Source organism: Citrus clementina, unplaced genomic scaffold, assembly GCF_000493195.1.
Source record: "Citrus clementina cultivar Clemenules unplaced genomic scaffold, Citrus_clementina_v1.0 scaffold_9, whole genome shotgun sequence".
NCBI lineage: Eukaryota > Viridiplantae > Streptophyta > Magnoliopsida > Sapindales > Rutaceae > Citrus > Citrus x clementina.
The window spans coordinates 13,333,820-13,405,908 of NW_006261964.1; the positions used below are offsets into that span (position 1 = coordinate 13,333,820).

At 33.8% G+C, this 72,089-nt stretch overlaps 5 protein-coding genes and 1 non-coding gene across 6 annotated transcripts; 3 read left to right on the forward strand and 3 right to left on the reverse strand.

The window, feature by feature from the left end:
• Positions 1 to 7,461: 7,461 nt before the first annotated feature.
• LOC18032821 (protein LURP-one-related 6) lies at positions 7,462 to 18,413 on the reverse strand. The gene is made up of 4 exons (XM_006420739.2): positions 18,410 to 18,413; positions 18,014 to 18,244; positions 17,790 to 17,862; positions 7,462 to 7,516 (listed from the first exon to the last, which is right to left on the reverse strand). The coding sequence occupies exons 1-4, from the start codon at positions 18,411 to 18,413 to the stop codon at positions 7,462 to 7,464; spliced, it is 363 nt and encodes a 120-aa protein (XP_006420802.2).
• A 5,293-nt stretch (positions 18,414 to 23,706) lies between these two features.
• Positions 23,707 to 25,960, reverse strand: LOC112099264 (protein FAR1-RELATED SEQUENCE 5-like). Its single transcript, XM_024186524.1, has 4 exons — positions 25,448 to 25,960; positions 24,724 to 25,222; positions 23,838 to 24,597; positions 23,707 to 23,752 (listed from the first exon to the last, which is right to left on the reverse strand). Exons 1-4 carry the CDS (start codon positions 25,958 to 25,960, stop codon positions 23,707 to 23,709), a joined length of 1,818 nt encoding a protein of 605 aa, XP_024042292.1.
• A 5,433-nt stretch (positions 25,961 to 31,393) lies between these two features.
• Positions 31,394 to 34,854, forward strand: LOC18032742 (probable beta-1,4-xylosyltransferase IRX10). The gene is made up of 4 exons (XM_006420740.2): positions 31,394 to 31,808; positions 32,472 to 32,860; positions 33,342 to 33,583; positions 34,109 to 34,854. The coding sequence occupies exons 1-4, from the start codon at positions 31,718 to 31,720 to the stop codon at positions 34,620 to 34,622; spliced, it is 1,236 nt and encodes a 411-aa protein (XP_006420803.1). The 5' UTR covers positions 31,394 to 31,717; the 3' UTR covers positions 34,623 to 34,854.
• Positions 34,855 to 41,471: 6,617 nt separating this feature from the next.
• On the forward strand, positions 41,472 to 45,315 carry LOC18033078 (transaldolase). Its single transcript, XM_006420742.2, has 7 exons — positions 41,472 to 41,873; positions 42,565 to 42,736; positions 42,891 to 42,940; positions 43,456 to 43,756; positions 44,185 to 44,373; positions 44,468 to 44,650; positions 44,851 to 45,315. The coding sequence occupies exons 1-7, from the start codon at positions 41,692 to 41,694 to the stop codon at positions 45,094 to 45,096; spliced, it is 1,323 nt and encodes a 440-aa protein (XP_006420805.1). The 5' UTR covers positions 41,472 to 41,691; the 3' UTR covers positions 45,097 to 45,315.
• A 20,920-nt stretch (positions 45,316 to 66,235) lies between these two features.
• On the reverse strand, positions 66,236 to 66,342 carry LOC112095551. Its single transcript, XR_002903930.1, has one exon. It is a non-coding gene; the product is annotated as a small nucleolar RNA R71 (small nucleolar RNA).
• Positions 66,343 to 67,498: 1,156 nt separating this feature from the next.
• Positions 67,499 to 68,338, forward strand: LOC112099265. Its single transcript, XM_024186530.1, has one exon. The coding sequence runs from the start codon at positions 67,499 to 67,501 to the stop codon at positions 68,336 to 68,338; it is 840 nt and encodes a 279-aa protein (XP_024042298.1).
• Positions 68,339 to 72,089: the final 3,751 nt, after the last annotated feature.

The following is a 72,089-nucleotide window of genomic DNA, read 5'->3' on the forward strand; positions in this document are numbered from 1 at the left end:
AAAAATCAAAAGGAATAAATGAAGTCCACGTTGGCGAATCAAGATCAAAATCAAGGAAGTCAAAGCAATAGTTGAAGGATTTTCTCACCAAATAGCATCATTAACGACTACCAAATCAACAGAGCCACATGCCTCTAATCAATTTGACCATTATTCATATTTAGATCAAGCCAATGCCATCAATGTGATGAGAAACCAGTTGAATTACAACATTTACTCTAACACTTACAATCCTGGATGGAGAGAGCATCTCAACTTTTCATGATCTTACAAATTCCAACAAAATGGAACAAATCCAACTCCACCAGCACTAGTTAAACTAATTCATCAAGCTCCTCAAATTTCTCAGCCATCATTTAGATAGTAAAATCAGAATCAAAGCTATTCACAAACCAAACTATAGGAGGAGGCACTTTAGAATTTCAAATCTTTGACTCACTCAATAGTAGAACAACAAAATTACACCATTGACAAGCTATGGAATTAGACGAGAGCTAGCATAAATTCACAGGCCTAATCGATTTCAAACCTTGAAAAGATGGTGGGTCAATTTTCTTTTTTAGTTTAACCTTGGCAATGATCGTTGAGAAAAGCAAATTCCCAAGCCAACTAGTATCCAATCCTAAGGGAGTACATGAAGTTAGTAATAGTTCGCACCAGTAACATAAAGAGGTCAAAGTCATCATGACCTTATGAAAATGTAAAGAAGTCAACAACAAAGTGGAGATACTGGTGAAAAAATAACTTAAGTTAAACCTTTAAACTCTAAGGACTCATTACCAAAGGGGAAAAAAAGCAGCCCTAATGCCCATTCCTTTGAAGGTCAGCTAAAGCAAAGAAGAGAAATTCTCTAAGTGAGATTATGGAGATCTTTAAACAGCCATGTGTTAACATCCATTTGCTTGATGCCATAAAACAAATGTCCCTTTATGTCAAGTTTCTTAAAGATCTTTGCACTAAAAAGAAAAGTATTCATGTTTAAAAGAAGCTCTTTTTAACAGAAAATATTAGTTCGATAAAATGCAATGATTCAGGCTCCCTTACCATCTCACATAGTATAGAAAATCACATAATCAAGAATGCTTTATTGGACTTAAGAGCTAGTGTAAATCTTTTGCTTTACTTAATATTTATGAAACTTGGATTAAGAGAATTACACTGAACTCCAATTGTGTTGCAGCTCGTAGATTGATCTATTTATTTTCCTATTGACTATTGTGATTGACATTCAACCAGTGCAGGACTAGAAGAAGTATATTCTCATTATTCTAGGTCAACTTTTCTTGGCAACTGCTGATGCACACATTCAATGCAGGATTAAAATTATGCAATTGTCTTATGGCAATATGATTAAGGAGTTGAATATCTTTAACATTGCCAAACAACCCCAAAATAAAGACAATGGAATTGTTGATGTTTATTTAATCGAAAAATTAGTTGATTGTATTTTTTCATTTAACTTAAATGATGATTCGTTAAAAACATGTTTAACTCACTTTGGTTTAGATTTTAATGTTGATAGATTGATTGACAAGGTTAATGTCTTACTTGATTCATCACCATCCATGCATAACAATAAATGAAAATCAAGAATAGAGCAATTGGCACCATTAAGGAAGAAACTCAACCCATCATCATAATTATCGCTGAGACTCGAGCTGAAACCGTAGTTGACACTTTAAAATATGCACTCTTAGGAGAAAAAAACACTTTGCTAGTAATCATGATGATAAGCCAAAGAGTAATTTGTTGGGTATTTTAAAAGAGCGCAAAGAGACATTAAGATGGACCATAGCTAAGATAAAAGTATAAACCTAGTAAATTACATGGATTATATTTGTCTTGACGAAAATGCTAAACCTACTTAGGAAATACAACATCGGTTAAACTCTAATATGAAAAAACGTTGTTAGAGCTAAAATTATTAAACTATTAGATGCAATATCATTTACCCCATTTTTAATAGTTCATAGGCCAGTCTTGTGTAAGTTGTCCTCAAAACGTTAGGAGTCACAATAGTTACCAATTTTGACAATGAATTAATACCTACTACAATGACTATAGGGTCGTGCGTATGCATTGTTAATAGGAAATTGAAATCCGTCACACAATAAAATCATTTTCCCTTACCATTTATTGATCAAATGCTTAATAGATTAGTGAGTTATGAATTTTACTGCTTTCTAAATGGTTATTCGGGATATAACCAAATTCTCATAGCACCAAAAGCCCAAAACTACTTTCACTTACTTTTTGGCACTTTTGCATATAGGAGAATGTCATTTGGATTATACAATACACCTGCCATATTTCAACGAGGAATATTAAACATTTTTTCTAATATGGTTAAGTGTTCTCTTGAAGTCGTTATGAACGACTTTTCTTTTTTTGGTGATTCATTTGAATAGTATTAGCATCATCTAACGTCAGTTCTATAGAGATGTATAGAGAAAAATTTTGTCTTAAATTGGGAGAAGTGTCATTTTATGGTAAAAAAATGTATTGTTTTGTATCACATCATTTTGATTAAAGGTATTAAGGTCGACAAAGATCTCATTTTTAATCTTTCTCCACCGATAGTCAGAAAAGTAAGATCTTTCCTTGGACATGTAGGTTTTTATAATCGTTTCATTGAAGATTTTAGCAAAATCTTTAGACCTTTATGCAATCTACTTGCTAAAGATGTATCTTTTGTCTTTGATGATTCGTGTCTTGAGGCATTTGAAAAATTAAAGCAAATGTTGACCTCATCACCCCTCATTCAGCCCCCAAACTAAAACCTACATTTTGAGCTCATGTTTGATGCATATAATTATGCAATAGGAACAATATTAAGATAAAGAGTTGATTGAATTTCCATGTCATTTGCTACGCTAGTATGACATTGAATGATACAATTGCTCAACCACTGAAAAAAAAATACTAATAGTAGTGTTTACATTAGAAAATTTTTGATCTTATATCATAAAATGTAAAATTATTATGTTCATAAATCATGTTGCTCTTAAATATCTCTTATAAAGAAAGATACAAAAGTCAGACTAAATCATTGGGTGTTACTTTTGTAGGAATTCGACCTTAGGTTTAAAGATAAGAAAGAAATAAAAATGTGGTGGCAAATATCTTTCACCTTAATTTTGACACAATTATAGAATCATTACCATCGAATAAATCATTTCTAAATGAACAACTAATGAGTGTGGAAGTACTATCATGATACATTGATATAGTTAACTATCTTGTTACAGGTCCATTTCTAGAGCATTGGACTAAGTAGGACAAAGCTAAATGTTTTTTTTTTTGTGCAGAAATAATAATTTCTTTTGGATGATATTTACTTCTTTAAGAATTGTGCGGATTAAATTATCAGACGATATGTCCTAGAGAGTGACTTTCAAAAAATCCTTTCATACTGCCGGAACAAGTTTGTGGAGCCCATTTTAGTGCTAAGAAAATTGCTGCTAAAGTTTTACAATGTAGTTTTTTATTGGGCAACTTTATTTTGAGACACTTACACTTTTTGTTCTTCATTTAACAGGTGCTAGATTATGGGAAGCATTATATGAAGGGACATGATGTCATTAAATCATATCTTGGTAATTAAGATATTTTATGTATGGGGCATTGATTTCATCAGACCCTTTCTTCATTCTTTTGACCATCAATACATATTGGTATATATTAAAATGGGTAGAAGTAATTTCGTACAAAACCAATAATCAGAAGGTAGTAATGGGATTTTTGAAAAGTAATATTGTTTCGCGCTTTGGATTCTCATGGGCGATAATCAGTAATGGTGGGAAAGTTTGTCACCTACTTATGGAACTCGAGTATCGCGCATTTCGAGTCATCAAGAAATTCAACTTTGACATGCAACAAGCTGGTTCGAAAAGAAGATTACAGCTGGCAAACTTGAGGAAATGCATTATGATACATGTGAAAATGCAAAGAATTCCAAGCAAATTATGAGAAAATCTTTTGTATTAGTTTAGAAAGTGTTTTTATTCAATTCTTGCATGCATCTATTCCCAAATAAATTATGCTCTTGATAATCTAATCCATTTATTGTTTATACTGTTTTTCCACATAGAGCCACTAAAATTAAGGATCCAAAGAATGATGTCACTGTTAAAGTTAATGGTCAAAGAAATTAATTTATTTGTTTATCAATCAATTTATTTGGCCAAGCCCGAGCCCGACCTGACCTATTGCGATCCTTACTCCAAAGAAATCAATCAATTTTTACTTACAGAAAGTGTATCCTTAATCGTTGACTAGCGCTTGCACTTGTAACATTTGTAGTATCTATGTTATAACTGGATTATATTGTTAAAATCTAATAACAATCAACATATAAATCAAATTGTCAATTTAATCAATAACAGCAGAGATAGTAATTAGTTATCCACAAAATTTAGTTCAATATTAATCAAATAAAATTTAGTCCAAGACAACAAATTAACTATAATAAACTAACTACCTATTGAAATAATTTTAACAATCCATAGAAATCTCCAAACAAAGCACTGCCGACAATAAAAAATTTAAAACTAGGGAGGCTAATTCTTTAGATGAAGTACTAGATTAAGCATGCAAATTTCACATGTAGCAAAACAACATATACACATTTGCTGTGAATACTTGCAAGTCTATTTGTGATTCAACTATAATTCTATATGAACAAGTACGCAACAACAAATCTAAATTGGTACCATATGTAAACACACCTCAAGCTAGTAAACAAAACTCAACTTCATAGCACATAAGCTTAGAATAATTATTTATGTCAGATTCTTGAAATAAAACAAGTATGATTGTAATGGTGTCTAATAATTATTTATGAAGCGGCTAACCGCCACAATATGGCTAACTGCTTGGTCTAAGTATCTAGCCACTTGGAAAGTAGAAACTCTGCTAAAACTTTGCTAAAACCAAGTGGCTACTCACTTCGAAGGTAAAGACATGCCATAAATATGGTGGTTGGCTACTCCAAGTTAGGTGGCTAGCCAGTTTGGCTCATTCTTCATCTTCTTCATTCGTTTCTTCATCTTCTCTCTCTAAAACCTGAAACCAATAACCCTTTCTTATTGCAATACAACATTTTCTTATGTTTTTCTTGCTAATTTCATGCTTCCAAACCATTAATAATCTTTTGAGCATCTATTTCCCATTATCTAAATACCTATTCTTCATTCAAAATTAATAAATCCCTAATTGTTTCATATAGCATAAAAATTTTAATAGAATGCATAAATAATACATTCTAAATGAAAGAGTACAAACAAAGGTTTCAGTGGTCACCATAAAAAGCACAAAAGTCAAGATTACATCCTTACATTGTCCTTAACTTGAAAAAGAAAGAGAACGAGAGGAAAATGTCTTGAACTTGAATGGCTCAAGATGACAACATCAGGGATGGATTCAACTGGTTGTTTGCTATGAGCAAAATGGTGGCTTCAATTTTATGTGATTGTAAACAAATCCAATACAAAAATTAGAGATTTGATAGACTAAGGCTGGGCAATTTCGGATTCGAATTGAATTTGAATAAATCCGATCGAATTTTGAATAATTCAAATGAGGAAAAAATCTGTCCAATTCCAATTCAGACTTTAAATCCGATCTGAAATAATTCGGATCAGATTCAGATCAAATGAATATTTCGGATTCGAATCGGTACAAATTGAATTCGGATTTGGGACCCTTTTGATAATTTTCGCAAAAAATTCATGGAATCTATAATTAATGAAAACACAAAACACAAGTGTAAAACCATCAAAAAAGGGTGTTGCTGAGTAATATAAACCGCACAATTAAGGAAAATCATCGAAGTATTGTCAACTGCTCGTCTTAAAATTGTAATCGATGGTGTGCATGAGTCGTCTAGAACTTTGATGGCGTGCGACATGCAATTGGCCAGTTGGACGTCAATGACGATACAAATGCGACTGGGACCAACAGCTTGTGTCTTTGCGGCATCGTGGGTCTTGAAGAGTTTTAATGTCATGGCAACTACGTCGATGAAGATGCTGCTGAGTCCATTTGGTTTATTAGTCGACAGTGTGGGCTGCGACGTAGGTCTGGTCATCGGCAACGTGTGTTTGGTTTATGATTTCTATGGTTTGTGCATTTGGTTTGTGTTTGTGTATTTGGATTGTGGCTGTTAGCTGTTACTGGCTTAAGAAGATAGAATTAGGGATTTTGTGTAGTTGTTCTTTTTGTATTTTTTTTAATTTAAGGGAAACTGTTGTAGTTGTGAATTCGATCAGATTATTCGGATTGATCCAGATATGATCCGATCCGAATCTAATTTGATCGGATGATATAAGTTCTATCCGATCAGATTTGAAGCCAAATCAGAATCCGATTCAAATTTGTAAGAATTGAATCGGATTGGATCCATCTAAATTTGTTCCAATGCCCAACCCTTTGAGAGACAGATGTAATTTAAGAATTTGAGAGAGAGATATAATTTAGCAAGTGAGAGAAAATTATGATTTGAGGAAGATAAGGCAACCAACTTTACAAGTTACGCATACTTTTTTTTGTTTTTTTTTAAATTCAGTATCAATTATTCGATCCATTTTAAAACACGGCATGGTGCAGGGTTGCCTGGCATTGTAGCAATGGCCTTGCTAGTAATGTTGGGTCTGACAATTTCCCCCTTCTTTTGGGACTTTTTGTTATGATTAAGGATCAACCAATTCATTTATCGAGTCACTAGACCCAACAATTATATAGATATCCGCTTTAAGGCTAAAGCTGCAATGCCAGGCATTGAGGCCCGGCATCGTGCCGACTTGTAAACGCAGCCGTTGGATTCAAGTAAAATGAATCCAACGGCTGAGATTGAAAAGAAATAAAAAAGAGAAAAAAAACGGTTAACTTGTTAAACCGGTTCCCAAAGCTTGCAAAACAAAATTTTGCTTTTTGAGGGTTTCACCCAGGCCATTCCCAATCTGTCACACCCCTCTTTGAAATCACAAATTTCTCTCTTCTATTTGTTTAGTCATCACGCAAGATCAAAGGCACCATCTCGTTCAAAGCAAATAACAAGTGGAATCCATGAAACGGTCTCTGTCATCCTGAGGTGTTGAAGATGAACACAGTTTCCTCTCTTGCCTTTTCATTTTGTAAGTTAACAACAAGGTGAGGAGGTAATTTTGACCTTTGTGGTTTTTGTGATGTACTGTAAATTTTGTGTGAAATAATTAGATATTTGAAACAATTAGAAGTTTGGTAATTTAGAGTGAAAAAAGATATTTAGATGATGAAAAATTGATGTTGAAGAGATAATTAATGGCTTGGAAGCATGAAATTGGCAAGAAAACCCTCAATCCTGATATGATTGATGTACTGTAATTCAAGCATGAAATTGGAGAAAGATATTTAGAAGGGGATGCAATTTTCCCATGATTTTACGTAGTTTCAATGGCATTAGTTGGTAAAAATTCTAATTGATCAGCGCCTAGTAGATTCGCCATAAATGTAGTCGAGGGTGGCAATGATATTAACATGAATATGTTAATAATATTGATTTTGATAATAACAAACTTTAAATGGTTTTTTATTAAAATGTTGGAGCTATTTCTTAATAAATGAGAGCCTTATAAACATTCCAATTATATTCATAAAAGGTGAATCACTATTAAATTTCAAATTGGAAAATGATTCTCAGCAAAATCTGGCTTAAACTGTTATTTTGGAAATAAACGGTGAACCGTTTATTTAAACGATTAACCGACTAAACACAGAGAGCAACATATTCCTTAAGCTCTAACCGATTAAGAAAAATGGAAAACATAAAAAGCTGGGAGGCTACTGGAATTTCACGGCGAACCGTTTATTTAAACGGTTAACCGATAAAATCCAGAATAAAAGATTGTACCTGGAAACAAACGGCAAAAGCTTAACTGAAACAGATATAGCTAACTCGTTTTGCAGGTTACTGGAAACAAATAGCGAACCGTTAATTACAAACGGCTAACCGATAATTTCCAGAGAAGTCATTTCATGCAAATCCTTAACCGTTTAATATAAACAGATAACTGATGTTCATCTTGCAGGTCTCTAGGAATTAACATCAAAAGGATAACCATAAACGGCAAACCGTTTATTTAAAATTTGGCCCAACGGTAACTTTTGACCGGCCTAAACGGTTAACCGTTAATGGTTAATGGTGAACCGTTTTCGGGCAGACAGTTTGTAATGGCTAGTTTTTCATCTCTAATTATTAATAAGCTCATTCAAATTCAAACAAGATTGATCACAACACGACCATTGAGCTTATATTTGAGAATACAATCTTCATAGAGCTTTAAAACACATTCTTTCTTCATCTATTCACACATTGGGCATTGATTTGTAATCTTAAATATTGTGTGAGAGAAAAATAATTTTTAATCTTTTACTTTGAGTGATTGTAAATGTTGGGATGCTCTTGGGTTAAGAGATTGGGGATAATCTCTTGTTATAAAGGTTCATTAACACCTTGGAAGTCAAGTGTAAGCATTTGAAGCCTTGGAGGCATGCTTAGTGAAATCCTCAAGCCCGGAAAGCTTGGAGATGTGGACATAAGCGAGGTTGGCCGAACCACGTAAAAATCTTCGTGTTTGAATTTCTCTTCCCTCATCTTTTTATATTGTAATTGATTTAAGTGTTATTCTATTAAATTCATTTTAGATTTGGTTGATAATTTGTTTAGAATCAAATAATTTTTTGGAATCCCAATTCACCCCCTCTCTTGGGTTGCACACTTGTATTTCATTTGGTATCAGAGCTTGATTCTCTTGTTAGGACTTAACCGTCTAGAGTAAAAGATCCATGGTAACCTAAAATGACTCAACCTTTAGGAAAAGACAGTCCACAATTAGACCACCGTTTTTTTACGAAAATGACTACCCATATTGGAAAACTAGGATGAGAATTTATTTACAAGCGCTAGATTATGAAATTTGGGAAGTTGTATGTGATGGTCCGTTTTTGCCCCTAAATAAAAATGAAGTCGGGGAAGATATTCCAAAACCTTCAAGGGAATGGAATGAATTGGAAAAGAGAAAAGTTTCTCTAAATTCCAAAGCTATGAATGCTTTATTTTGTGCACTTGAAAAGAAAGAATTTCATCGAGTCTCTAATTGTGAAAGTGCCAATAAAATTTAGCACAAACTTGAAGTAGTCTATGACGGCACAAATCAAGTAAAAGAGTAAAAAATTAGTAGGTACACTCGACAATATGAGTTATTCCAAATGGAACAAAATGAGAGTGTGTACTCTATGTATACGAGGTTTACGAACATAGTAAACACCCTAGGAGCCTTAGGAAAGGTCTTCTCAAATAGTGAGAAAGTTAAGAAAATCATTAGGTCACTTCAAAAAGAATGGAGACCTAAAAGAACCGCTATTGAAGAGACCAATGATTTAAATGTTTTACCTCTTAATTTAATTGGTTCTCTCATTTCATATGAAGAAGATTTAGCCGCAGAAAAAGGGCATGAGAAGAAGAAGAAAAGCATTGCTCTCAAAGCTTCAAAATATGAGAGTGATAGGGAGAGTGAACTGGATGATGAAAAGCTGGTCATGCTAGCAAGGAGGTTCAGAAAATTCTTCAAGAAAATCGGAGAGCGAAGAAATTTCAGAAATTTCAGAAATTTCAGAAATTTCAGAAATTTCAAGAACCAAATGAAGAAGAAAGAGGTAATCACATGCTATGAATGCAAGAAGCCTGGCCATATAAGATCGGAGTGCCCCCTTATCAACAAACTCAAGAAGAAAGCCATGGTTGCAACTTGGGATGAGAGTGAGGAAGATTCAAGTGATGAAGAAGGGTCGCAAGAAGTATCAAACCTAGCGCTTATGGTAATAGGAGGGGATGACGATCTCAATGAGATAAGTGATCCCACCTATGATGAATTGTATTATGCTTTTAAAGAATTGCATAATGAGTTGATGAAGATCGATAAAAAGAATGTATGTCTTAAAAAGGAAATGACAAAGTTTAAAAATGAAAATGAATCTCTAAATGCAAGAATTGCATGCCTAGAAGTAGAGAACAAAACATTGCATGATGAAATTACATTATCAAATGAGAAACCTAGCATCTCACATGAGCATTTAGAATCACACATAGATGATTTGAAAAATGAAAACCAAATGCTTGAGAAAAAGAGTAATGAGTTGAATAAGATTGTTGTGAAATTTACAAATGAGCAAAAGATGTTGGACAATATGCTTAACTCACAAAAATGTGTTTTTGATAAAGGAGGACTTGGGTATAAGCCTAACTTAAAGCAAAAGTATTATAAGAATTATTTTGTTAAAGCTACCTCCACAAGTGATCATAAGGTTGTATGTCATTTTTGTAATCAAGATGGTCATATGAAAAATAGATGTCCAGTAAAAAGAAATGCATATTATGGTATGAAATGCATTTGGGTTCCAAAAGGAATCACTATTAACTCTTAAGGACCCAAAAAGCTTTGGGTACCTAAAACTTGAGTTTTTCTTTGTAGGGCTTGAAGAAGAAGAAAAATAAATGGTGCTTGGACAATGGTTGTTCAAGGCACATGACCGGTAACTATGCATGGTTCTCAAGCTTAACCAAAATTGAAAATGGTGGAGACGTATCTTTTGGAGACAACTCAAAAGGAAAAATTCTTGGAATTGGAAATGTTGGTAAAGTTTCCTCAACTCTAATTGAGAATGTATGTTTGGTTGAGAACTTGAAACACAACTTAATTAGTATTAGTCAATTATGTGACAAAAGTTATAAAGTTATCTTTGATAAATTTAGTTGTGTTATTGAGAATTCATGTGATGGCAAGATCTTATTTGTTGGGAATAGATGTGGTAATGTTTATATCATTGACATAGAATGTGCATCTACTCTTGATAAATATTTTTCGGCATTGCATGATGATAGTTGGTTATGGCATAGAAGGTTAGGACATGCAAGTATGGATTTGATTTCGAAAATTTCAAAAAATGATTTAGTTAAAGGTCTTCCAAAAATTGGTTTTCAAAAAGATAATATTTGTGAAGCTTGTCAATTTAGAAAACAAATCAAAACATCTTTCAAAAATAAAAATCATATTTCTACTTCAAAACCACTTCAACTTCTTCACATAGATTTATTTGGGCCTTCTAGATATGCTAGTCTAAATGACAAATATTATGCATTTGTAATAGTGGATGATTATTCTAGATATACATGGGTATTATTCTTAGCCAATAAGGATGATGCTCTTGATGCCTTTATAGTGCTTTGTAAGAAAATACAAAATGAAAAAGGGTATGGTATTGCATGCATTAGGAGTGATCATGGAGGAGAGTTTGACAATCATGCATTTGAGATTTTTTGTAATGATTTTAGCATTGAACATCAATTTTCATCACCTAAAACTCCACAACAAAATGGAGTTGTTGAGAGAAAGAATAGATCAATTCAAAAAATGACTAGGACTATGTTAAATGAAAATTCATTGCCTAAGTATTTTTGGGCCGAGGCCGTCAACACTGCTTGTTACGTTTTAAATCGTGTGTTGATTAGACCTAACCTTAACAAAACTCCACATGAGCTTTGGAAACATAGAAAACCCAATATTGGTTATTTCAAAGTTTTTGGATGCAAATGTTTTATTTTGAACACAAAAGACAATCTTGGCAAATTTGATCCAAAATCTAATGTTGGTATTTTTCTTGGATATTCAAACTCAAGCAAAGCTTATAGAGTTTATAACAAAAATACACTAGTTGTAGAAGAATCTATGCATGTTACATTTGATGAGTCTAACCCTTCCTCTGCGGAGAAATGAATAAATTATGATGATGCAGATGGAGAGTTACAAGAAGAACCATCAAAGGATAATCAAGAGAATGCACTACAAAAAAACAAGAGGATGAACAAGAAGAGCAAATAAATATGGAGCAACATGAAGGTACTTCTCAAGCACTCCCCAAGGAGTGGACGTATGTTTCTTCTCACTCTAAAGATGTAATCTTAGGAGATCCATCATGAGGTGTTACAACTAGATCATCACTTAGGAATACATGTGAGCATAATGCATTCATTTCTTAAATTGAACCCAAATCCTTTGCGGATGCGGAAAATGATGAATCTTGGATTATGGCAATGCAAGAGGAGTTAAATCAATTTGAAAGAAACAATGTGTGGGAATTAGTTCCTAACCGGAACATCAATCCATCATAGGTAATAAATGGATATTTAGAAATAAGATGGATGAATCCAGTGTGGTTGTAAGAAATAAAGCTAGATTAGTGGCTCAAGGTTGCAACCAAGAAGAAATAAAGCTAGATTAGTGGCTCAAGGTTGCAACCAAGAAGAAGGAATTGATTTTGGTGAAACTTTTGCACACGTTGCTAGACTAGAATCAATTAGAATGTTGTTGGCATTTGCATGTCATTAAGATTTTATTTTATTTCATTTCAAATGGACGTGAAAAGTGCTTTCTTAAATGGGTATATTATGGAAGAAGTGTATGTAAAACAACCCCCTGGTTTTGAAAATGAAAAATTTTCAAATCATGTTTATAAGTTGTTTAAAGCCTTGTAAGGATTAAAACAAGCACCTAGAGCATGGTATGATAGGCTTAAGAATTTCTTGTTAGAAAATGATTTTTCCATGGGTAAAGTGGATACTACTCTCTTTGTCAAACATAAGGACAAAGACACACTTGTTGTTCAAATTTATGTTGATGATATTATTTTTGGGTCTACTAATGAATTGTTGCGTAAAGAATTTTCATCTTACATGAGTAATGAATTTGAAATGAGTATGATGAGAGAGTTGAAGTACTTCCTTGAGTTGCAAATAAAACAAAATGAAGAAGGAATTATCATAAATCAAGCTAAGTATGTAAAAAATCTACTCAAAAGATTCGGCATTAATGACTCAAAAACCAAAAACACTCGAAAGTGCACAACAACCAAACTTGACAAAGATGAAAAAGGTAAGGAAGTGGATATCAAAATGTATCGAGGTATGATCAGATCTTTACTTTATTTAACTGCAAGTAGACCCGATATCATGTTTAGTGTATGTTTGTGAGCAAGATTTCAATCATGTCTCAAGGAATCCAATTTGCTTGCTGTTAAAATAATTTTTCATTATTTGAGTGGAACCATAGATATCGGCATTTGGTATCCTAGGGGAACTCATATAGATTTAACATGCTATTCGGATGCGGACTTTGCTGGTTATAAAGTTGATAGGAAAAGCACTAGTGGAACTTGCTATATTCTAGGTCACTCACTTGTTTCATGGTTTACCAAGAAACAAAATTCTATTACACTTTCAACTATCAAGGCTGAATATATAGCTGCAAGAAGTTGTTGTGCGCAAGCTCTTTGGATAAAACAAACACTTAGAGACTATGGTATTAACCTAGAACAAATTCCTATTAAGTGTGATAATACTAGTGCTATAAATCTTTCAAAGAATCCCATTCAACACTCTAGAACCAAGCATATAGAAATAAGACATCATTTCTTGAGAGATCATGTTCAAAAGGGAGATATTGCATTAGAGTTTATTTCTACTGAAAAATAACTCGCTGATGTTTTTACCAAACCCCTTGGTGAAGAACAATTTTCAAAAATTCGGCATGAACTTGGGATGATGAAATTTTCGCATTAACGTCTCTATTCATGCTATTGAGTGTATTGAATTGATTGACTTACTGGTGATTTAATATTTATGAAATGCTTAAGCTTGATATTCAAATGATGTATTTTCTTTGTTAATTCTTGATTGATTATATGAATTAATTGCTTGAATACATGTTCATGAATCATGTATTAAAATGGCTCATAAAATATTTTTAGATCAATTAAATGATCTTGGAATGTATTACTTGCTGGCCAAAAATTAAATCGAATGTGCGAAATTATAGATAAAATAAACGGATAACCGTTTCCAATAAACAGTGAATTGTTTTATTCCAGAAACGATATTATATATTTTTCTTTTTACCTTTCACCGTTTGATGCAATCGGTAAACCGTTTAAAAACAGAGAGTCCTCTAACAGTTACTCCTTAGCCGTTAAGAGCTTAAATTTTCACCGTTTCTCATTCTTTAGCCTCTGGAAGTTACCCCTTAACCATTTAAATAAACGGTTAACCGTTTTCGTGATTATAAAATTGTTCAAAGGTTTTTCTTCTCCTTCTCCAGTTGCCCTTTCACCGTTTCGGCCATTGTTGCGCAGCCGAAACTTCCTCTGCCCTCAAACCTTCATTTTTCTTGTTTTTTCTTGCCAAATCAAACCTATAACATCATTTCTTATCACCTTTAGAACACTTTCACCGATTCAAATCTTCAAATCAAGCCCAAAATTGAAAAATCCTAAATCTAAACCCTAACTGCAGTCGTTCGGGTTTCTTCTTTTTTAACCTGATTCTTGCCCTTCTTCAACCAAATTGAGTCTCAAAATCACATAATTTACTCATTTCTAAGCAAATAATCGGTTCATCTTCTTCTCATCACATCTCTCCCTCAATTTTCAAACTCCTTTATTCTTCACCATGGCTGCACCCCCTCGGAGAAATCTCAGGCGAAAATCTGTGCCTCCAAGGAATCCTATACCACCATGAGAAGTCTCTGAATTCACAAGAATTCATTTCCCCATGCCTTCCTTGGCGAAGCGGTTCGAGGATCACTTTAATGGTCGCAAGGTACTTGACTCTTCCTATGTTGAAATAGATGATTTCAGTACCTTAGTTGTATGTGGTAGAAGCATTAAGGATATGCTTCAGTCTTGGGAGTTTGCCATTGACTTTGATGACCGAGTTTATCCCAATTTAGTGCGAGTCTTTTATTCGAACATGGAAATCTCCGCAACTCGCCTAGATAGGATAGTTACTCAAGTCGGCGGTGTGCCTATAGAATTTGATAATGAGGACCTAAATGGCTTTCTAGGTATCTCTAGTGAAGGTCATGAAATTTATACCTCTAGGAAAGCCCTTTCGTTTGACGGTTTTAGTCATGTTGATAGAGTCCGTAATATTTGTCGCCATCGAGACTTGTCTAATGAGATCTGTAATCAACCTTTTCGGTCTCAACTTTTACCTCTCCAAGTTCGCATTCTTCACACTATTTTACAGCACATAGTGACTCCTAGGAAGGGTCACTCGGATGAGGTTACGAGGTTGGACATTGGCCTATTGGACAGCCTCATTACAGGTCGTCCCATTAACCTCGGCTATGTTATTGTGCGGCACATGTTGAGTACTCCTACGGTTAACCACAGCTTGCTTCCATATGGCAGTATCATTACTAAGATACTGTGACACTTTGAGGTGCCTTTTCTCAATACCGGTTATATGGAGACTAGACGGATTGGTCCAGAGGCCATGACTAGTATCGATTTTTCTAGGAAGAATTGAGAGTGGATAAAGACTAAAACCTCCAAAAACTGGGATACCTTGATTGCTCCAGAGGACGATCGGATGCTCAACAATGTCTATCCTCCTGATAAGCTTCTAGATTTTAGATTAGGAGCTCATCCTCATCCTCCGCGTCGCCGTTTTGTCCCCCAGCCTCCAGCTGACTCTGACTGTGAGGAGCGTGCAATGGATGCTGACATTCCCTCCTCTTCCGAGCCGCCTCTGGCTCCCGAGCAGCCTCATGTTCCTGAGCCATCTGTTGTTCCTGAGCAGCCCTCTACCTCTGAGCCACCTCCAGCTCCAGTTCAACCCCCTGCTTCAGACGTTGTGCAGCAGTTGATTGTTAATGTTCACCGGATTTCGGAGCACCAGCAACTGATTCTCGATCGATTGGACACTTTTTCCTGTGACCACCAGCAGCTACGTTCTGACTTTCAAACCTTCGAGCAGCAGCGCATTGATCAGTAACTTGAGCTTATAGCTGGACAGAGCGCTCTTCTTCGCTATTTTGGTTATGATCCGGGGAGCACATCTTCTCCACCTCCATAGTTTCTGAGTTCTATTTTTGCACATACATTTCATATTTTGTTTGTTTGTGTGTTGCTATTTATATTTTTATATACATTGCTACCTCTATATGATCTTGATGGATTTTGATGAGATGTTTTTGTGATGTTCTTGATGTTGGATGACTTGATATTGGTTGATGAAATTGTTGGTTTATTGGTTAATGGAGTTGTTGGTTTGTTGGTTGATGGAGTTGTTGGTTTGTTGGATGATGGAGTTGTTGTTAATATATTTTGGAAGTATTTTAATCTCATTTTGTATTAGTGGTTTTGTTCCATTTTAAGGGGAAACTCTGCCAAATTTTTCGCTCGCCAAAACTGGGTCACTTCTTTATTCTTTGGATTTACGAATTTCTTTTCTCTCTTTTCTTTTTGATGATGAAGGGGGAGATAATTATGGGAGATTTGAAATGAATTTTGTTTTGAAATAAATTTTGTTTTTAAAATGATTCCTTTGAGCAAAAATCATTTTATTGGACATTTTTTTTAAGCTGGTCATATATTAAGGGGGAGTAAAATATTAATCGAAGTTTGTCATCATCAAAAAGGGGGAGATTGTTAACATGAATATGTTAATAATATTGATTTTGATAATAACAAACTTTAAATGGTTTTTGATTAAAATGTTGGAGCTATTTCTTAATAAATGAGAGCCTTATAAACATTCCAATTATATTCATAAAAGATGGATCACTATTAAATTTCAAATTGGAAAATGATTCTCAGCAAAATCTGGCTTAAACTGTTATTCTGGAAATAAACGGTGAACCGTTTATTTAATCGGTTAACTGACTAAAAATAGAGAGCAACATATTGCCTAAGCTCTAACCGATTAAGAAAAACGAAAAACACAAAAAGCTGGGAAGGCTACTGGAATTTAATGACGAACCATTTATTTAAACAGTTAACCGATAAAATCCAGAATAAAAGATTGTACCAGGAAACAAACGGCAAAAACTTAACTGAAATGGATATAGCTAACTCGTTTTGCAGGTTATTGGAAACAAACGCGAATCGTTAATTACAAACGGCTAACCGATAATTTCTAGAGAAGTCATTTCATGCAAATCCTTAACTGTTTAATATAAACAGATAACTGATGTTCATCTTGCAGGTCTCTGGGAATTAACGGCAAAGGGTAACCATAAACGGCAAACCATTTATTTGAAATTTGGCCCAACGTTAACTTTTGACTGGCCTAAACGGTTAATCTTTAATGGTTAACGGCGAGCCGTTTTCGGGCAGACAGTTTGTAACAGCTAGTTTTTCAGCTCCAACTATTAATAAGCTCATTCAAATTCAAACAAGATTGATCACAACACGACCATTGAGCTTATATTCGACAATACAATCTTTATAGAGCTTTAAAACACATTCTTGCTTTATCTATTCACACATTGGGCATTTATTTGTAATCTTAAATATTGTGTGAGAGAAAAATAATTTTTAATCTTTTACTTTGAGTGATTGTAAGTGTTGGGATACACTTGGGTTAAGAGATTGAGGATAATCTCTTATTGTAAAGGTTCATTGACACCTTGGAAGTCAAGTGTAAGCATTTGAAGCCTTGGAGGCGTGCTTAGTGAAATCCTCAAGCTCGGAAAGCTTGGAGGCATGGACGTAGGCGAGGTTGGCCGAACCACGTAAAAATCTTCTTGTTTGAATTTCTCTTCCCTTATCTTTTTATATTGTAATTGATGTAAGTGTTATTCTATTAAATTCATTTTAGATTTGGTTGATAATTTGTTTAGAATCAAATAATTTTTTAGAATCCCAATTCACCCCCCCTCTTGGGTTGCACACTTGTATTTCAAATGACTCTACCAATAAAGGCCTGATCTATCCCTGGTTTCACCACTATGTGATACAGATTCTTGCTTTCCATCAAGTCTTCTATTTCTTTTTTTCACTCCAATCTGTCATATTTAAACGAAATCATCACTAAGTGATCAAAAGCAAAACGAACACTGCAGCTTTAGCATACTTTTGCTTTCTTTTTAAACGAATAAAAATAAAGCAATGTCTACACATTTTAGTTCATGGAGTTGACTGTATACCTGAGCTACAATGTTGCCACTGGGATCAACAATGATGCAGTCTTTATCTGGGAAGTAACCTTTGACCTCAAAGTTGCTGCTTCTGGCTGTAGTTTCAGTGGAGATCCTTATGGAATTGTTCCTCACTAAACATGAACTGTTGGGTGGTTCTTTTAAAGTAAATACTAACTTCTTAGATCCTTCATAGTCAAAAGCGTAACCTTTCCATTTTTTTAATTTTTTTTCTATTTTGTGGTTGATTTTTTTAGGTTTGGTTTTTAAGTGTTATTTTTCTATGGGTACCCTAAATTTTTCTTGTTTGGTTTTAGGTGTTGTTTGCTTGTTTTGAGCTCTACACTCTTTGCTAGGAATACTAAAGATGGGTGCTCAATAATTTGCTAAGAACTTACCCATTGTTCTAGGTCCGGCCTTGATACTACATTTATGTGTGGCCTATTTCAGGATTTAAACTATAGCATACAGTTATAAATGGAGTCAATAGAATGCAGAAGGGGAGGACCTGGTCAGAGAGCGTGGATACACTTTTGTAAGTATAAAATTATTGCTTTGAATAAAGTTCTCATTATAACTATCAATTTTGTTGACGTAATTAGCTGAACTAAAATGTTGTGTACAGTAAGCGTGAAGCAGAAAAGGTCAGGCAAGAAGGGATAATTGTTGAAAAATGGAAGAAATTAACGAATGAGGAGAAGTGTCAATTTGGTACGATGCATGAGGACCCAAGTTCAAATGTTGGTGAAAGGAGTATTGAAAAAACAGATGAAGAACAAAAAATTGGGGATAAGCATAGCCAATGTAATTTACCTCGTTGTCGTGTCAGTGCATTCACTAAGGTTATTTCCATACTGTCGCCTGACCAATAAGCTGCAATTAGATAAATTGGCTTCGGAAGCATGCTAGAATTATGATGTGGTCGCCTGCGACAAGACTTCTATGAAACACTTGTCCAACAATGTGATACAAAGAGGCATTGTATAGTTTTGTACAGGAGAGAGTTTTGTTTAAACCCTACAACCATCAGCATCGTAATGGGGATCAAAGATGGAGGGGAACCAGTATACATCCGAGAAGAAGCGGGTGATACAATTGAACTACGTGCCAAGTATAGAACGGGTGGAAGAGGAATTGAAATAGCCACAGTTACTGAAAGACTGATAGTTAGTAAGAGTAGTGATGATGACTTTAAGATCATGTTTTCTTTGTTTGTTCTAGGAACTGTATTGTGTCCCACAAGTGCCAGCTACATCAATCCGATGTATCTGCATGCCCTAAAAGATGTGCAGCTAATTAGGAAAAAGAATTGGGCTACATGGTGCTTCAACTTTCTGTGGGAGGGCATAGCGAAGTATAAAGATCATCAAGTGAAGTCAATTAGTGGTTGTGTTGTGTTTTTAAAGGTATATTTAAGAAATCTTAGATGCCATAATTAATTTGCCAAATACGAAAAATAAAATGACGTAATAATTATTTTTTAAATGAACAGTTGTTCTACTTTAGTGTTGTTTTGTATAATCGGTGTTCCATGGACAGAACAGTTTGCCCTGTTAGTTTTTGGACCAAGGAAGAGATTCAGCGCTTATTGAATTGGCAGAAAAAGTTTGGGGACATGACAAGTACTGAGGTTTGTTTTATTTTTTGTCTTGTTCAGACATGTATTTAATTTTGTTTATGGTTAATTGAATATATTTTGATTGTCATTGTTGAGTGTTAGAAAATGTATATTTATAAAGGAGAAAATCATCATTTTACATTTCAAATCTTACTAACAACTCTTACTTTTATGTATTTGAGGTTCTTGTAATTTAATTATGTGTGTTTTATTTTAATTAAGTATTTTGTGTATTTTAGGGGCATCATAGTCATTTCACAATAAACGAGAGATCAAACAGCAAAACGGACATCACTTTTGAACTCAGAACGGTCGAAAACCTTAGGAGGAGCATAAAAGGAAAAATGGCACCGTACTGTCTACGTTACTGTTCACGACACTGTTCACATAGACGGATAGATGACGTGGCATTGACCAATGATGTGGCATTGACTGATGAGGTGTCATGATCCTGTTGGTCTAAAATTCTTATGAACTGTTATGGTGACGTGGCAGCATATTAGTGGACCAAAACTTGCGCGTACGGTACATGCATTACACAGGATTATTTTCAACCAAACCGCGTTACTGTTCAAAGCCGGGTCAAACCGTGTTACTGTTCACCCGCGTGGTCAAACCGCGTACTGTTGACTGATGACGTGGCGCAATCCTGAGCGTCCAAACTATTTTTAATCCGATTGCCATAATTTACTCAATGTATCTATAAAAAGGGGGCCTCCCCCCCTAATTTGATAGCTTTGAATCCATTTTTGGACTCTATTTTCTGTAATTCCTTCTCCATCTTGTATTTTCTATGTATTTTAATAAATTCCCATTTTGCCCCTAGTTCAATTATGAGTAGCTAATTTTCTTTCAAGCTTGGGTTGAAGGTGAAGTCTCAACATGTGTCATGAGCTTTATTTGGTAAATTTATTTTCTCTTCCCCTCTAATTTTTGTGGATGTTTTGACTTCTCGTCGACAAATAATAATAATCTTGTTTAGTACCGCCTTGGTTTCACCGGCTCCCTAATACAAGGTTATTATTATTTGGCACGATAAACCCTTAACACCATATTGATTAGAGCGTGGTTTATGAGGTGTGGATTCCCCCCTCATGATTTAATTGGCATTAATAAGGATTATTTAGCCCATGATGCATGTTGATACGGATCCAGATACCCAAGTACGTCATCTCAATAGATTTTTCTTCAATTTATTCTCGTCATTTCAATTCCAATCTTAGAATTTATTCTCACCATTTCAATTCCAATTTTAGGATAATCCAAATCATTTTCACCACAAATCCAACCACCCATTTACAAAATTAATTCTACATACAATTAAAATCCACCTCCTCGTGAGATCGACACTCGTCACCATTAGTCTATTCTACAATAGATTCGTGGCTTGCGAGTTCAATAAAATTTGCACAACAGTCATTATGTATGATTGTTGTGCATATTTATTTTATAATTGTTGTGCATATTTATTTTAGGTTCCAATGCGTGAATCAAATTTTCTGCAGCTCGAAAGAAATTTCCCTCATTTTGAACAATCCGAAGATGCTGGGCCGAGCACTGTTAATATGAAGGAAGCTTTTAGGGTGCTAACACAGTGTGTCCAGAGAATTGAACACAAAATGGATTCGTTCAATGTGAGAATGGAAATGGTTGAGAAGTCTTTGGAGGAATTGAGATCCAACCTCCGGTTGGTGCACCATTAAAACAACCATCTGATCCATGCCCGCCATCTCCGAGCTTGAAAATAGTAGAACCAACATGTCCAGTCAAGAAATCCGAGCCAACCACTGATGGAAAAAACAAAATGGTAATGGATAGCGACGAGGAATCTGTGGATCGCAGATTAAACCTGAGCCTCGATAAAATAATGGACTGAATGGGGACAAGAGAAGGAATCGGTGAATTTCGCAAAGATCCTACACACTTTATCCCTATTCCACCACCTAATCTCCGAGATGAGGTACAATTTTATAATGTCGTTTTCTGAAAATTATTTCGATGATAACTCACTTATGAAGTAACTTACATATACATTTATTTTTTAAAAAGGATATAGACGAACCAGTTCAACTTAAGCAAGAACCTCAAACATCTACTAGTGTCAGTGTCCTGCCAATGCGACCAAGTAGGAATCGTAGGCCAGGCCGATATCAACTTTCACCATACGATCAAGTGTCGAAGGGAGCAAATCCCAAGTATAAAGCTGGTCCGTTTCAAGTCATTGATCCAGTTACGCCGGAAGAATTAAATCTTATTCAATATGCTTTTAACAAAGAGGCTGACGGAAGGTAAAATTCAAAAGACTGAAATTAGTTTTCTGTATATAGTTGTTATGCTATACGACAAAAAAATTACCGTGTTTTGTCTTTAGTGAAATCATTGTTTCTAACTATGGCGAAATTCTTAATCAGCATTCTTTATTGACTCTTTTGCCGGGGGCTTATCTATGTGGAAAGGTATTAGGTTTCAATATTTGGTGATGTCACAATATATGTTTGTCCTTTATTATATGTTATTATATATCTCAATCAACATGATCACTTTTAGGTGATTTCTATGAAAGCGCATCACCTCATCCTCATTCAGCAGGTGGTGGAGAAAGATGTGTCAATGAACTGGTATTTACCAACAAGATATTCTGTGAGTCTCGCCGGTACTTGTTGCATTGTGTTTTGATTTCTTTATTGACAACTTCCTTATGCAACATTGTCTTTATTATGTGTAGCAAGCAGTTCTAATGGTTGGAAATGAGGTGGATTGTTTTGCAAGGGCAGTTAGATGTGAAAAGAATTTTATGCAACAGGTGCATAGGTGTCAAAAGGTTAATTTCTTAACCTTTTACTTATTTCAGTTTATATTAGTGTGCTTGGTGTATGACATTGACAATTGAAATGTCAGATTTATATGCCAATAAATGATGAATCATCTCATTGGTACCTACTGATCGTGAATTTCAAAAATACAAGTGCAGAAATATGAGATCCTCTTCCAGATCCCCGCAGTAATAGAAGACAGCACGATCAAGCCATGCGCATTGTATCTTAATCATGTTCTTTTTTTTCATGACTTATTTAACATTATCAGTTATGTATATTGTGTTATATTCACGTCCATAATATTGTCTGATTTTTGACATTGCCAACAGCTACATTCCTTGGATTGGATTCTGCAGCCCCAATTGCCAAGCAATATGCAACACGTGAAGTTCCAAGACTTTCCAATCAACCGGGGCATTGGAGTTCCAAAGCAAAGGAATTGATATAACTGTGGGGTTTATGTGATAAACTATATGGACAGCCCAGAATTTATTCTGAAGAACTCGTCAACTTTGGTACGACTATGCCAAACTTGTTTAATGGTTGAACTCAAAATTTTGTTAACTTCATAATTATATGAAAGCTACTAATTATATGAAAATAATATTAGTTTCCTTTCAAATTGACCAGTACACATATGAGGATAAACAAGGTAGGCTAGCCATTCAACTAATTAATTCTGCATTAAATCAAAATCGAGATAAATTGCTGGAACTAAGCAACGTACAGTTTGCGATTCATGCTGTAATGGTAAACCCTGTATCCTCTCAAGTGCAAAAGTCATTTCACCAACAAAGCGGCAACATTCGTAAGAAGATGAAAGTTAACACGAGAATGCGCGTTTAGATATCGAACCATACTAAGGAATGATTATGCAAGTGATTGCATACTATTTTTTGTTGTAAGTTGTTTAAAACGTGTTGGGAGGTCATAGCGTGACTTTTTTTGTCTTCTTACTTACGATGGTTGTAAAATCAATTTTGATGGAGAATTATCATTAAATTTATGACATGGTTATGTATTCTCGGCCGAGACATTATTTAACTATAATGAACATATGCATGTTAACAGTGTTCACGTCTCATCATTTGATATTAAACTGGTTGTCATATTGGTACATGATAGTGAAATTCAAATGGTAATACTTATTGACTCATTTTAATGTCACTTTTAATAAGGCCACCAATAAAAAAACACTAGAAAATTGGTTGTCTGCATGAGCTAACAATGTTGGATTGACACCAGCAAAGGCTCCAGGATTCTAGGTGCTTGATGAATCGAATGCGACAAAACAGTTTCCATCGACACTAAAATCAATACCATGAAAGTTATTTGAAATGAAATATCCAACAATACAATAATTAAACACATGATAAAGAACTTGGGACATACCTTAGTTGGGTGCTATAATTCCCTTGAATAGTACAAGTTCGTACTGTATGCCCAACCTGACGACATGTTCCATACTTTTTAGAGCTTTCTGCTACACATTTCGCTTTAGACATAGCGCCCTTGGTCTTTACAACTGCAAGATTACAAAGTTTTGTTCCCATCCGTAATTTCTTATTTGGGAGACCGTCTCGTTCAGATTGTTGTTCATAAGTTAATGTTAGCCGATTGATTTCTACCAGCGCATTTTCATAGGCTTCAATATTTTTGGCTGCATTGTAGCACATTTTATTACAAGCTGCAGACAATGCACTAAATCTAGCCACCTCTGAAACATCGGTGTCAACTTCTAGTTTTGTGGTCCTGTAAGTTTTGTGCTCCTTGGCTTTTTTTGTCCATCTACGAAGAACCATATTGTCACGAATCTTTTCAATTTGTTCCACTTTCAAGATATGAAACATATGCCTACAAGGAAGCCCAATGGACTCCATCATTTGACAAGAACATTGTATGTGGTTTTCTTGTAGATTGTGGATGACATTCCAACATGTTGTTGTTGTCCCAAATTCAATCACTGTGTACAAAGCAGCATTGACAGCTTTGACAGTTTTTACTTCGATGACCGCTCCTTCTCGTAGTATCTCATCTCTAACCTTCGAAAAAACTCTTAATGGGAACAATTGTGCAGCATGTTTCTCCAGGCTCTGTAAGTGCGTTCTTAAGACAAGAGTATTGTATTTGGTTTTGAACTCATTGGACGTTTCTATGGTACGAATATTGCGGAGAGCACGATCGATTTGTCACACAAACTCATACAATTTTAGTTTATGTTGGACAAATTGGCTAAGAAATGCATTTATACTTTCACATTGTTGAGTGCTTCGCATACCAGCAAAAAATGTTCCTCTAAGATAAGCTTCCGTCCAGTTGCACCGCTTCGAATACATTTTCTGTACCCATACATAAAGTTCAAGTGCGAATTCAGCCACTACAGCTGACCATTGGGTTTCAAATTCAGCTCCCGTCATAGGTGTCAACATCAAATCACGAAATTTTCTTGTAAAGTCTTCATTCTTCAAATTAGCCTGTGCATTGCGCTCGAGATGCCAACAAAAAAGACGATGGATGCACCCGGTAAACACTGTCTTTATTGCCTTCAACATTGCCTTATTACCATCAGTAATTACAGACACGGGCTTTCTGTTGCCCATAATGAATAGGAAAGTTTGCAGCAGCCATGAGTATGAGTCAATTGTCTCATCTGCGAGCAAAGGAAAATCGAAGACCGTTGTTCTGAAGTGATGGTTTGTTCCGACAAGTGTAACGAGGGGTTTATGATATGCATTAGTCTTATACATTGCATCGAATGCCAACACATCACCAAAACACTAATAGTCATAACGAGCTACACAATCAGCCCAAAACAAATTTCGTAGTCTATTTTCATCATCTAGTGTGTACTCAAAGCAAAGCCCAGGGTCATGTTCAGATTTTGCCGCAAAGTATGCTATAGTTGTGTCTGAGTCAGAATCTCCAACCTCGGCACAAGTGGAAGCATCTAGCGTGTTTTGCATGTCTTTGCGTGTGAACCTTAGGTTTTAAGGCCCCTCTACCTGATCAGCCATGTAATCCATGAATTGGCAAGTCTTCACACCAACATGCCTTAATGCCTGTGCTTGCGCAAGTTCTGCATCAGTAACCTTTCGATGTGAACGAATGAGATAAACTTCATTATTAGAAGCCAAATGATGGTTGTGCTCAGGCCTGAATTCTTTGGCGATGTATTTACCAACCGATTCATCGTAATTCACTCGAAATGATGCCCGACACCCGTTTCGTGTTATAGGTCGTAGTTCTCGTACCCTACTACAGTTTTGAGATTGTCTTTCATCTCTTACCCCTTCGAAATGACAAACCCAACGTTGAATTGTGATTCGTCCAGATTTTTTTCCGCGCTGCATATCATCTTTCCTAACACCAAAACCAATCATTCGGGCATAATTGTTGTACCACAATTGTACATTCTCTACTGAGTCGAAATGACTGCCAAGTACGTCTGATGCCTGTAAACCAACTTTTGAAGCAATGGATATTCCTAGGTTGTTGGAACTATGTGGGCTACTCATATTTAACCCTTGTTCAACCAAAACTTTGTTAATAACATAATCCACATCCTTTATCTTAATAATTTAATATAATAATAAATAGGAAACCATCTATGAGAGCACAAATCTACTACTTAAATTACAGCACATACCTTTGTTGGAGAGAAACTTGACTTATGAAAAGTTGAAAACTAGGCACCAGAGATGTTCAACGAGATTTTAGAACATAGCATTTGGGACTATGTTTTAGAGTGACTGTGTTTTTTGTGAAGAAGCCTTGGACATGAACCTTATGATAATCCCTCATTAATGGACAGAAGGTGAGTTTTGTTTTCATCATATTTATTGCAAACCTAACCAACCAAACGTGGTAATTTTACCTTTATTTTTTTTTAACTTTATACAGGACATGCAACATGTAACGTTAAACATGCAACCGGAAAACTGGAAACAGACGTTGATGCTTGCTAGAATCATCTGATGAACCGGTTAATAAATCCAGAAAATCGATTCCTAAATTGATGCTAGCTAGATTAAACCAGCTAACTGATTAATAAAACCGAAAGACCGGATTTGGTTTGAAGATTAATGTGGCCAATCGGTCATCCGGTTATGAAAACCAAAAAAACGGATACGAGAGGGAGCTTGCTGGATCCACTCGGCTAACCGGTTATGAAAACCGGCAGACCGGATGCGGGTTGAAGCATGCTCGAACCAATCGGCTTACCGAAATTCACAACTGGAAGACCGGATTCGAGTGACATGCTTGCTGTTAACAATCGGATAACCAGTTGTGAAATTCGGTTATCCGGATTCGAGGGACATGCTTGTTGTCAACAACCGGATAACCGGTTAGGAAATCTGGTTATCCGGATTCAAGGGACATGCTTGATGTGCACAACTGGATAACCGGTTATCCGGATTCATCTTACATGTAAACTAAATTCAACCGGCTTACTGGACAAAACCGGATAGCCGGTTATTCAAACCGAAAATCCGGATACACGTGGCTAGGTCACCGCCCACAACTGGTTAGCCGGTTAGGAATTTATGGATAGCCAGATTCGCGAGTATATATACTGTTCATCTCCTCTTTTCTCTTTCGGTAAATCGGTTAGCTTTCTCTCTCTAAAATCGATTATTCCTCTCTCGTTTTCTCTCCAAAATCCATCATTTTCACATGTTTTTTATGCAAATGGATCCATGAAACTTGTTTCCCATCCGTTCTTGTATCCAAAATCATCCTTCAAACCCTTTTTTAACCTCAAAATCAATAGATCCGAAATCGATTCTAGGGTTTAAGCCGAAACTTCTCTCTCTAGATTTCTCCCTTTGAAGCCGTTTTTTATCGAAATTGCTTCTCGAAATCTCTTTCCATCCTTATTATCTCCCTTCTTATTAATTTATTTCACTTCAAATCAAACAAACTCACCATGTCAAGCTCACGGTCAGTTCGAAGAAAAGGCAAAGAACCGGTTCAACATACCGTCCGGTCACGACAAGCAGGGGGCACCTCCAATCAATCCAACTTTGAGGCCATACACTTTCAGAACTACAAACATCTAGCCAAATGATTTCACCAACATTTCATGACTCGTGAGGTACTCCAAACCTTTTTTATTTTACCGGATTGGTTGAATAATCTTAGTATTAGCAATAGAACTTTATTGCAATTGTTGGAAGATGTTGGTTGACTTAATGCAGTTTTTTTTGAGGAAAATATATATCCCGACTTGGTGAAAGTATTTTACTCGAATATGGATTGTTCCGCGGAGAAAGAGAATTGAGTGATCACCACAGTTGGAGGAGTTTCGATTGAGTTTGATGATTCGAAGTTGAACTCTATCCTATGAACTTTCAATGATGGTCTAGAAATTTTTTCACATAGGAAACCTCTTGATATTGATGACTATGTTCATATTGATGCTGTTAAGAATATATGTCGTCGTATTGACCTTTCGGATGACGATTGTACTATCCATTTTCGCACCCAATGTCTTTGTCTTCAAACTCGGATATTACTTCGTTTTATTCAGAGTATTGTGCTTCCTAAATCAGGCCATTTGGATGAGGTTTCTCATATGGATGTTGCCTTGATTGATTATATTTTTAGACATCGTCCAATCGACTTAGGATGCACCATTGTCCGAAACATGCTTAGTATACCTAAGTTGATTACTCGTTCCCTTTCGTATGGTCATTTCATCACCCGAATCCTCAAATACTTTAGTGTCTCTATCCAAGAACCATCATGTAGGCCATCTAAAAGCATTGGGGATGAGGCTGTTAGTTCTTTAGGTTTTAAGTGTCGTAATGGCACTTAGGTGAAAGTCACTGATAATAAGTTCACCTTTCTTGCTCCAAATGATGATCGGCCACTTAATGCTATGGTTCCCGCCCATCAACTACCTGTTTTTTCTCTTTCATTTCGGGTTCATTTCGAGGTCAGCGTAGACGTCGAGCTCCTTCAGTATCTCCCTCAATTCCTGCAGCCTCTGCACCTGCTTTACCACATCCCGAGCCTCCTACTTCTGAAGAAATTACTCTTCAGCAGCTTATGGATGAGGTGAGGACACTCTCTGTGCGGCAGACTGAGTTTCACCAGCAGCAGCTTATTCATGGAAAATGCCTCATCTTTGAGCACTTCGGCATTCCATATCTGTATCCACCACCATCCTCACCACCTCAGTAGTCTCTTATGCTTGTATTTAGACACACCTACATTTCATTATGATTTTGGATTATGTATTTTCTTTGACGATATGGATTTGTTTTGATTGTTTGATATTTCATGGATAATATGTTATTTTCGTATGCTTTGGATATTTTTGGACTAATGTGTTGTATTGAGATTTCGATAACAAACCACATGTGTTGATTAAATAAAGATTTATGTATTGTGCTTTTACAATAAGAATATGTTTTTATAGAGTTAAGTTGTTTTTCATAATCTTTGATTTTAATAAATTATTGTTTTGAATTTCAGATTTAAACCTATTTGAAAATATTTAAATATTTTGGGTCATTCTATAACTTCTCATATTTTGGATCATATCTTAATTGCAGAAAGTTTTGGGTTTAAAAAAGTAATAATTAGAAATTCTGAAATTGGACCTATTTGAAAATTTTTATAACGTTTTGGGTCAAAACATAGTTTCATACAGTTTTGAGGTCAAACTGTATTTTTGAAACATAATTCATTGTAACACTTCACGTGGAATATACAACTTATTACGTAAAGTTCGCAACATGGACGTCAAACATGAAATGGGCGAGAATATTCGAGAATTTTGGCTTTATCCAAAACATGCAACATCGTACGTCAAACATGAAATCCTACCGTCAGACATGCAACAACAGATGTTAAACAAGAAACTTGCAACACTTCACGTGAAATATACGACTTATCACGTCAAGTTCGCAACATGGACGTCAAACATGAAATGGGCGAAAATATTCGAGAATTTTGGCTTTATCCAAAACATGCAACATCGTACGTCAAACATGAAATCCTACCGTCAGACATGCAACAACTGACGTAAAACATGAAACTTGCAACACTTCAAGTGAAATATACGACTTATCACGTCAAGTTCGCAACATGGACGTCAAACATGAAACGAGCGAGAATATTTGAGAACTTTGGCTTTATCCAAAATATGCAACATCGTACGTCAAACATGAAATCCTACTGTCAGACATGCAACAACTAACGTTAAACATGAAACTTGCAACACTTCACGAGAAATATACGACCTATCACGTCAAGTTCGCAACATGGACGTCAAACATCAAACGGGCGAGAATATTCGAGAATATTCTTTATTTTGGCTTTATTCAAGACATGCAACATCTAACGTTAAATATGCAACTGTTACGTCGACCATGCAACAACTGACGTTGAATATGAAACTTGAGCACTTTACGTGAAATATATGACTTAGCACGTAAAGTTCGCAACATGGATGTCAAACATGAAACGGGCGAGAATATTCAAGAATATTCTTTATTTTGGCTTTATTTAAGACATGCAACCGTTACGTCTGACATGCAACAATTGACGTTAAACATGAAACTTGTAATACTTCATGGGAAATATGCAACTTATCACGTCAAGTTTGCAACTTCGATGCCAAACATGAAACGGGTGAGAATATTTGGGAATATTCGTTATTTTGGCTTTATTCAAGACATGCAACCTCTAACGTTAAACATGCAACTGGTTCGTCTGACATGCAACAACTGACGTTAAATATGAAACTTACAGCACTTCATGTGAAATATACGACTTATCACGTAAAGTTCGCAACATGGACGTCAAACATGAAACGGGCGAAAATATTCGAGAATATTCTTTATTTTGGCTTTATTCAAGACATACAACCTCTAACGTTAAAAATGCAACCGTTACGTCTGACATGCAACAACTGACGTTAAATATGAAACTTGCAACACTTCACGGGAAATATGCAACTTATCACGTCAAGTTTGCAACTTCAACGTCAAACATGAAACGGGCGAGAATATTCGGAAATATTCGTTATTTTGGCTTTATTCAAGACATGCAACCTCTAACGTTAAACATGCAACCGTTACATCGGACATACAACAACTGACGTTAAACATGAAACTTACAGCACTTCATGGGAAATATGCAACTTATCACGTCAAGTTTGCACCTTCGACGTCAAACATGAAACGGGCGAGAATATTCAGGAATATTCGTTATTTTGGCTCTATTCAAGACATGCAACCTCTAACGTTAAACGTGCAACCGTTACGTCGGACATACAATAACTGACGTTAAATATGAAACTTATAGCACTTCACGGGAAATATGCAACTTGTCACGTCAAGTTTGCAACTTTGACGTCAAACATGAAACGGGCAAGAATATTCGAGAATATTCGTTAGGTTTTATTCAAGACATGCAAAATCTAACATCAAATATGAAACAGTGACGTCGGACATGCAATAATTGACGTTAAATATTAAATACTATTTTTTTTAGTTTCAATTTCTTTATTTTTTTGCTATTAAATATATTATAAATTACTATTTTTTGGTATTTTAATTTATTTTTTTATTGTATTTTTAATATATATATATATTTTAAAAAAAGTTCAATCGGTTTGTTAACCGGCTGCACCAAGTCTTTGGCTGCCAAATGGCAGCCAAAGACAGCTGGCCTCTCTTTTTGAGAGCCGGGCATGGTGGGCATTGTAGCCAAACCCCCGCTTTAAACTTTACGCATACGTCCTTTACCAATTACCCTCATACGCATAGCTTCATGCAATCGTTCGTCAAGAAATAAAAATAAAAATTAAAAAAAATTAATTTTTAATCAAATATAAATTCAGGATCCTAAAACAAGAACCATGAAGGTTAGAATGTCTGCTTTCAACGTGTTGTAAAAACAAAACGGCTTTACTTTGTTAGGCAGCCAAGGCATGGTGACTAGTCATCAAACCGGCAAAGCAAACACAGCTTTCACTTAAACTAAACTTAATTCATTAAACTTTGTACGTGTAATTTATTAAACCCTTTTTTTATTAAAAAAAAAAATTGTATATATCTCTGTAGCTTGAAGCAAATTCTCTATATTGTTTTTGACATTCAATCTCCCGCCCATAACCTTCAATTCTAAGCAAAATCTCCTCAACTACTACTCTAAATGACGTCCCAACAATACAAAATCTTCTTAAATACAGCTTTTGTACGCTTTTGGGATTCAACCCATTTGCCCCCAGTTTTCATTTTTGTGATTGGCAGCCAAAAATGAAAACCTTTTTGATGTGGGTTACTGCCATCGCTCTTCTTCTTGCTTTTGTTTCTGCTGACAACACTCCCAAAATTGAGCGAATATCTGGTACTTTCTTTTCTTTTCCTTATTGTTATTTTGGATGATTTTTAATTGCTTTGCTTACAACGTTTGAATTGGGTACCTTTGAATAAATCCATTTGCTGAAACTTCCCTATTCTTTAGGGCTTAATAATAATGTGATTCAACTCTCAATAACAGCATTGTTATTATTATTTTGATAAGAATAACGGTATTATTTGATTTTCTTAGACAAGTGGGTTTTTTAACTTAGTTTTTAATGAGCTCTGGGCATCATCAAGTAATTTCACCATAACTGCAGATTAGTAAACCATCTAATTGTGAAAAAATTTCAGTCATTCCTAGACGAGGACAATTCTAATATTAACATTATACAAGGAACATGAATGTGATTGGATAATTGTGTTGATTTATTTGGGCATTTAATGATCAACTTCTTTCAGAATATTTCAGTTCCGTTGTACTTTTTGATAATATTGCATCTTCTGTTCGTATGTCTTTCTAAAATCCTGTTGAGATGGATTTTTCTTAAGTTGGTGGCCTAGGTTGTCATAGCATTTCTGTTCCTTCATTGGAACTGATTTTGTTGTATCGAAGTTGTTGGGAAAGTGATAATTTAGAAAATTCTTAACCAAGTTTACTTAATGGGACTGTAAAGAATCAAAATTTTCACTTACTTTGATGTTATAGGAAGTGCTGGCGATGTCTTGGAAGATGATCCTGTAGGAAAGCTGAAAGTCTATGTCTATGAGCTTCCAAGCAAGTACAATAAGAAACTCCTTCTGAAGGACCCCAGATGTCTCACACATATGTTTGCTGCCGAGATCTTTATGCACAGGTTCCTATTATCCAGCCCTGTTCGGACCCTCAATCCGGAGGAAGCTGATTGGTTTTATACCCCTATTTACCCCACTTGTGACCTTACACCCACTGGCTTGCCGTTGCCCTTTAAATCTCCTCGGATGATGAGAAGTGCAATTCAACTTATCTCCTCTAACTGGCCCTATTGGAATCGAACAGAAGGGGCTGATCACTTCTTCGTTGTGCCTCACGACTTTGGTGCCTGCTTCCATTATCAGGTACGATTTTCTTACAATAAACATATGCACACATACCATTTTGTGCTTTCCAGTGAGCTTTACTAACTTGGTATTTTGTCTTGGCATGGTCGTTTTGCAGTAATAGCTGTGTTCTTCAGCTAAGACTTGTTATTTGTTGAAACCTAACTTTTAAGCGTGCAGAATGGTTAAAGATAATAATTTCTAATAAGATCTTGAAAAATTAGGAAACAGACATAGAATCCACGGCCAAAAATGGCCTCTAAACTTACAGATTGGAAGTTCTTGACATATGGTCGATATATGTAGTTCTCCAGAGCACTTAAGAATGCCAGAAGTAAAATGATTCCCATCAAATTGAGGATGGACCATTATTTTGTGCTTAGCATCCTCATTTTTGTGCATGTGAAATCATACCCACACTTTTTTGTGGTTCTTATTAATAACATGTGCTAATAATAACTTCCATGCAAAGGTTTAATTTTTGGTTGTCCCTGTGTAGGAAGAGAAAGCAATTGAACGAGGGATTCTCCCATTACTCCAGCGCGCTACCTTGGTCCAAACTTTTGGACAACGGAACCATGTGTGCTTAAATGAAGGTTCTATAACAATTCCTCCATATGCTCCCCCGCAGAAGATGCAGGCTCACCAGATTCCCCCAGACACTCCACGGTCAATCTTTGTCTACTTTCGTGGTTTGTTTTATGATGTGAATAATGACCCAGAAGGTGGTTATTATGCAAGGTATGTTTTACAGAACTTTCTGGAGTAGTTGAAGCCAAGGTTTTGTAAATTGTACTATTTTGTCAGTTCACACCTGCTAACCTTCCAATAGATCACACTGAAAGGACAATTAATTATCAAGCACCATATGAATTGGGATAAAGTTGGCCGCTACCTAAACTCTAGAGAATAAATAGATTAGACTACCAAGATAGGAGAATGGCACCAATACAGAAGTCACTAAAACTGAAAGCTGCCTTGGTAAACTTATGTATTGCGGCCGGAGCATGCCTGATGAGTGTAGAGAAATTTTTCACCTCAGCTGTTCCTTAGATCAGTCCGTTTTGAGATTGGTTATAATTTTATCCACACTTGAATTTGCATTATCTCTCTTCCTGAACTTTTCCTGATGTGGACTCAGGATTCTATTGCTTTACCTGCACTAAGTTTTTTTAGGTTCACCTTAAACTCAAAGTTGTGTACTTATGTAGCATAAGTGATTTTTATATATATGAGTCCTTCCTGACCATTTTGTTTGATTAACAGGGGTGCAAGGGCAGCTGTATGGGAGAATTTTAAGAACAATCCCCTCTTTGACATCTCTACTGACCATCCAACTACATATTATGAAGACATGCAGCGAGCAATATTCTGTCTGTGCCCTTTGGGCTGGGCCCCATGGAGCCCAAGACTAGTAGAAGCTGTGGTATTTGGCTGTATCCCTGTAATCATAGCAGATGACATTGTGTTACCCTTTGCCGATGCAATCCCATGGGAAGAAATTGGAATGTTTGTAGCCGAGGAAGATGTTCCCAAACTGGACACAATCCTTACATCAATACCACCAGAAGTAATTTTGAGGAAGCAGAGACTTCTAGCGAATCCTTCAATGAAACGCGCAATGTTGTTCCCCCAGCCTGCACAACCAGGTGATGCTTTTCATCAAATATTGAATGGTCTTGCTCGTAAGTTGCCGCATGACAAGAGTACATATTTGAAACCTGGGGGCAAGTTTTTAAACTGGACATCGGGACCAGTGGGAGACTTGAAACCTTGGTAGTTAATTGAAGTTTCTAGTATATATATTCATTGTTTTTCTAGACTTTTTGAGTTGTATCAATTGGTGTTGGCCTCAGACAATTTACTTAAATTTTTGTAGACATGCTTACATTGCAGATTTACGTATGTGGGCATGTTTTATATACTACAGCCCAAACCAAAAGAAGTCTATTACGTCTACTCTTGCTCAAATTGGGACCTCACTTGGATATATACTTCTCAATTCCTTATTATTTGGGCCTAACTCTCTGTATTTTTTAAAAATTATCTAAAACACCCACATCGTTATTTTCTCAGTTGTTGGATTTAAATTTTTAAAGTAAAATAGTATCTCCGTTAAATATAATATTTTACATAAAAGCCAAGCAAAACTGATAGGGTTCGGCATCAGTTTCGGCTCGATACAAAAGTTACAAGTTGAGCTCTATCGAAATAACAATCAAACGAAATAATAAACTAAACCAGAACCGAACCAACTGAGTTGGTTCATCGTTTTTCAAATTTAGGTATTTCTTTTATTTTCTTACGTAATTTAATAATTGTAGGACATAAACTTGCCTCTTATGTCCTCTTATATCATGTCACGTCGCTTTATTTTATTATAAAAATATTTCATTTTTTCGATTTTTTTGTTTTGGTTATCAGTTCGTAATTATCCCTTTTTTTGGTAATAAAGAAACAAATCAAAATAGAAAAAAAAAATCTAACTGAATCAGCTTTTTTTCAAAACTAGTTCTCTTCTGCCCCATCCATAAAATATCACATGTAACGTGTGAAGAATAGATGATAAGTTAATAAATTTTATTATTTTAACATATATAGATATAAAATAAGAACCTCCTAGATAATTTTTTCAAATAAAAAAATTAATTAGATAATCAACTCAATTTTTAAGGACTAAATGAATATTTATTCCTTCACTCAAAATTTCCTTTGTCACCCACCAATGCCATCGCTTTTGGAAGTATGCATTTATAATAACCGTTGTTATAATTTATTAGTGTTAAAAATTGTATGTTTATTAAGTGTAAAAATATTATTTTGTGTTATTAATGTAATTTATATTTGTAATTGTGTAACATATTGTGATTTTCTAATTATTTTTCTAAGTATTTGATTTTGTGTATTTTTGTGTGTTTATTAGGAAAAAATAATAATTTCATGCAATTTGAGGCTTCAAATAAATGTACGGATGTTAATTTTAGATTTCAGAAGTCCGAAAAATTATGTCATTATCTAGGAGGATCCGAGACTTTTGTTGTAAATTTTTAAGTTTTTACCACAGTAAATGTAGTAATTGTGAAATTACAAGTTTTTATCATGTTAGGTATGGTAATTGTTAGTGGAATGTATTGGATGTGTTTGAGTGAATTAAGTTAAGTTTATGTTTTATTAGTGGGACAAATATAAGGCTAAGGTGTAATTAGTTTTATTTATTTGTGTGGTGTGAATTAACCATGTATTAGTATAAAAAGAGAAGGGGGGAACACACCTCTACACACCTTCTCTTCTCTTCTTTCCCCTCAAACTCTTCTTCTCATCTCTCTTTGTAATATATTTTTAATCAATAAAATTAGTTTTATTTCAATTTTCAAATTCTATTTTTTTTAATTATGTGTTTTTCAATTTTAATAATTTCCTTTATTTCAAAAATGTTTAGCTAAATATTCATTGTTAGGAAAAAGTGAAACTCTTAGTAAAAATGTGGTTTAATCAAATTCTATTTTTAATTTTATAAATTAAATTATTTTCTATTTAATTTTATCCATATTTTATATTTTGAAATTTTGATTTATTGTAGACAAACACGGGAGTTTGGCACAATGAATTCTTAATATCTTAGTATAAAGTATAATAAAATGGTATTTTGATTTATTGTAGACAAATTAAGTTTTGGTACATTAAGTTCTTAATCCATAATAAAATAAATGGGAAAATAATTTTAATTTATACAATTAATCTTTTAGGAAATAAAATAAAAATAAAAACAATTTGTTAAATTGTATTTATTACTAAGAGTAGATCCATAACCCTAACTAATTTAATTTCATAATTTTTCTTAAATTAAATTACATATTTTTATTTTTTTGATAAATTTAAATAAACAAATTAAATTATTTTTCTGAGAATCGATCTCGGACTCATTAAATTATAATATAATAAAACACTTTTATACTTAAAACTTGAAAGTTATAAAACACTGTTAAATCGTATCAATAATGCCCGTCGTTTCGGGTTAAAGTTAAGCAAATATCCTTGGAATAGAATAGTGCATATGGCTTGGGCTTGGGCTTTGATAATAGGCACGTAATTCATAATAGGACTAAACAACTTTTATGTCTTTATAGGGACAAGAACTCATTCTCTAGTACAGCACCTAATATTTGACTTTCTTTATTTCGATCTAATACATTATTAAAGCAACCCCACCTACCACTAATGACAATATCTTGTATGGGAATTTTAAAAAAATTAAAATACAATAACATCTTTTGTATCACCCAAAATATCCTGATGATTAAACTAATTACATCAATTTCAACCTTTTTTTTTCTAAAATGAAATTATTCTACTGCTTAAATCTGATCAAATAGTATGATAGACGGAGATCTTTCAATTTACGCGTCGTTTTATATCTCTATTTAATTAAAAAGAAAGAAAAATCTCTAAGCTATTATGGATAAATTTAAAATTCCTCCCTTATAATTCACTATTTTTAAATTACTTTTCGTATTTTTAAAAATATCAAATTATCCTTACTTTTTGAAAAGATAAAGGAAAATTGGGTTGATGATTTTTTTTATTTTTAATAAAAAAATTACAGAGTAAATTAAGATTCTAAAAAATAAGAGAATAATATAAAGATAGTCAACTTATGAATGAATAATCTAAAATTAACTCTTAAAACATTATGTATTAAAATGGGTGCAAAATGGCAAATGATCATCTGAGTAGTTGGGATTTCTAACAAAAAAAAAACTTAAAATTATTAAAATTTATTATTCAATTAATAAATGCCATGTGATTTGGATAAAAAATTTTGGATAATTTTAAAGATAATTATCTCAAATAAAAACATATCTTGATCCTCAAAATTTAACCACTAATGTAATTCAACCATTAACTTTTTTTTAAAATGTAATGTTAAACACTTTTTTTAATTTCTTTTTATTTCTAAACTTGAAATGCTTAGAAAAGGGGGGCAAAAAAGTTTCTCTAATTTTACAAAAAGGAAATTATGAATGAATCACCCTCTTATATCAAAAGTTCATATAACTAGGATTGGACATCGGATTGGATTCCGATACGTTTGATTCGATCCAATCTGAACAAATTCAAATTAAATTCAGATTTTATCCAAAATCCGATCGGATGTAATTTTTATTATTCAATCGGATTTGATTCAAAACGGATCAAATTCAGATTGATCCGAACTCAGATTGCACTACTTATTGAAAAATAAAATAATTTAATATAAAAGCCAATTAACAAAATCTTTCAGTTCGTCATCATTATCTCTTCAAATCATCAATGAATCAAGCTCTAACACCTCTCAATAATAGCAACAAGAATGGACGTCTCCTTCAACATCAACCCATCATCGTCAATTTATCATCATTCGCCGAAGCCCACTCCCGTAAATACAACCTCCTCCATATAACTATAAGCAACTCAAGCTTCAACTTCCTCACCCTCTCCCTTTGCCTCTTCCCTCCCTCGTTGACTTCTTCCTCATCCTCCTCCCCGTCCTCACCATCCTCACCGCCGTCTCCTCCATCTCCATCTTTACCTCCTTCTCCAACAAGTACTACGCCAGCCACATAGTTGCCATCGTCCTCACCGGCATCTTCCAAGGCTCTGTCTCTGTCACGATACTCTTCTCATGGCGCTGTCATTCTCAAATACACTGATGCTCTCTCTATTTTGATCTTTTTCTTGGAATGGTCATGCTTGCAATTAGGGTGTGTTTGGGATTGCGGTTGGGCAGAAGTTACAGCACTAGATTATTTAATAAATACTAATTGTTATAACTTAAAAATTATGTTGATATAATTTTTTATTTATATGATGTAAAATTTATTATATTTTTAATAATTTTATTAAAATTATTATTTTAAATTTATATTTATTAAATATTATTAAATTTTATTTTATAATTATAATTTTTTTTTTACAACAGCTGTGATTTAAAAAGTATAGCACCTCAATCTCAAACGCATCGTTACTTTCTTGTTGAGGTGCCATGCTTTTGTTGATGGAAATAACAGTGGAGACGCTAACACAGTAGGTTTCTTGAGGAGGATTTGAAAGCATCATTCCAACCGATCTGAAAATCACCAAATCCGAACTTAGCCAATCGAAATTCGAATATATCCAAAATATTCATCCCGTTTGAATCTAATCCGATTTATTTCTGCTCGAATTTCAAGTTTTATTGGAATCAGATGGTTTTTTTTCTCAATCCACTCCACCCAAACTCCAATCGGATTAATCTGATCTGAATCCGAAGTTGCCCAACCCTACATGTAACCACTAAGAAATTATAACAATTATTCTAGATCCTTTTATCATTCAGACACTTTTTGCGAAAAGGACTGTGAGCCCCAAAGTTTGGAAAAAAAAAGACTTAAAACTTGTTAATGTTCAAATATATATATATATATATATATAAAATTCTCTTTTTATTAATAAATTCTGTTTATTTTAATACTAAATTTATTTTTAATTTAGAATTACTATTATATACCTATAATAAATAAATTAATATATTGACTTAAGAAATGTTACGTGTATAATAAAATCAATAATTTTTATTTAAAACTTAAAATTAAGATATAATTATTTTTTGCCCAAATTATTCATTATTTTTAGAGTGAAATTTTAATTTTAATTTTATCCATTATTTATTATTTTTTATTGTGAAGGGTATATTGATAATTTAGAATGGATAACTTGGGCAAAAAGGTAATATATCTCAATTTTAAGTTTTAAATAAAAAAATTATTTATTTTATTATACACGTCATCGACGACATGTCTTAGGTCACTATATTGATTTATTTATTATAGGAATATAAAAGTAATTATAAATTAAAATAAATTTATTATTAAAACAAATTGAATTTACTAATAAAAATGGGGGTTATATGTCTTTTTTTATTATGTTAAAGGATGATAACATGACCAGAGTAAAATAAGTATTTTGTCCAACTATGTATAACCAAAAAAAAATTATCTCTAAATCACAAATCTTCATAAAAAAAATTTTACTATCATTAAAATTTCAGACAATTTCTCTGCTCTTTTAATCTTTAACTATTCTAAAATAGCTATTATTCTTTGCAAAATCTAAACAACTGTTCAAATTAAATTAAGGGTAAATTCAATTTATTTCTTAATTAGAATAATAATCTTTAATATACCTCTCGAAAGTATGAAAATTTCAATTTATTCTCATTTTCATTTAGAATATGATATCAAATAAGAGACACGTTGATGACTTTTCTTATTAAAAAAAAAACAATTCTAAGGAGATTGGTGAATTGAAGTTTGCCCTAGAAAGAATTTAAAAAAATCCTTGACCCTCAGTAAATGCTTCTACTTCCCTCAAGAAATAGTCAAAATACGATGAACAATTGAAGATGCTTAATTATTTACTAAAAAGAAATGATATTGTATCATGAAAATGATCCAACCCGACGAAGCCAAAATAAAATGCGGTTTACCTCTCTGTGTCTCCACCACCACCTGCCCTTTGGCGACAGCTGAAAGCTGTCTTTCATTTCTCCCAACCAACACTCTTAACCTAGGACTCTTTCTTTGTATTATTTTCGGAGCCTGATTTTTTACAATTTTTCCTAAGGAAGATATAATTTGTTCATTTGTATCAATCAAGTCCCCAATGCCTAATGAGATAAGTCGACAGCTGTAAGTTCTCGTATAATATTGATTTTTAGATTTCTGACTATCACAATCTTTGATATGTTACGTTAACAAAAACGAATTTAATAAAAGAACTCTAAAAAGAATTTCAATCATTTTAATAAAAAATGTATGGGATTGTATTTAAGATGAGTTTGTGTGTTACGTATTCAAATTTGGATTGCTTAAATAAAGTTCTTACAAAGTTACTTGGTTAAATTTAGGTGGGTAAACAAATATAACCACTTGAAAATTTCTTGGATAAGCTGGTGATGGCATTTTCTTTTTTTAAAAAAAATTGTACAAGAAGGAACAAAATTAAAATTAATTTTTTTAGTCCCATACTTCTCCCAAAATTCAAACTTAGATGATAAACTAAAGAAAATAAGAATATCAAAAAATAATTTGGTCTATTTATTAATTATATCAAATTAATAAATTTATAATTTTATTAATTAGAGTCGCATTTTCTAATTTGACAGTTAATTTCATAACAAAGAAAAAAGACAATAAAAAAGTTATAGTTTTCTGCCCTTCTACTTTTATTTAGCTTTTTATAAGTAAGATAAGATAAAAATAATGATTAATGGTTGAATACGAGATCTTTGTAATTGTTAACATAATATATTGTAGCATTAGTATATCACATATTCAAACTATAATCAATTTTATCTAAGTATAACAAAAATAATTTTAAAAATATAAAAATATATATTATTATTTAATTTCATATAAAGCAAGTCAATAGATATGCTTAGTTGAATAATTGATAGTGTTAAAAATAGGTTTACATGTCAGAGATCTCAAATCTAAACCCAATAATGTGATTTTAACTTTGAAGGCGATTTTGAATCTTTAATTGTGTCAAATCGATTAATGAGAACGTTCATCAAAATAGCGCCCCTCGAACATAGGGACCTAATGGACATAAAAGAACAACATATAACCTTCTTGAGAAATAATAAAAGTTAAAGGAACCCAAATTAATTACTCTATTATCAAATTTCAATTTGTCTATTAATATCATTTTTCAATATATAAAAAGTTGGTGGCATTGCGGTTTCTTCGTTTGTATCGTATTTGGTTGAAGCTTACAAATCGTCTCTCTTTATTTCTGAGTTTTTAGATTCAAGGATCAACGAGTCTTTAATGGCGACCATTTTGAAGCTTACAAATCCAGCTGTTTCTTCATCATCTTTGAAACCCAGATCATCATCATCCTCACTGCCTAAATCTTTGATCAGCCTTCAAACCAAAACTGGGTTCAATTCAAAAGTTGCATCTTCTCAGTTGACCCTCAGAAATAACCACCCTTTGAAGGCCTCTTTGGTGTAAGCTTCCATTCTTTTATTTTTAATTTTTTATGATATTATTTATATTTATTTATATATTCATTTATCTGTATTATTTTTGCGATTTTGACTTTTATACGTATCTCTTTCTTTTTTCTTGATGTTTTGTTTTGATTTCATTTTATGATTTTTTTCAATCTAATTTCCTTGACACTCTTATGGGTGATTTAGGGGAAAAACTTTCGTTGCATGTGCAGATACCTTGTTAGTTTCTTTCCAATTTTTACTGCTATTTTGCAAGATTTGTTAACCAGGGGATCATAAGTTGTATCATATCTTGTAGTGTTTACGTTTCATGCTGTAGTTTCATCTGATCTTATTATTATCATTATTATTATTGGAGTAATGATGCTAGAGCTGCAAGCTCTCTGTAGAAAATGGTGTGGCATATCATTATTGAATACTGGTTGAATAAAAACTCAAAATCATGAAACTAAATCACAGTGTTTTCTGTTCAACAATAATATTACAACATCAGTTTGTAAGAGTTTCTGGCTCTAGCATAGGTGAAATGTAATTGAAAATAAATTAATTTTCGTTTTTGGGTTTTGCTTGATCATGGTGTTTCTGTATGATATCTGAGTTTATAATCATTAAAAAAATGTAGCTTTTGAAATACATTTGTGATGTGTACCTCCACATACCATACTAAATTGGAACTTGGTTGCAGTGTGAAATGTTCCCAATCTGGTGGAAATGGAAGTAGTGCAAAGAGGACAACTCTTCATGATCTCTATGAGCAGGAAGGGCAGAGCCCTTGGTATGATAACCTTTGCCGCCCCGTCACAGATTTGCTTCCGCTCATTGCAAGTGGTGTTAGAGGTGTTACCAGCAACCCTGCGGTAACTATTCATATTTTCTCTTTGTTTTCATTACTCTTTAATAAGTGATAAATTTAAATTTGAAACTGCAGATTCATAGCTGGAAACTGTCTCTTTTTTAGTTTTAGTACGCCTAATCTTGTACGTTGAGCTGTTTAAAATTTGTATTGTCCAGATTTTCCAGAAAGCAATATCTTCATCGAATGCTTACAATGATCAATTTAGGTATGGAAGAATTTTAATTCCAAAGTTTTGCTATAATTAGATTATGATAACAAAATTGAACTCCATCTTGTCTTTGCTCTATGAGCCATTTGCTGTATTGAACCATGAACGGATATTATCTTTCAGGAAAGAGTAGGGAAAACTAAAAACGCGTTAAGATTTATGGACTTATCCTATTGGATTATACCAAATACTGATTAAACCGAAATGAAGGATAACATAACTATAAGTCACTGCAATGTTTGACGATTATGAAGTACAAAATTATTTTTGGAAACTTGCATTTGTATTTTAATGATTGTCAATGACAAGCACTGTTACATTCTGCTTATGTGGCCTGACAGTTAAAACTCATAAGCTCAGCAGCTCAAAAAGAGGAGAGGGAAAAACAATAAATGGGGCTTGTCTGTGTTTGCTGGTTATTGGTGTTTGGAAGTTGATTTCTGTTCAGAAATTTAAAATTGTCTTGCCAGCTAATCTTTATATTTTCAATAAAAAATTACTTGAAACTACAGGGAACTTGTACAATCTGGAAAAGATATTGAAGCTGCATATTGGGAACTTGTGATTAAGGACATTCAAGATGCATGCAAACTTTTTGAGTCAATCTATGATGAAACCGATGGCGGTGATGGCTATGTTTCTGTCGAAGTTTCTCCCAGACTCGCTGATGATACCCAAGGGACCGTGGAGGCAGCAAAATGGCTTCACAAAGTGGTTAATCGCCCCAATGTATACATAAAGATACCTGCCACAGCTCCTTGCGTTCCTTCTATCAAGGAAGTTATTTCGCAGGGCATTAGTGTCAATGTGACTGTAAGTTCATTCTATGAATCCTTTCCCTTTCTTAGACCATGTTACCAAATAATGTGTAGAAGCCGACTTGACTTTAATTATTCGATGCTGGTGAGTTGGCTATTACCACGAGTAAGATTTTGATTGTGCAGACTATACACTATTGATGTTAGAAGTTTATCTTATAGGATTTACAGTTCTTGGTCTTGGGGATTTTTGACTTTTGTCTTTATGGACTTCTTGTCCCTCCTCTATGTACATTTCCTACATCTAATATACTTATTTTGTTTCTGAGCCAAAAAAAAGAAAAAAAAAAAGAAAAAGAAAAAGAAAAAGACAGAGGATATAGGTTTTTGGCTTCTGAGACTCTTATGTGTTTCTTCCATGTTAGATCAGAATTCCTCTGTTGTAGGCATCTGACATTCAAATTGTGTTATATTCATGTACAGCTCATATTCTCCCTGGCTAGATATGAAGAAGTCATTGATGCTTACTTGGATGGCCTTGAGGCTTCTGGGCTGAGTGACCTTTCCAGAGTTACAAGTGTTGCATCCTTTTTCGTTAGTCGAGTAGACACCCTTATTGACAAAATGCTTGAAAAGATTGGAACCCCAGAAGCCCTAGATCTCCGAGGAAAGGTATCTTCATTTCAAGTCCATGTTCTTATCTTTAAGGGCCTAGCAACCTAGAACGTAAAATTATGCTAATGGCATGACATATTAACTGTTTTAGGCAGCAGTAGCTCAGGCAGCTCTAGCATACCAGCTGTACCAGAAGAAGTTCTCTGGTCCAAGATGGGACGCTCTTGTGAAGAAAGGTGCAAAGAAGCAGAGACTTCTGTGGGCCTCAACCAGTGTAAAGAATCCTGCCTACCCTGACACTCTATATGTTGCTCCTCTCATTGGACCTGATACGGTGAGCCCTCATATGTTTTCATTAATTATTTATTGAGTGTCTTAGTAATTCCTGTACATTCTCTCATGCAGAAAATCTTTAGTTTAACCTATTTCTGAATGTAGAGGTTCATGGTTTGCAACATTAATATGCTGATGAATACTGACATTATTATGTAACAAATTCTCATTTTATTGTTGTGGCTGATTTCCCTGTTGCAGGTTTCAACCATGCCAGACCAAGCTCTCCAAGCATTTGTTGATCATGGTGCAGTTTCAAGAACAATTGACTTGAATGTTTCTGAGGCTGAAGGCATTTACAGTGCACTGGAGAAGTTGGGAATTGATTGGAACTACGTTGGCACTCAACTCGAACTTGAAGGGGTAGATTCTTTCAAGAAGAGCTTTGATAGTCTGCTGGATACCCTGCAAGAGAAGGCAAACTCTCTCAAGCTGGTTAGTCTGTAAACTGTAATTGTTTTTTTTTTTGCTTAAAACCCACTTGGCGCAGCTGCGCTGTGCCCTCACCTATGTTTTTGGAGAAATTTTCACCAAGAATGCAGCGCAGCTGCCCCAATCGGACTCTTATTTTCCGTTGTGACTGAAATAAATCTAGTGGGTTTTCAATCCCCTTCTCATAATCTGTATGACAATAATTATTATGTATGATAAGTGTTTTAGTGCCAACTTCTAGTTTGTTAAGGTTTTATCTTGTGTAGTTGTGCTGGTTTGTCCTTAATTCTACTGTATCCGGCTTTCGTATAACATCTGAATGTTAAAAGTAAATTGTTGTATGTGTATATACATTTTTGGATATTATGTTACTACAAAGTGGAACATGTAAGGAAATCGTGATTTCTTCCTATTTCTGTCTCAGTAGTTGAAGGGTGTGCTTGTAGCTGCAGGCAATTATGTTGCTATGTAGAACATCTAGTATTTGAGATCGTAGTTGTGAATGAACAGATTGAGAGGAAATATTTTTTGTAAATTTTTGTTGAGAGAGTTTCTGGTTTGAAGGTAACAGTTACACAACGGCATGGAAATTGAGAAATTGTCCAAATGAATTTATATATGGCTTATGGCATTATGATAGTGTTGTTCATACTGCTCTACAGTGCACACAATGCGAAATAATCGCATGGGAATCATCTTTAGCTAGCTAGTGTTGTAACTGTATGAATTTCAAGCAATTTTTGTAGAACTAGGGTAAACTTGGAAATCTTCATGGCTAAGTTGATGACCTACGTACTTGGCTACGTCATCATTAAAGTTAATAATTTTCTAAGAGGCCCATTAACGGGAAATTTGTGAGAATAGCCACAAAATTTAAAGATTTTTTAAATTTGACCCCTCTGATTTTTCTTACATAATTAGTCAAATACTAGTATGATGAAATGGTCTGTTTGAGGAGGATGATAGCAGGTGACTTCCTCATAAGTCTTTCTATAGTTTTGTTTTAAAATTTGTTTCAAATTTTGTTAAAAATAATTTTGATGATATTGGTGTAGGTAAGTTGTTTGTTGAGAAAAATGAGTTAATATTAAAATTACGCAAAGTTAAAGGGATAAATTTAATTTAGTTTCAAGATTGCAAAACCCATGACACGTTTTGAAGCCCTCTGTTCTTCAAAATCACGTAAGTAGCATATTCGAACAGTAAGAGATTCGAATGAGGAGAATGTTCATTGGGTAGTGAGGAGATTGAGGAGATTTGACAATATACACACTTTTTAATGAGTTGTCTTGTGGTCTTCGTCAAACAAGGAGCGAGATTGTTGGTTATGTTATTACTAACAAATTTATTCAAGAAAAGTAAATATACATTCTGAATAAAATTAGAGTAGACATACAGTAGGAATACGGTGTCCAATGAATATACCAGTAGGCAAATTGGGCTAAAGAAGTTGGCTTTGAAATAATAAGAGGAAAACCCATGGAGTCATACAATTTACTTTTCAAATACTCTCATATTTTGACCAAAGTAAATGAAGGTACCATTACTTATCTTGAATTGGATGGAAATGATAATTTTTTATTCTATTTTATAGTTCTTGAATCTTGCATCAAGGGTTTTTTATGCAGTGCATCAAGCCAGTGATTGTCGTAGGCGACACTCATCTAAAAGGGCTATGTTTGTAGCAACATGCCTGAATGGAAATAATCAACTATATATGTTAGTCATTAGGGTCCTAGATTCAGAAGACAATGATGCTTGGAAAAAGTTTATAACAAAGTTAAATTGATGATTGGTGATAGGTCAAAGTTAGTAATTATCTCTAATCAACGCACTTCGATTAAAAGAGTTATTTTGAAAGTACTTCGCTTTGCTACCCATGACGTTTGCTTTTACCATGTGAAAGATAATATAAAGTCAAAATTTAGATTGTCCAAAATTGTTTAGGATGAATTTGAGTTTATGATGAATTTGAGCTCGCCTTTATAAAAGCAGCAAAAACATATGTAGACGAAAAATTTAAAAAACAACTTGGAAGGTTGTGGATGCTCTACTTAGGTGCAGCTGATTACTTAGATATTAATGTGGATACGTGTAATTAGGTATGGTCTAAGTTCAAAGGTAGGAGGTATAATATTCTCACCACCAACATCACGGAGAGCATGAATTCTTTCATGAGGGAACAACAAAAATTTCATATTACTCATCTTGTTGATCACTTAAAAAAACATTGCAGCAATAATTTTATGATTGAAAAATTGTGGTTGAATCGATGAGCACTCATCTAATAACGTGGGTAGATGAAATAGTTGCTGATAAGAGAATATTGGTCGAAAGAATAATCGCTCATCCTGTGTCTAAGTAACAATTCCATGTTTTGGGTGGTGGTATTAAGAAGGGTCATTTAACATACGTAGCAAGACTTGCTTCTGTAGAGTATTTTAACTTGATCAATTTGTCTATACTCATGCAATTATTGAAAGGATTATATAAGCCTTTGTTTTCATTTTTACACTAAGGAATAATTGGTGACAATTTATGCACAATCAGTACAGCTGGTTAGCGATGTGGCATCTTGGGAAATTCTAGAGGACATCCGAGAGAAGAAGATTAACCTACCAGTAGAAGCACCACTGCCTCGTCGTCGTCTAGAGCTCAAAATATCTTTTGTAGGTGAGGATGTAAACCGAAGACTTGTGAAATGTGGGTGGAGCAACGAACCTAGCCATAATCGCAAGAAATGTAAGAATCTCATTATGTCTAATCCAAATTAGTAGTATAGTTTCAAGTGATTATGTATTTTGAACTCTATTTTTAGTGTATTGCACAATTATATATGATCAAATATTTTCTTTTACTTATTATTGTAAAATAATTATTTAAAGAGGTTTGGGCTCATTTGTAACTAAAAATATCGGTATAATTTTTAGATTTTTTATTATGTAACCAGCTTGTAATATAATAATAAAAAATTGTATCTGTTTATGTACATTCAGATAAAAAAAAAAAAAATCCATACATCAACATTCGAATGACTATAATAGCTTACAATCTAACATCGCTATTAATGTATTGCTCATGGCTACTGCTAAAATCAAGTCTGAGTTTGAAGATTAAATACATCGTAAACATTAACATAAAAAAATGTTGCAATTGCCACTACAAGGCCCTTCTCATGGCCCTTAACTAGTATGATTTTCCAAGGGTCGACACTCCTTAGCTCAGGTCGGATATTGTAAAATCTAACATTTTTTAGCGATCAAAGAAAGATGAATGCAAGTGGCTTAAATAGATCCTTGTACATTTTAAAATCGCAAACTGCCACCATTGAATCATAAATCGACACCTTCTTGTTATAAAGGTCAACTCTGGCTAGCATCCAATGGTCACTGCCTAGATTCATTAGAGTAAATACCTACATATAAAAATTTTCACAAATTTATAGTCTTTGTTACATTGGGTTGTGTAGCAATACACATCACATTGATGTTTGTGAATAGTTTCAATATGATGTCTTACCTCCCATCAATATAACTATTTAAGTTGTTGCTATATTGTAATGAATCGATATCATACTTATTGTTGTCCTCTAATTGCTTCAAGAACACTAGTAGATATATTACATGAAAAAATAATTAACACGACTTCAAAGCATTAGAGGATAAGAAATTAAATCGATGATTATAAGTTTTATAAACTCATTAACCAAAAAAATGTGTTTGTATTTATGAAACTCTGACATAAAACATTAGCATATTGCTTTTGGTTCTCAGTAATCAAGTGAGATACTCATGGATATGTTGTGGAGGAATAAAAACATATCAATTTAGAACAAGAAATAGTACACAAGATCAACGAAACATTGAGAAGTAACACTTAAAACACTTACCTTATTACCTAGCCATCCCATTGAAGCGTGACCCAAAAGTATTTAAAAGAAGTTGCTGAAATACTAGCTATGCAACCCCAAAAGCGGGGTGAATTGAGTTTCTAAAAATTATGGAGTATTTTAAATAAAAAATTTAATGCAAAGATAAAACAAATAACAAATAAATAACAACAATAAAATGTAAAGTGAGAAGGAAAAGAGAATTGAACACAAGATTTTTATGTAGTTCGGTAAACTCTACCTACATCTACGCCTCCAAGATCTAAGGCTTTAAAATATTTACCATTGACTTCCAAAGTGTCAATCAACTTTTACAACTTGAGATTATCCAAAACCTCTTAACCCAAGTGTTTTCCACACTTACAATCACTATAGTTTGATATAGAAATGAAGGTTTACATAGATTGCACTCTCACAAGTGTATGTTTACAAATAGTAGCTCAATAATGAATCAATATATGCAGATAAGCAAGATAAAAGATCAAGGTAGGTTGTATAAACTGATTTTTACTTAAAAAACTTGTTAAATTTGATTTTAATTTGAGTTTATATAGTTTTGACAAGCAAACTAGTTGTTATTGACTCCTTGGAGACTTGTTAATCGTTGCTAAAATGTGGCGGTTAGCTGCCATGCTGACATGATAAGTTACTATTACAAAATCAAATTTGAAATTTTGCCCAAGTAGTTTGCTGCTAGATTTAGTCGGCTAGTCGCTGCATTTCTGTACCTCAAGTGGTTGGCTGCTACAAATTAAGCGGTTAGCTGCTATTGTTAAAAAATTTATAGTAGTTTTGCCCCAAAACTTTTAGAAATTATACTACAGTCCAAAATATTTTAAACTTTGCAAATAGGTATATTTCTAGAATTTGAAACAACGTTTTATTGATATCAAAGTTTTCGAAACATTTTCATTTTAGTCCATTGTTTTGAAAAACAACCAATTTAATAAAATTACTTGTCTTATAATTATGAAAAATGATGACTTATTAAATAAAATCTTGAGCTTTTAAAATGTTAAATCATGCATATATTAAATCATACCGGCTTTACAAGAATTATAGTAATAGAGATCACTTTGAGCTAATAATCTTAATATTCATCCTTGATCGTGCTGTTGTCCAGTGCGTGTCTTGAGCCTGATAATGCTTGAATGAATTTCACCCTTCAAGAACTAGTGAGATTGTGAAATATACATTTATCATTTTACCCTTAATATATGGTTTGTTATTATCAAAATTACAGTTTGTATAGCTTTTTAGGTTAACAATTGCGCGACTTTTGGATGGTATGATCCATTGTGATTTTGCCAACAAACAACTGATTGAACTCATCAAATAGCCTTGGATCTTCCAGTCCTTTAAGTGGATTTATATCCACACTCGCTCTTTCGTCGATCTCACGATATATTATTTCAAGGGTGGGTAGAGGCATGATACTCCTTACTTTCTTGAAATGAGGAATAAAGTAAGGATTATTAAAGACATACGAGGGCATATAAGAATGTCCAAACTTATTCCATGAGGCACCTCATGAGGATTTGCACGCTATCAAAATTTAGGTGATGTGAACCTCACAAAGATATGTGAGGCCCTATACTCAATGAGTCCATTTGCTAAAGATTGTTCTAATTTAGATTCAAATAACCACAAAATAAAGACTTTGGCCTTTTATCTATAAAGATAAGAACCAATGGTATAAGAAATATTGGGTTGACGCCACACTCAAGAAAGAAGAGAAAGATTATAATTGATAAGTCAAGAAAGAATGCTATAGGATGAAATCTTGATAAGTTTTAAAAGTTCTTTAAAGAATCAAAGAGAAAAGCTCCCACTATTACTCTCATATATGAAATTCTGATAGGGTTGCATGGGCTTATATAGTTGAATTTAACTAATGGAATAAAGTTTTCTTTATTGCTAAATATAACCAAAAGTAAAAAAGAAATAAAAGATCTTAATGTAAAAAAGGAACAAGAAGATCTTGTTGATCCTAAAGTAAAAAGAAAATAAAATATCTTGTTGATCTTAAAGTAAAAGGAAATAAAAGATTCTAGATTATGAATTAAAAATTGTACTTGATTTTCTTCCTAATTTGATAAGGCCTTGTTTGTTCTTCATCTAAGTCATTTAGAAGTTTGAATAACATTGACAAAGCATTGACCATCTTGAATACTCAATTTGGGCAAATTAGTGTCTTGAACAAGACATGAATTTGAGATGTGCTCCACTAATCTGTTTAATGTTTCCTTCATTTTCTTGATTCTTGTCCTTGTCATTAGACCTCCATGGATGCTTAACGGATCTTACGAAGTTAGCAACTTGGTTCTCATAATTCCCCTTCTCTTGAAAAGGATTTGTTCTCGAATCTTCGCTTACGTCGAAAGGAGATAAATCAACAATATTAAAGCTTGCCCTTACATTATACTCACCTAGAATATCCAACTTATAAGTGTTGTCATTGATTTTTTCAATCATTAGAAATAGTCCATCTCCCCTTGGAAGTAGTTTTGAATGTCTTTGAGCAGAAAATTGTTCCTTCCTCATAGGAAACCAAACCCAATCTTTAGGTTCAAATAAAACTCTTGCGCCTCTTATTAGCTTGGTTAGTATATTGTTTGGTTCTCTTCCCGATGTTCTGCCTTGCCTTTTCATGGATGTGCTTAAAAAAGTATGCTTTCTTCTTTCCACCTAAATTAATTTGCTCATCTATAGGTACAAGAATTATATCTAAAAGAGTTCATAAATTAAAATCATACAAAAGTTTAAAAGGTGTAAACTTAGTTGCTGAATGTAAATTCCTATTAGATGCAAATTCTAAATGTGGCAAACATTTTTTTCCATGTTTTCAAATTCTTTTGTGTTATAACATACAACAAAGTAGATAAATTCCTATTAACTACTTTAGTTCCTCTATCAATCTGTGGATGACAAGTAGAAAAAATAAAAGTTTAGTTATGAACTTACCCTACAAAACTTTTAGGCATGACATGCAATCTCATACTCTCTTGGAAAAACGAATCAGAAATATATGATGCATCATTATTTTTATGACATAGAATAAAATGTGTCATTTTCAAAAAACCTATCAATGAGCACAAATATAGAATTCATGCCATTTTTTACCTAGGTAAACCTAACACAAAATCCATAGATATGTCTGTTCAAGTTTCACGGGTTATGCTAAACTTTAGACATAGCTTTGTCTATAAGTAACACACTTCTCATAAATCCATTCTACTACATGCTTTATATGAGGCTAAAGGAAGTGTTCACACAAAATACCTAAATTCTTAGATATACCAAAATGCCCCGTGTAACAAGCAAGTCACGTAATGAAATTTAGGCACAACTAGCTTATTTTTCGTAAATAAAAAAACTATTATGTCTAAAGAATTTGCTAAATGCCACTTTCTCATATGCATTGAAAATAAATCTTTAACGTATTTCAAAACCTAATATTTTTTAATTTAAGATGGAAAGTAATGTTTTCCTAATTGTGCTTATACTATATCATATAAGGAAAAGTTTCAATGAACTCTATCCACTTGACGTGGCGTTTGTCTAACTTGTGTTGACCTTTCAAATGCTTCAAAGACTCATGATTCGTATAAATCACAAACTCTTTTAGCCAAAGATAGTGTTACCAAGTTTCTAATGCTTAATTAATTCATACTTTTCTTTATCATATGTAAGAGAATTTAAGGCTGCCCAACTTAACTTTTCATTAAAATATGTAGTGGGACATCTTTCTTGCATTAGAACAACTCTGGTACTATTCCTAAAGCATTACACTCAATGTTAAAAGTTTTAGCAACGTTACGTAAAGCAAGTAGAGTTGCATTATTTAATTTCTCTATGATAAAATGAAATGCCTTTTCTTGTTCTTCCCCACTTAAAACCCACATTCTTTTTAATTACTTCAGTTAAAGGTGTTGTTAAGCGATTAAAATCTTCCATAAATCTTCTGTAAAAGTTAGCTAATCCATGAAAACTTTTAACATTGCCTACACTTGTAGGTTTTGACCAATCTTGAATTGCTTTTACCTTTTCTTCATCTACTTTAATTCCTTCAGTAGTAATAACGAAACCAAGAAATACTATCTTATATGTACAAAAGGTACACTTTTTTAGATTAGTAAATAATTTTTCTTTTCTTAGAACATCTAAAACAAGATTTAAATGTTCAATATGTTCATCTAAGTTTTTGCTATAAATCATAATATCGTCAAAGTATACAACCATTAATTTGCCAATAAAAGCATGCAAAACATGATTTATTAATCTCATGAAAGTATTAGATGCATTGATTAATCCAAACGGCGTAGCTAAACACTTTTATAAACCATATTTTGTTTTAATTGCATTTTTCCATTCATCACTTTCTCTCATCCTAATTTGATGATATCCACTTTTAAGATGAATTTTGGAAAAAAAACATAAGAACCATATAATTTATCAATCATGTCATCTTATCTAGGAATGAGACATCTATACTTTATAATGATATTGTTGATGGCGTGTCAATGAATACACATCCTCCATGACCTATCCTTTTTAAGTACAAGCAACACTGGAACTACACAAAGACTCATGCTTTCATGCACATACCTCTTCTTTATTCTTTTGTCTCCTTGGGATTGTTTCTATAGGTTGGCCTATTTGACATTATTGCTCTAGGTATGAAGTCAACTTGATGCTTAATTCCCTTTATTGTTGGTAAACTATTAGGTTTTTTTTAAAGGAAATATATCTTCATATTCTGGTAAAAGAAAAGCAAAAACACTAGGCAAAGAAAGATTAAGTTCATTAGCACTTTAAAAAGCCTTTTTGTACAAAAGTACAATCATAGGCTATTTTAAAATTAAAACTCTGCTAATATCATTTTCCTTAACACATAAATTTACTTATTTTCTCTCTTTTCTTTTCTCACTAATTGGAACTTCCTTTCCTTTTTCACTCACTTTTTCTCTCTTATTTAGTCGTAGCCCCTTTTGATCTTGAATTCACTTTCCTTTTTCAAGCCGCTCTTTTTTTTTAACCTCTCTTGATCATTATATACTTGTCTTAGGGATAGAGGTACAAGAGTTATGGGTTTTTCATTAACCACAAAAGAGTATCTATTGGTATAACCATCATGAGTAACATGTCTATCAAATTACCATGGTCGCTCCAAAAGAATATGCCCCGCTTGCATTGGCACCACATCACAAATAACCTTATCTTTATACTTCTAAACTGAGAATGAAACAAGCCCTTATTTGTTTACTTTAACTTCTCCACAATCATTCAACCATTGTAACTTGTATGGCATAGGATGTTTCAAGGTTGTCAAATTTAATTTACAATTAAATTGGTGCTAGCTACGGTAGTATGACTCTCCCCATTAATCATACTACTTCCCCATTAATCATACTACTTACCTTATTGTTGACATGACATCTAGTATGAAAAATATTTTTATATTGTACCTTCTCATCTTCTTTGATTTGCACACTAAGAGATCTTCTTGCAACCAAATGCTCTTTATCAACTAGATATTCAACTTGACTTGCATCCTCCAAAGATGGCATGGACTTATCATTAGATTCACCTTCAGTCTCAATATCCCTATCATTTTTCAAAATCATCACTCTTTTGTTCCCAAACACTTAACATATTTGATATTTCTATTTTTACTAGGTTGGAAGTTAGATTTACCTTGGTTCGAGGCACTCCATTCTTGTTGTCTTTGGAGGTTTCAGTGCTAGGCTTGAAATTAGGCTTTTGATCCTTTTTGCTCCATTTTGGATTTTATATTGAAGAAGATCCTAAATTCTCATATGGAACTCTTCTTCAATTGTTGCTCCACTTTTATGGTTGTATGCACCATGTCATCCAACTCAATATAATGTTGTAGTTTTACCACCTTTGTAATGTCATGATTCAATCAAACAGGGAACTTGGCCATAGTAGTTTCTCAGTTCTCTCTACATTGGCTCAAATCATGGATTTTTCCATCTCTTTGTAATAGTCTTTAACAATTTTAGGCCCTTGAGTAAGGCTTTATAACTTTCAAAATAAGTCATTCTAGTAGCGAGTTAGAATGAATATTTTCTTTATAATAGCATTCATCTCTTCCCATGTCTCCATAGGTCTTTCATGATTTCGTCTCCTTCTTAAAACAAGTTGATCCCAACAAACAATAGCATAGTCAATAAATTCAATGGCGACCAACTTTACCTTTTTCAATTCAGAGTAGCTGTGACAATCAAATACTAATTCTACCTTCTTTTCCCACTCAAATAAGCTTCAGGATAATTTTTGCCTTGGAAAGATGGAATTTTTAAGATAATGTTTTCTAAATTTTTATCAACCCTATCTTCATATCTAACCTCTTTATTTCTATTCGCTTGCTCAAATCTATTTAAATTAATATAAGGAGTACGATCTTCTTCATTTAGGTCTTCTTCATAGTCATTTTCATCAACATACCTAAATGGATTCTTTTCTCTTTGTTACACATTAAGAGCTTTAAGTGGTTGCCCCTTATTTGAACTAGATTTAATATTATTTATTCTCTCATTCATCTCATTAGACCTCAATTCTAAGCGTTCATATTTCTGTTCTAAGAACTTAAAGAAGAGTCTAAAGTCTACATTTCCTCAGCATCATAAGAAATATACTTAGTTTTGTTTTCAGATATATTTAATAACCTACAAAACACAGTTAATAAATCGCATGAACACTTCAATACTTGTTCTACTCAAGATTGATAGCACTCACATCGCGTTCACTCAAATATGGCTTTTACCCTCTTATAAGCTTACACTCTCTTGCCTTTTCCACTTTTTTTTCTCTTTTAGTTCTGTATTGAACCTAAATAAACTCAATCAACACTTGCACCAATCCAAACTGAACAAATCAGAAGTCAAACAAAGAAAGAAAAAGAAGAATATAAATCGTGATGCAATAAGGATGGGCCCTCATTTTTTTATTAATGTCAAACTGCAGTAAATAGGAAAAGGCAAAACTCGAATAGCAAGCTATCTTTTTAGATTCAAGTGATTTTAGGAAATTTTCACTTTTTTTTTGCATTTTTTTTGTTTTGAATAAGAAAGACCAGATTTTGAAGGATTAGGGCGAAGTTGAAAAAAAAAAGAAATAAAAGAAGATAAGTTTATAGATTCTAACAAAAACTAACAAGCAAGAAACAAAAGTATGCCCAATTAGAGAATCTATATAAATTTAAAATAGATCAAATCTGATTTAGAACCTTTGCTCTAAGATCAATTAATGTGAACCTCATAAAGATAAGTGAGAGCTTACAATCAATAAGGTTCTTTTTCCCAAGGTTCATTCTAATTCAGATACAAACAACCATAAAATATAGATCTTGATCAATTATCTATAAAGATAAGAACCAATGGTATAAAAAATATAAGGTTGATGCCACACTCAAGAAAGAAGAGAAAGATTATGACTAATAAGTTGAGAAAGAATGCTACGAGATGAAATCTTGATACGTTCTTGAAGTTCTTCAAAGAACTAAAGAGAAAAGCTCTCACTATTATTATAAACTCGAATATGAAATTTTTAATAGGATTGCAAGTTTTATATAGTTGAATTTTACTAATGGAATTAGATTTTCCTGATTGGTAAATATAACTTGAAGTAAAAAAGAAATAAAAGATCCTAGAGCAAAAAAAGAAATATAAGCTCTTGTTGATTTTAAAGTAAAAAGGAAATAAAAGATCTTGTTTTCAAAATATATTAGCAAACAAAGATTGTGCTTGATTTTCTTTCTAATTTGACAAAACCTTGCTTGTTCTTCATGCAAGTTACTCCAAATCAGATTTACAAGCATGAATAACAAGCACTAACCATTTTGGATACTCAATTTGGGTAGATTTCTACTTATCATTGGACCTCTACGGATGCTCCACGTATCTTGTGAAGCTTTAGTATTCCTGGTTCTCATCATTAGGTTTTATAGAAACTATACAACACATGGGAGTTTGATCATTATGATTGCCAACATTAGTGTTAAACTTGATCATCATATATGAGCGTCCAATCAAAGAATCATCGTATGAGCGTTTGGATGAACCATTAATATACAAACTAATAAACCCCATGATAGCTCATCTAAATTCCTTTTGTTGTTTGTTCTTTGCGTCAATAGCTGACATGATGTCATCAATCCTTTTGTCTATTGTCAACTTCAAATTAGAAATGGAATGATCAATCTTGTTCATCTGATAATGACATAATCATAACAGAACTTTGTCCTCGACTGTAAATATGAAAAAAAAAATATAATGAGAGAGTGCTAAAATCCTTTATATGAAAGTAAATTATATTTTAAATTATAAAGTAATCTCTGAATCCTGTGTGTCATCAGAATCGTAGCGTTTTTGTGATGGTCAGTTCAATATATGTTCATCCTTTATGGGGTTCTTCTGCTCCAGTTTTGGGCTCATGGTGTCCTAATGCTCCTATATTTCTTCTATGATGGGTGATGCGTTGATTGAATGTTGATGTTGCACGAAGTAACATTGGAAATTAGTAAATAATTAGTAAAATTATTGAGTTTTGATTATATTTTAAATTGTATTATAGTGCACATAAGGATACCCATATCGTAGATCCAACTTCGGATATATGGCATGTAATCCTCCACAGTCTTCCAATATTTTTTTATTTCTCCTTTTCATCCAGCTCAATGGTTTGTAAACATTCCTCTGCCATAAAGAAGATGAAATTTTAAGTTAGTTTAATCATCTAGTATATAGTGATATGTATATACATATATATTACTTACAAGATGAGTATTGTTATTGAAAATGAATACACTTCAACAAAGTTTATTTTAAAAGAAACAATAGGCTTCTACTGTACGATGCATGGAATCTTCTTTTTAGTTTTCACAACCTATTATGACAACAGCCCTTCAATTACTTCAAAAATCCAAGCCTCAACAAGTAAATTTACAAAGTCATAAAACCTATCATTAATTATTACTAAACTAAGTAATCGAAATTAGTTTTCAATATGACTAAACACTAGACTTAAAGCCACAAACATTGTATCTTTCAATTTCAAACGAGCCTACCTTTCAATGCATTATCAAGATTGTCATAAATCGTTTCCCATAACAAACAACCTCATGAACGATTTCGAAAGTGATCTAACTCATCTACATTATCAAGCAACGAGAAATTGACTTGATAATGATATTTTCTTCCATTTAGTGCTTTGTCTGTAGAATAATACAGCGTGATCTTTAGCGCATCAATGTCGACTATAGCCTAGAAGACCAAGTCCTCAAATCTTGAGTCGAATATGTCAAGATTCAAGTTGCATAATCTACCATCAAAATACTTGTTAAGTAACCTATACATTATCTTTTATTATTTGGGTATGTGATAAGTCTATGAAATGAGAGTTATCATAACATTTTTAGACTTAAATCAGTAATACTTAGAGAGTAAATGATGTGTTTTTATTGCATTTTAGTTACAATTTGCATGAGCATCCATTTTAGTTTATTTTTAATAAATTTAACTATTTTAGAATAATTTATATTTAGATTATATGCATAATTGTAGGTAACCGAAAGCTCAAGTTTTAAGGAGGAAATGCTGTCGCAACAGACTTGTAGAGACAATGAAAGAACTTGGCTACAGATGATTGAAACAAGTCTGGAACAGTACAGATATTGTAGCCCTTGATGTAGCAATCATGGAGCAATGACAGACTGGATTTCGCGCATAACAATTAAAAGATTGCGATCTAAAGTTTCCAAAAATGGAGGATACGTGCCACACACTTTCGATTGCCCTAATTTTGAGTTATAAAAGGAGCACACATGAAAAGAAAAAGGGAGAGCCGTCGCCCAAAAAGAATACCAAACAGAACCAACCGGAAAATAGAAATCAAGAGAGAGATTGAAGGGTGTAACAGAGAATTCAAGGAGGAAACAGAGAAGATATCTATACGACCAAGCGAAGTTCACTTCTTCTTCTTATTTTCTAATTAATTATGGGAATGTGTTGGATGGCTATTATTTATTATTTTATCAGAAATCATGAACTAAATTTGATTGTAGTTGAGTAATAAACGATCTTAATGGATGTTTGACTAACATATGTGTGTTGCTTTATATTTGCTGCCGCATTTTGTCTTAATTGTATTTATTTTAATTCCCTATTTCGGCTGACGACCTATTTAGTCGATACTAGCTAAGAAAGTGTCTAAAAAAGGTCTATCTTAGTGGATCAAATTAAGACAATACTTGGATTTATATTGGGTTTCCTAAGTTGGGCTAATCTCAATTTGCTTGATCTAAAATTAGTGAAAAACTAAATATAGGGATTCACCTTGTAAGGTAGTTGGAATCTAGAACGTTTAATGTTGGCATAACCATTGGTCACTGTTAGGTTGCATTATATATAAGATATCCAACAGGCGACATTGGAGGATGCATGAGGGATTCTACCCAGTGTTGTAGTAGATATTATAGCAACGATATTGTAATTAAAAAAATAGTCAATACCATTAAGTAAGTTTATTCATTCAACTACTCATTTCCCATTAGTTACATTCTTGCGTTTGACATGAGAATTTTCTTTATTGCATTTCTAGTTAAATCAGTTCATTAGTTTCATACATTGTCTTATTTCAATTAGAAAAAAATTGTACTGCTAGGATTGTTGTAGCAAATCTAATAACATCAATCCCTGTGGAGACGATTTGAATACTCATCAGTATATAACTTGTTGTGTACACTTGCACATTGATACCCATAGCATTAGAAATTGCACACTAAGTTTTTGACGCCGTTGCCAGGAATTGATTGTTCATTGTGATTTTTGAAATTAATCTTAAACGGTGCTAATTTTTAATTTTAATTTTAATTTGTTTATTTGTTGACAGGTAACCCTTGCATGTGCAAATATAAACTTGTTGAATTTCAGTTTGATCAAAAACTTGAAAGAACTGCAAGTAGATTAAGAAAAGAGTATAAGAAATTCAAAAACTGCTGTAGCAATGGATGATTTGCAAGATATAAGGAATCCGAACCTCCAAGTAGAAATACAACCAATAAATACACAAAGAGGTCAAGAAGGTTAGAATGGGCAGATAATTTATGGGCAACCAGGGAATAACAACATTATTCATATGGCAGATGATAGAGATAGAGCCATTAGAGATTATGCAGTATTAATTCCTCAAGCTATAAACCCTGGCATAGTTAGGATTGCTGTAGCAAATCTAATAACATCAATCCCTGTGGAGACAATCTGAATACTCATCAGTATATTACTTGTTGTGTCCACTTGCATATTGACACCCATAGCAATAGAAATCACCCAATAAATTTTTGGCGCCATTGTTGAGGATTGATTGTTCATTGTGATTTGTGAATTAATCTTAATCAGTGCTAACTTTTAATTTTATTTTAAATTGTTTATTTTTTTGACAGGCAACCCTTACATGCGCAAATATAAACCTATTGAATTCCAGTTTGATCTAGAAATTGAATGAACTGCAAGGAGATTAAAAAAAGAGTAAAGAAATTCAAGAGCTGCTGAAACAATAGATGATTTGAAAGATATGGAGAATTTGAACCTGTTAGCCTAAAAGGCTACACATAATGTAATTTTGATGATAACAAACATGTGTCTTAAGTGATTTGATAAATATTGTATTTAACATTTTCATTAGTTCTTGAAGGATAATATTTATGATAAAGTGAACCGCGTGAAATCAAGTTCAAAACACTCAATAGACAACGGTGTGATCAAAAATAAAGTTTAGAGCTCAACGGACTCATTATTACGACAATTCTTGTAAAACTGGTATGATTTAATATATGTATGCTGTGCAAATTTTATTGAACTCGCAAGTGCACGAATCTATTGTAGAATAGATCAATAGTGACGAGTGTCGATCCCATAAGGAGGTGGATTTTAATTATATATAGACTTAATTTTTTAAGTGGGTGGTTGAATTTGTGGTAAAAGTGACTTAGTTTATCCTAGAATTTAAATTAAAATGGCGGGGATAAATTAAAGCGAAATCTATTTAAATGAAGCACTTGGGTATCTGGATCTGCATCAACATGTACCATGGGCTAAATATTCCTTATTAATACCAATTAAATCATAAGGGGGGTTTCCACTCCTCATGAACCGCACTCTAATCAATATGGTGCTAAGGGCTTGTAGTGTCAAATAGTAATAACCTTGTACTAGGGAGCCGGTTAAACCAGTGCGGTATCTAGATAAGATTATTACTATCTGTCGACGAAAAGTCAAAATATCCACCTTAATTAGAGGTGAAGAAAAAGTAAATTTATCAAATAAAGCCCATGGCACATGTTGAGACTTTACCTTCAACCCAAGCTTGAAAGAAAATTAGCTACTCATAATTGAAGTAGGGGTAAAATGAGAATTTATTAAAATACATAGAAAATATAAGATGTAGAAGGAATTACAGAAAATGTAACTCAAAAATGAATTCAGGGATGTCAAATTAGGGGGGGAGCCCTCTTTTAATAGATACATTGAGTAAATCATTGTTGTCGGATTAAAAATAACTTGAACGCTCAGGATTGCGCCACGTCATCGATCAACAGTACGTGGTTTGACCACGTGGTTTTAATAGTGATGCGGTATGAACAGTGAGGCGCCTTGAATAGTGACGCGGTTGGGTTATAAATAATTACGTGTATATGCATGGACCGTACGCACGATATTTGGTCCACTGACATGCTGCCACATCACCGATCAACAGTACATAAGAATTTTAGTCCAATAGGATTGTGACACCTCATCGGTCAATGCTACGTCATTGTTCCGTATATGTGAACAGTGACGTGAATAGTAACATGGACAATACCGTACATGTGAACAGTGCCATTTTTCCTTTTATGCTCCTCCTAAGATTTTCGACTGTCCTGAGTTCAAAAGTGATGTCTGTTTTGCTGTCTGATCTCTCGTTCATTGTGAAATAACCATGATGCCCCTAAAATACATAAAATACTTAATTAAAATAAAACACACATAATTAAATCACAAGAGGTTAAATACATAAAAGTAAGAGTGTTAGTAAGACTTGAAATATAAAATGATGATTGTATCCTTTATAAATATGCACTTTCTAACACTCAACATTGTATGGTTTAGCATTCGAGAAGCTCAAGATTTCATTTAACAAATCATTATTTTTCATAAATAAAAGGTTTTACAATTATAAACCAAGCATTTTATGAAATTTACTATTTTTCAAGATGTGAAATAAAATGAAAAAAATTTACAATCTTTGATTTTAATAAGTATTATTTTGAATTTCGGATTTGGACCTATTTGTAAATATTTGAAACATTTTTAGCCATACTCTAATTTCTTAAAGTTTTGGGGTCAAAATATAAACATTGAAAATGGACAGAGAGTTAGCGGGCTTGAGGGCTAGCGGCTAACCACCTGAGGAAAATGTCAAATTTTCAAATTTTGGACTAAATTGAAAAGGTTTTGAGAACTTTGAAATTTATAAGTATTTTGTTAAAGTTTGAAAAAGAGTTCATTGAAAAATATTATTATGTTTTAGGTCATCTCATAATTTTAAAAAGTTTTGGGAATAATAACTATTATTTAGAAATTCTAAATTTGGACATATATACAAAGTTCTATGATGTTTTGGGCCATAATATAATTACATAAAGTTTTAGGTACAATTGCAATTTTATGAACAACATTACTGTCGCAAAATTAAAATTTAACAGTAACTTTACTCACCATTATTCACAATTCTTTTTATGTTCTACTTCTATTTTAGGAATCACACAATTATGTTCAATCGACTACAACAATGCCAAAGTTCAAGATAAAGAGCTGTTAGATTGAAGGACCCTTCACACTTCCATAGTTACAAAGCCGAAGACAAATTTGAGGAATTTGTAGAGCCATAGAAACTTTTGGAGGAAAAGGGCTTTATATTCCCAAAGCAACCAACGAGCGTAATGAGCAGCATCTATAATGCTGTAGCGTGGAGAGGATGGGTAAAATTTTGCTCTCACCCCTAAATCCAATCATCCTGGTTGTTAAAGAATTCTACTCCAACATGCTGCAGCAGGATCAGTGCAATATTTTTGTAAGGCAAATATAAATCCCTTTAGACTCTGGAGTTATTAATGCATTTTATGATTTACCCACTGCTGTAGAGTGTGAATACACACAATTTGTTGAGAACATGATGATGAAGAAATTGGGGAAAGTTTTCAAAACGTTAACTGTCCCGGGTAGTGAGTGGATGAATGAAGAAGGGCAAGTGGTTAGTAGAATAGATTTAAAACCTATTGCCAAAGTTTGGGTAAAGTTTTTGAAATCTCGATTAATGCCAACTACCCACACTACCACAGTTTCGCAAGATATACTCATCCTCCTATATGCAGGATCATTGAGAGGGAAATTAGAGATTATGCTATAAAAAAGCAAAAATTTGTTGCACTACTATTTCCTTCTCTTATCACGGGAATATGTGAAGTCTCGGGAGTGCAATTTGAGGAAAGTGATGGGAGGATAAAGAATGAAGGAGTCATTACTGTGAGGACAGTTGAGAGAATTGCAGGAGAATCTGCAGCTATAACAAGTGTTGAGTGTTAGAAAATGCATATTTATAAAGGAGAAAATCGTCATTTTACATTTCAAGTCTTACTAACAACCCTTACTTTTATGTATTTAAGCTTTTTGTAATTTAATTATGTGTGTTTTACTTTAATTAAGTATTTTATATATTTTAGGGGAATCATGGTCATTTCACAATGAACGAGAGATCAGACGGCAAAGCGGACATCACTTTTGAATTCAGGACGGTCGAAAACCTTAGGAGGAGCATAAAAGGAAAAAATGGCACTGTTCACATGTACGGTACTATTCCCATATACGGTACTGTCTACGTTACTGTTCACGACACTGTTCACATAGACGGATCGATGACGTAGCATTGACCGATGATGTGGCATTGATTGATGAGGTGTCACGATCCTGTTGGACTAAAATTCTTATGTACTTTTGATGGTGACGTGGCAGCTGATAACTCTATGAAATGAGAGTTATCATGACACTTTTAGACTTAAATCAATAATACTTAGAGAGTAAATTATGTGTTTCTATTGCATTTTTGTTACATTTTACATAAATAATTATTTTAGTCAGTCTTAATAAGTTTTGTTCAATTTAAAGTAATTTGTGCTTAAATTGTGTGCATAATTATAGGTTTCCAGAAGCTTATAATTCATGGAAGGAATGCTGATGCAATAGGCCGGCAAAAAGGAGGAAGAACATGGCTATAAAAGAATTGAAACAAATCTAGAATAGTGTAGTTGCTGTAGCAACCATTGCTGTAGCAATCCTGGAACAACGACAGAGAAAATTTCGTGCAGGATAACTGCAGAATTGCAATCTGCAGTTTCCTAATCTGACTTATGCGCGCCCCAGGATTTCGTTTACCCTAATTTTCAACTATAAAAGAAGCACATATCATAAGGAAAAAGGGGAGGGCCATCACCCAATGAGAAAAACACAAAGAAACAAAAGAAAAACAAGATTCAAGAGAGAGATTAAGGGCTGCACAAGAGGAGAATTTGCAGAAATCAATTGGGAGCTCAATCTTTCTTATTCTTTTCTTATTTTCTAGTTTTCTATTTATTTATGGCGATGTGTTTCATGACTGAAACTTTGTTCTTTATTTTTCTTTTACAAACCATGAACTAAATTTATTTGTGGTTGAGTGATAAACAATCTTGATGGTTTATTGACTGAATATATGTGTTGCTGCATGTTTGCTGTAGCAGTTTATTTTGATAGTATTTATGTTTATTCATTATTTCAGTTGATCACCCATTTAATGATACAAGTTAGGAGAGAGCAGCAAAATGACCTATCTTAGTGGAACATATCAGAGCAATACTTGGTTTTAGATTAGGTTTCCTGGATTGAGTTTAATTTATCCCAAAAGGGTCATGCTTAATCTAAAATTAATGATGAACTAGACATACGGATTCACCTTGTAGGGTAAATAGAACCTAAACGTGTAATGTTATATCTTATGTTGGCATAATAATTGATCATTGTTAGGTTGCATATAGATATAAGATATCCAACATGCGACGACTGAGGATACATAAGGACTCTGCCCAGTGCTATAGCAGATACTGCAGCAACCGAGCCAACCATTAGAAAATAGTCAAGACCATTAAGAGAGTTTATTCACTCAACTACTCTATATTCCCATTAGTTTTATCCTTGAGTTTGACGTGATACTTTACTTTGTTGCATTTTATTTATTGCCTTTTTATTTTAATTAGTATATTAGTTTCATTAATTGTTTATTTTATTTTAGCACAAAATCTGCACTGTTAAGATTGCTGTAGCAAATCTGATAACATCAATCCCTATGGAGACGATCCTGAATACTTATCACTTTATTACTTATTGTGTACACTTGCACATTGACACCAATAACATTAGTATTTATACCGCCAATAAGTTTTTAGCGCTGTTGCCGGGGATTGATTGTTCATTGTGATTTGTGAAATTAGTTTTAACGGTGCTAATTTTTTATTTTATTTTAATTTGTTTATTTTGTTGACATAGGTGATCTAGCAACCCTTGCATGCGCAAATATAAATCTGTTGACTTCCAGTTTGATCCAGAAATTGAAAGAACTGCAAGGAGATTGAGAAGAGAGCATCGGGAATTACAAGTTGCTGTAGCAATGGATGATTTGCAAGATTTGAGAAACTTGAACCGTAGAGAGGGGATACAACCAGTCAATGTACATGAAGGTCTAAATGGACAATTTGTTCAAAGGCAACCAGGGAACAACAACATTATTCACAAGGCGAACGATAGAGATAGAGCCATTCGAGACTACGCAGTGTTGATTCCTCAAGCCATACATCCGGGAATAGTTAGACCTGACATTCAAGCTGACAATTTTGAACTCAAACCTGTGATGTTTCAGATGCTTCAAACAGTGGGGCAATTTAATGGTTTGCCATCCGAAGATCCTTATCTACACCTTAAGTTATTTTTGGAAGTAAGTGATGCTTTCAAGATTGCTGGAGCATCGTAGGAAACATTGAGACTCAGACTTTTCCCGTTTTCTTTGAGAGATCGAGCAAGAGCATGGTTGAATTTTCTACCACCAGATTCTATCACTACATGGAGTGACTTGGCTGACAAATTTTTGTTGAAATACTTCCCGCCAACCAAGAATGCAAAGTTGAGGAATGAGATCACATCTTTCCATCAACTTGAAGATGAGAGATTGTGTGACGCATGAGAGAGATTTAAGGAGTTACTCAGAAAATGTCCTCATCATGGTATTCCTTGCTGCATACAGTTGGAAACTTTCTATAATGGTCTCAACCCAAGTACTAAATTAATGGTGGACGCTTCAGCAAATGGGACTTTATTATCTAAGTCTTACAATGAGGTTTATGAAATTTTGGAGAGGATTGCTAACAACAATTATCAGTGGCCATCAACTAGACAAGCTGCAGCAAGAGGAACAGTAGGAGTTCATAACGTAGATACCTTGACAGCATTGTCAGCCCAAGTAACTTCATTAACAAGGATGGTAAAGGCTATGACTACTGCTCCAGTAACTGTTAACCAAATTTCTGATGTGTCGTGCGTTTATTGTGGAGAAGGGCATTTATTCGACAATTGTCCTGGGAATCTAACTTCAATCAATTATGTAGGCAGCTTCAATAGACAGAACCAAGACAATCCATATTCAAACAATTACAATTCTGGATGGAGACATCACCCGAACTTTTCATGGAGTTATCAGAACCAGACTACTGCAGCACCTAGTGGACAGAATAGACCTGCTCAACCACCTGGATTTTATCAGCAAAATCAAGAGCAAAGAAGCATCAACAATGATCAACTTAGCTCCATTGAAGGTTTGATTAAGGATTATATTGTGAAGAATGAAGCGGTTGTCCAAAGTCATGCTGCATATTTGAGAAACTTAGAAAATCAAATTGGACAGCTTGCTACAGCATTGAGCAACAGACCTCATGGTAGTTTACCTAGTAATACATAGGACCCAAGAAGAGAAGGGAAAGAACACTGCAAGGTGATTAACTTGAGATCTGGAAAGGATGTTGATAATTCAGTTGGTGTGCCAAAAAGAATAATTAAGTCCAACAAAGGCCACAAAGACACTCAAGTAGAGAAGGAGTCACGGTCTTCCAATTTTTAGAATGCAAATCAATACAGTTCTGCTACATCATTTGTAAAAAGTTATGATCCAGCACCTGGTGGTGAAGAAGCTACAACACCAACAACAACAGACCCGAGTGGAGTAAAAGAGAAGTAGTTTGCACAACCTGCTGCAGCACAACAGTTTAGACATCCACCACCATTTCCTCAAAGGTTTCAGAAGCAAAAACAAGAGAAGCAGTTCAGCAAAATCTTGGGAGTGCTGAAATAACTACATATCAATATCCCTTTTGTGGAAGCTCTAGGGTAAATGCCAAACCATGCGAAATTTTTGAAGGATATCTTGACAAAGAAAAGAAGACTTGAAGAATTTGAGACAGTTACTCTAACACAAGAGTGCAGCCGAATGCTTCAGAGTAAGATACCGCAGAAGATGAAGGATCCAGGAAGCTTCACAATCCCATGCTCCATAGGCACTAAATACAGTGGTAAAGCACTTTGTGATCTGGGGGCTAGCATTAATCTCATGCCTTTATCAGTGTTTAAGAAATTGGGAGTTGGTGAATATAGACCAACAACAGTGACTCTACAACTTGCTGACCGATCTCATGCCTATCTAGAACGGAAGATTGAAGATGTGTTGGTGAAGGTGGATAAATTTATTTTTCTGGTGGATTTTATTGTGCTAGATTTTAAAGCAGACAAAGAAGTGCCAATCATTTTAGGAAGACCTTTCTTAGCCACGGGAAAGACTTTAATTGATGTTCAAAAAGGAGAATTAACTATGAGGGTAAATGACCAGCAAGTTACATTCAATGTGCTGGATGGCATGAAGAGTCCCGATGAGATTGAAGATTGTAATTTTATCAGTGTTATGGACTTTGTTGTAGTAGAGAAATTACACAGTTGCTGCAGTAAGGAAGAAATCAATGCTGTAACATTTGAAGAACTTGATGATGAAGATCATAGAGCAGTTAACATAGCATGGTCAGGGGAGAAGCAACCCTTAAGAATTGATGAGCAAATCCAGCAAAGGGAACTCACGCCAGACCAACAAGAATTCAAGGTTAATGGGCCGAGAGTGAAGCACTATATGAGAGATGATGTGAACAACCTAAAGACGGATATGTTCTTGAATGATCCAGGTTGAGCAAACAAGAAAGGTCAGGCTGAAAGACCTAAAATCAAGCGCTAATTGGGAGGCAACCCAATAAGGGAAGTTGTTTCAAGTTTTTAAGGCATTGAATTTAGCTTTTAAATTATTTAATTTGTCTTTTTGTTTTTTTTTAAAAAGCGTGCATCTAATTTTTTATGTCATTGTGTTAAATTGCTGCAAGTAAAAAACAAATGTGGGCAAAACAAGCATGAGGGAATTGCTGCAGCATCATTTACAGCATGACATATAACAGAAGATTCTCAAACAATAGAGGCATTTCTTTCTTTTGTAGCAGCAAATGGATTGATCAGATTTTATGATAAAGAGCGTTTGAGAAGTGGATCAAAGAAGAAGTGACCCTTTACAGCCTGTGCTGTAGTAGTGCTTCCAACAACAGGGGAGTACCCCTACCCGCTAGTTTATTTTACTTCTTTCTATAAAAAAAAAAACTTTTCTTTCATTTAGTTTTAATTTTCTGATTCATTCTGCATGTCCTTTTATTTAGTGTATGCATATCCGGTTCATGTGGTTTTGTTTTGTGTGCTTATGATGACACAACACCACTCAAGTTTGGGGGGTTGTGTTTCTGAGTGCATGTGTTTATGCTTGTGTTGTGTGAAGCTCTGTTATCTAATATTTGTGTATGGATTTGAAAACCTAATGAAGATAAATTGAGTGTTATTCAGTATTTATGAGAAAGCCAAGTAGAGATAGTTATAGATGGAGGTTGAACTTCTGTCCCGACACTTAGACTTTGGTTGAGTTTTATGAGAATACTGCAGCAGAGCCAGGAAAACAAAAAAAAAAGAGTAGAAAATATCTCAAGTTTGGGGGAAAATTTTTGTTGGACTGTGCCTGTTATGAAATAAATTCTACTCCAATGGTTTAAGTTGCTGAGTAACCAGGGTTGAGTATGCACCTCATATGCAAACTTGAGTCCAAAGGCAACACAAGCTACGAGCAGTGTTGCAGCAATTATAAAAAAAAAGAGAAAAAAAGAAGAAGAAGAAAAGCAAAAAAAAATGGTGATAAAGAGGTCCGCTACCTAGGATACTGAGTAACTTGGTCTGTTCATGAGCCCCATGTTCAGCCTTGAGTCAAAGGCGTCCAAAGGTATGACCTAGATATAACATCCTGAATACGTTGCTATAGCAACTCTGACATGTACTTTGAATGAGTAATTGGGTGTCGTCATTATAAGTGATAGGCATTCACATGAAAGCTCAATGTTGCATTGAAGGGTTTAACTGAAAAAAAAAATTATTGTTGTAGCACAGTTTGAGTTTATTTGTGAATTCTACTCCCCCATATGTGAATATATTTGTGTTCTATCTCTGAATTATATGTCTGTGTAATGTTGTAGCACCTCTGGAATTTGATCAAAGTGGCACACACACACTCTGAACAGAATGAAGCCTAAGTCTAGAACTAAACTACTATGACTATTTTGCGTGATTAAGAGTGTGATCTGAGGGTGGAAGAATCCTTGCAAATATGATGACAAAGCTAAGTTATTTGTTGAATGATTGTGTGATTGAAGTGTTAGTGTTATTGTCATTATTTGAGGACAAGTAATGGTTTAAGTTTGGGGGTGTGATAACTCTATGAAATGAGAGTTATCATGACACTTTTAGACTTAAATCAATAATACTTAGAGAGTAAATTATGTGTTTTTATTGCATTTTTGTTACATTTTGTATAAATAATCATTTTAGTCAGTCTTAATAAGTTTTGTTCGATTTAAAGTAATTTGTGCTTAAATTGTGTGCATAATTGTAGGTTTACAGAAGCTTATAAATCATGGAAGGAATGCTGATGCAATAGGCCGGCAAAAAGGAGGAAGAACATGGCTATAAAAGAATTGAAACAAATCTGGAACAGTGCAGTTGCTGTAGCCGTTGCTGTAGCAATCCTAGAACAACGACAGAGAAAATTCCGTGCGAGATAACTGCAGAATTGCGATCTGCAGTTTCCTAATCTGACTTATGCGCGCCCTAGGGTTCCGTTTACCCTAATTTTCAACTATAAAAGAGGCACATATCATAAGGAAAGGGGGAGGGCCGTCACCCAAGGAGAAAAACATAAAGAAACAAAAGAAAAACAAGATTCAAGAGAGAGATTAAGGGCTGCACAAGAGGAGAATTTGCAGAAATCAATTGGGAGCTCAATCTTTCTTATTATTCTCTTATTTTCTTGTTTTCTATTTATTTATGGGGATGTGTTTCATGACTGAAACTTTGTTCTTTATTTTTCTTTTGTAAATCATGAACTAAATTTATTTGTGGTTGAGTGATAAACAATCTTGATGATTTATTGACTGAATATATGTGTTGCTGCATGTTTACTGTAGCAGTTTGTTTTGATAGTATTTATGTTTATTCATTATTTCGGTTGATCACCCATTTAATGATACAAGTTAGGAGAGAGCAACAAAAGAGCTTATCTTAGTGGAACATATCAGAGCAATACTTGGTTTTAAATTAGGTTTCCTGGATTGAGTGTAACTTATCCCAAAAGGGTCATGCTTAATCTAAAATTAGTGATGAACTAGACATAGGGATTCACCTTGTAGGGTAAATAGAACCTAAACGTGTAATGCTATATCTTATGTTGGCATAACAATTGATCACTGTTAGGTTGTATATAGATATAAGATATCTAACATGCGACGGCTGAGGATACATAAGGATTCTGCCAAGTGCTATAGCAGATACTGCAGCAACCGAGTCAACCATTAGTTTTATCTTTGAGTTTGACGTGATAATTTACTTTGTTGCATTTTATTTATTGCCTTTTTTTATTTTAATTAGTACATTAGTTTCATTCATTGTTTATTTTATTTTAGCACAAAATCTGCACTATTAAGATTGCTGTAGCAAATCTGATAACATCAATTCCTATGGAGACGATCTTGAATACTCATCACTTTATTACTTGTTGTGTACACTTGCACATTGACACCAATAGCATTAGTATTTATACCACCAACAGCAGCATATCAATGGACCAAAACTCTCGCATACGGTACATGCATTACACAGGATTATTTTCAACCAAACCACGTTACTGTTCAAGCCGGGTCAAACTGTGTTACTGTTCAAACCGCGTACTGTTGATTGATGACGTGGCGCAATCCTGAGCGTCCAAACAGTTTTTAATCCGGTGGCCATGATTTACTCAATGTATCTATAAAAAGGGGCCCTCCCCCTCTAACTTGATAGCTTTGAATCCATTTTTGGACTCCATTTTCTGTAATTCATTCTCCATCATGTATTTTCTACGTACTTTAATAAATTTCCATTTTATCCCTAGTTCAATTATGAGTAGTTAATTTTCTTTCAAGCTTGGGTTGAAGGTAAAGTTTCAACATGTGTCATGGGCTTTATTTGGTAAATTTACTTTCTCTTCCCCTCTAGTTTTTGTGGATGTTCTGACTTCTCGTCGACAAATAATAATAATCTTGTCTAGATACCGCCTTGGTTTCACCGGCTCTCTAGTACAAGGTTGTTATTATTTGGCACGATAAGCCCTTAGCACCATATTGATTAGAGTGTGGTTCGTGAGGTGTGGATTCCTCCCTCATGATTTAATTGGCACTAATAAAGAATATTTAGCCCATTGTGCATGTTAATGCGGATCCAGATACCCAAGTACATCATTTCAATAGATTTCTCTTTAATTTATTCTCGCTATTTTAATTCCAATTTTAGGATATTCCAAATCAACTTTCACCATAAATCCAACC

What these genes read in the sequence shown, in the direction of transcription:
- LOC18032821 (XM_006420739.2), bottom strand. An exon ending in CATTGTAGCTCAGGTATACA is followed by an intron (nt 17,863 to 18,013) that starts GTCAACTCCATG and finishes AGTGAAAAAAAG; the next exon opens with AAATAGAAGACTTGATGGAA. An exon ending in GGGATAGATCAGGCCTTTAT is followed by an intron (nt 7,517 to 17,789) that starts TGGTAGAGTCAT and finishes TTAACATATTCA; the next exon opens with TGTTAATATCATTGCCACCC.
- LOC112099264 (XM_024186524.1), bottom strand. Translation starts at nt 25,960, where the DNA reads ATGAGTAGCCCACATAGTTCCAACAACCTAGGAATATCCATTGCTTCA. An exon ending in TGGATTACATGGCTGATCAG is followed by an intron (nt 25,223 to 25,447) that starts GTAGAGGGGCCT and finishes TATGACTATTAG; the next exon opens with TGTTTTGGTGATGTGTTGGC. An exon ending in TAGAGGAACATTTTTTGCTG is followed by an intron (nt 24,598 to 24,723) that starts GTATGCGAAGCA and finishes TTCGTACCATAG; the next exon opens with AAACGTCCAATGAGTTCAAA.
- LOC18032742 (XM_006420740.2), top strand. Translation starts at nt 31,718, where the DNA reads ATGAAAACCTTTTTGATGTGGGTTACTGCCATCGCTCTTCTTCTTGCT. An exon ending in CAAAATTGAGCGAATATCTG is followed by an intron (nt 31,809 to 32,471) that starts GTACTTTCTTTT and finishes TTGATGTTATAG; the next exon opens with GAAGTGCTGGCGATGTCTTG. An exon ending in GAAGGTGGTTATTATGCAAG is followed by an intron (nt 33,584 to 34,108) that starts GTATGTTTTACA and finishes TTTGATTAACAG; the next exon opens with GGGTGCAAGGGCAGCTGTAT.
- LOC18033078 (XM_006420742.2), top strand. Translation starts at nt 41,692, where the DNA reads ATGGCGACCATTTTGAAGCTTACAAATCCAGCTGTTTCTTCATCATCT. An exon ending in GCTTACAATGATCAATTTAG is followed by an intron (nt 42,941 to 43,455) that starts GTATGGAAGAAT and finishes TTGAAACTACAG; the next exon opens with GGAACTTGTACAATCTGGAA. An exon ending in CCCTAGATCTCCGAGGAAAG is followed by an intron (nt 44,374 to 44,467) that starts GTATCTTCATTT and finishes TAACTGTTTTAG; the next exon opens with GCAGCAGTAGCTCAGGCAGC.
- LOC112099265 (XM_024186530.1), top strand. Translation starts at nt 67,499, where the DNA reads ATGCCAAACCATGCGAAATTTTTGAAGGATATCTTGACAAAGAAAAGA.